The sequence below is a fragment of the Oenanthe melanoleuca genome, chromosome 3 (genome assembly GCF_029582105.1).
Source record: "Oenanthe melanoleuca isolate GR-GAL-2019-014 chromosome 3, OMel1.0, whole genome shotgun sequence".
NCBI classification, from domain to species: Eukaryota; Metazoa; Chordata; class Aves; order Passeriformes; family Muscicapidae; genus Oenanthe; species Oenanthe melanoleuca.
Genome location: NC_079336.1, coordinates 9147421 through 9207172, shown reverse-complemented (window position 1 = coordinate 9207172; position 59752 = coordinate 9147421). Strand labels below are relative to the sequence as shown.

General features: G+C 44.3%; 1 protein-coding gene across 1 annotated transcript; it reads right to left on the bottom strand.

The window, feature by feature from the left end:
* Positions 1–2575: 2575 nt before the first annotated feature.
* Positions 2576–33439, bottom strand: LOC130251922 (protein LYRIC-like). Its single transcript, XM_056488987.1, has 12 exons — positions 33248–33439; positions 33116–33211; positions 22954–23013; positions 21709–21799; positions 19344–19412; positions 17345–17548; positions 15646–15720; positions 13939–14037; positions 7542–7645; positions 6743–6862; positions 5204–5333; positions 2576–4747 (listed from the first exon to the last, which is right to left on the bottom strand). The coding sequence occupies exons 1-12, from the start codon at positions 33437–33439 to the stop codon at positions 4692–4694; spliced, it is 1296 nt and encodes a 431-aa protein (XP_056344962.1). The 3' UTR covers positions 2576–4691.
* Between the last annotated feature and the right edge of the window lie 26313 nt (positions 33440–59752).

Below are 59752 nucleotides of genomic sequence, written 5' to 3'. Positions count from 1 at the left end.
CTGAATGGCACATACTGGAAAGTTCATTTTACCTTGAAAAGATCCTTGGGTCTGGTTCAGTACCATCAAAGAAGGACAAGGTTTCCTATATCTGATTTTTGTGGCCCATGACTTGAAAACTCACTCTTACAACCTCCAGCTACCTTTAGAAAATACTCAGTGTTACAGAGCAGGCCCATGTTGTAAGCATAGTAAAGAAATTATTTCCTGCCAGGCAATTAGCATGTCTACCTGCTAGTCAGCTTGTGCACATGTTGGCTGTGCCATCTGCACATTGGGTGGGACCTTGATAATTATAGACAATTACAATGATCAGTTATGGATAATTCTGGAACAGCAGGCCAAATTCCTCTCTGTGGTTGCCTGTCTTGACCCTGGCAGTGTTACACCATGGTTTGAGTGTGAAGCAAAGCTCCAGCTTCTGCATCTGCATCCTGCTGTCTGCCTGCAAGTAAACACAACTTTTTAGGTCAGCAGCTTGTCACTTACATAATCGGCCACATCTTAATGCCTGTGATACTATGGATTCATCATGTGTGGGTATGGCCCTTTTATTAGGGATATAGCCAATCTTCCACCTTCAAGAGACTGCCCACAAAAAAAAGCATTATTACAAAAATAGAGCAGACTGAGTTTAAGAGAAAGTGGAAACTTAAAGCCGTGTGTTTCGTCATTTACAGCTGCTGCTGTAGCAGTTAATTGCTTGCCCCTAACCAGATCATAGATGTTTGCCAGCCACACTTCATCCCACCTCCCACACTGAGGCTGCACCAGAGGCTTGATTTCCAGCCCCTGGGCCATTTGCAGGCATGTGGAGAGCTTTTGGCTGTTCCTGAGGCAAGTGCCTCTCAAGCAGCTAATAAATTGCTTAGGGAAAAGGCAAGGGGTGCCAGCTGGACCTGGCCCATGAACTGGCAATTAGACTACACTGGGTTGTTGAATGATCAGAGAGAACTACTCTCAGTTTACTCTTCTAAGGGTCAGTTATAGCTCAAGCAAAGCTTCAGCATGTTGGGGGTAAGAGGAATGATGGATTTGTCTTTGCAAACAAGCAAAGCTGTGGGTCTGCTTGCAGATAAAACTAGCACTGAGAGATAAAGAAAACAATGGGAGGGATTCCACTGATTGATGAATAGAAGAGATACTTGCCTTTACAAACAAACTGTAGGTTTGCTGATAAATGAAATTGGATACTGAAAGATGAAAGAAACAACGGGGGAAAAAGATAAATTCTGTAAGAATTAAAAATTAAAAGGGAGGGTTATACATTAGAGAGGAATCTTAGGTATCAGGCATTCCAGGAAGTCTGTACCTCTCAAGTACCTCAGCCAATGGGGAAAGAGAGAGGGAAATGCAGCTGGGAAATCAGGATAAAAAGGAAGGCTGCGTCCTCCAAAAATTTGAGAGATCCCAGGGGAATGCCCCATGGCCTCTCCCTTTATTCAAATAAAGTAAAAGGACTCCTCTTGTCTCCTTTTTGGACATAAACTTCTGATGTTTGTGGATTAATTTTCCTGGCAGGGGGATGTTGAATCTTCTGTCTGAGGATTTACAATAGTCTCCAGCTAGCAAAGATCAGAGACTGGGAGAACGTTCACATCCAGCACACTCATTTAACCCTCCTGGAGCCAGGAGCAGCAGAGCAGGCTGGTGATCTGCACAGCCTCTGTCCTGAAAGCTCAGAAACCATGGAATAACCTGAACATGTGGTGATAAAGGGGAGTTTCTTAAGGAACTCAAAGGTCTGATTTTCAAAGCATCTGCAGAGACCATTTATTAAGCTGTGTGATGGTCTTTCAGCCTCTGACAACTGGGAAGTGAAAGTATAGAAGTTGACAGAGTTGCTTAGAGCTTTGTGTATTGGTTTGGTTGTTTTTGTGGATTCAGTTCTCTCACTGAATAACACTTGTACATCTCTGGGAGCCTGTGCAGCAGCAGTGCTGGGGGATATGGTGCAGGAAAGCTCCAGGCACTGCCACAGCATTATCAAACAAGCAGCAGCCAACATACCCTTCCCTAACTGCTGACAAAACATAAATCACACAAGCATGCTGTACATTGCCACCCCAGTTTGCCCTGAAAGGTGCTTTTCAATTATTTAAGAAAGCCTATGATCATGAATATTTATTTTAGAAGTGTATTTTTTTTTGCCTGCATTAGAGTGTGGTATTAAATAATGTGCTGCTGTAAACTATTGAGCCCATTTGTATTACTGTGATGACTTTCCAGAGGTGAAACAGTGAAGCCAGAAGGAAAATGCAGGCCTCAGACACCAGTGAAGTCAGGAAGAGGGGTACTGAAGAATTTGACAGAAAAACAGTAATGTAATTTGCTGCTGCTTGTCATGAGCACCTCAGTCAGTTTGTCAGTGTTGTAAGTCTGGATTGTTCTTTCATCCTAACAACAAAAGAATTTCACGAGGATTTCCTAAACATAAAAGAGATCAGATAAAGGGAATCTCTTAAAAAAATTATAGTACCTCAAAAAAGCTTGGAAGTGGAATGATTCTAGCAAAAAACACATGCTCTTAGCTCACACACATACAAATTAAATAAAACAGCTCATGAGTATGAGGCTTTGGGCAAAAGTTTTTATTTTTTATTATAAAAACAGTGACATTTGAAATACTGAAAAGTGTTGAAATAAAGCATAATTACAAAGACATCAAAAAGTTTACAAGCAGATATAGAGAAAAAAGCAGAAATCTGTAGTCCACCAATCTTGTGAGCTTCTCTTTATCTTTTTTTTTTCCCTTTCTTTCTCTTTTTGGATGACAGAGGTTACCTTCAATGCTAAGCAAAGGCCGTGGGCAACATCCTGGCCCCAGTGAGGTCAATGAATGTTTTCCATTGGCTTCAGAGATAGCAGAACTTTGTTCATTACCCACATACTCATTAGCACATCTAAATCCTTGAACTTGCTGTACCTGTTCCTCCAGCAAGGCCATGTATTTTCTTGTTATGCATCTATTCCAAACCAGTTACTTTCCCCATAAAAGCTCTTTGGTCTGTTCAGTCCATTCATAAACGGCCAATATTTTGCCTACACTGAGACACAAACACCAAGATCCTAGACAGTGGGCTGCTAAGTGGCATCAGTTAAGATTTCCCCTCTCCTGCCTGTCTGAAACAGCCCTACTGTGCTAAATTTTGGGAACACAGTACAGCTAACTACCCCAAAAATCACAGCACAAGAAAACTGCCCTTCAACATATAGTAGCTAAACTCTAAGCACAAATACATTGCTGCTTCTCTGAAGGGTACAGCTGATTTGACAGCTATGCAACAGATGAAGGCCATCAGGGAAAAGTTGAGCTGCAGATAAAGCTTTGACAAGCTGGGATCAGAGATCAGGGATGCAATGGCAGAAGCACAGAGCTCTCCTCTGGCTCCCTGATGCAAGCAGGAGTGCAGCTGTGGCAGTGTAAAGCCACAGACACCCCTGGTTATTCACTGTCCTGTGAAAGGAGTTTCACAACATCAGCCCAAAGCCTACAACGTGCACACATTTAACATGCATTGGTAACTGTCCCCCACCATCTCCAAAGGCACAGAATCGAATGCAGATGGAGATTTGAGAAACACTGTCTCATCCTTTGAGGCAGCACTTCTGGGCTGGGTCAGGCACAGTCTCAGGACTGTCTGAAGACCCCCCCAGCTACCACCAAAGCTGCAGCTCCTCTGGGGATAAAGGGCTTCTGCTGTCAGTGGTGTCAGTTCAGCACTGTTTATAATCCACAGTATTCTATTGTAACACATTCTCTCCTCCATACTATGAGCCCTCTTGCAAGGAGAAATACGCACCCTTCAATAAACACTAAACTGACTTATTAACTTCATTCACAAATTTAGTTTATATTATAATACTCAAGTGACAAAATGATAAAAAACTTACAAACATCAGATTAAGAAAAATTATTTTTAAAATTTACCTCAGTCTACTATAAGTACAAATGCAACATGCTTTGGACATACAGACTTTAAACTTTAGCCCACCATGAAATCCAGGGAGAAAAATGGGTTTAGACCACCTTTCCAAACAAGTTAAAAACCTCCTTTAGAAATGTTCCTTGAGGAGCAAACTAGTCTGATGTGGGGTAAAAAGTACAATATGGCAAGGTAAGAGGCAAAAGTCTGACAACAGCAGCTACCAAGGATTTAAAAGAGTTAGGAGGCTGGAGAATGGTCCATGTTATTCTCCCTTTGTTCCTGAACAGTGCTTCCTTCTGTACATTGCTAGCCTGTCGATGAGCCCCTCTGCAGAAATGCCAGAGGAGACCAGACTGGCTGGTGGGTCCTCCATGGGACCAAAGTACAACCACAGTCAGGTACAGCCCCACTATTTCTACAATGGCATAGAACACTACAAGCTGACAAACAACATGACAGCAAAAAACTGAAAGGACTTAATGCAACCAGTCAAACCCCATTCAGCAGCTTTTGATCAAGGGCAGCAGCTTGCAATGAGCAGCCACTCTGATTCAAACCCCCTCCTGTGCACAGCCTGCTCCCTCTCTGCTCTCTCACACACTCACGCTCTCTGGCTCACTGCTCCTCTTCTCTTCCTCTCTGGGAGCTCTCCTGCAGCCTCTCTTTGCCTGGGGCTCAGCAGCATGGCAGAAAGCAGAATCCTTGCAGCTCCTTGGCATGTCTGCCCCATCAGGTTGGCACTCTGGCAGCTACACAGCTCCCTCAAGTCTCTTTCTTCATTTTCTTCCTCTTCCTCCTCTCCTTTTTGCCAGGTACACCTGCCATACAAACAACAGGCACAGTGCACAAACCTTCCACATGCAATTGCATCCCTGAGAACTGTTGGCTTTTTGCCTGGTGAAGAGGATTTAAGGGCTCTTAGATGTGTTTTACAAGGGCTGCCTACTTTCAAGGGTAATTCAAAGTCATGGGGAGGACTCAATGTTTCTAGTGGGCTCTGACTCACTCATATTTGCTTCTGTTTTATATTGAAAAGAGCTGTGCAAAAATTACTGTCATTAAATGCAATAGTAGCTTTTTTTCTTTTGCTCAGTAACTCTGAGAGGAACAGGAACAGGTATTTGTCACAGAAAAGCCTCTGAGTAATACAGAGCCTCTCAAACAATTAAAATATGCAGCTAAAGGAGAAGCACTTCATGCATTCACTTAAGAATGCATTTGTGGATTACACATTATTCTGAAACTTCATCAGATGTGCAAAAACAATCACTTACCATTATTGGCTGAATTATTAACAATGTCCAAGGATTTTTCAAAGGAAGCATCGACTGCATCACTGCTGTGTTTTGTAGATCTTAAGTCCCTGGGGCCTTCTTCCATTCTTGTTTGTAAACCTTGCTGGGACTTAATTGAAACAATATGCTTCATTAAGCATGTGAGCTAAACTAAGCATATGCAAGTACAAAATATGAGAGAAAATGTCATTATTGTGGGCCATTTAAAGAAACTGCAGAACAAATTAATTTTTACATTGTTAGAATAGTTTGCCATGTCATCTACCTACCCCTTATTTATTTGTTTTAGAGGGGATTAAAGTGTTGAAATTGTCTTTCAGTGTTATTTTTCACCTTGCTTCCCTCAGTGAACAGAGGAGCAGCAAGAAATACTGAGATGAAAGTGCTGTCATTGTGTAGTGACAATGAGGAGCAAGATGTGCCCAGTGACTGCTAGATTACTAGAGTCCACAGAAACACAGGAGTGTGATGAGCAACTTTATGGATCTGGCTTCATAAATAATTTCATTTCTTATGTCCATCTGAGCTTGCACAGCAGCATTTGGGGCTGACATGCAACACGAGCGTCTTCTGACCCATCATGAACGTGTCAGAAGCAGCAGTGCTGTCCTGAGGAATCTGAGCAGCACTGTTAAGATTATTCATGAAGGACATACAAAACTAAACCAACTAATTGGATGTGCAAGAGAGAGAATGGCAGCACTCAGGGAACCGATATCCTAATGATTATGTGGATTGTGGGCAGTGAGGTAGTTAAAACTTTTCCCTTAAAATGGAAGCATCAGGAGATCTGGGAGCAAAATCATCTCAAGGATCATGAGAGACCACAGTGGGTGTGAGGGGAAGACAAATGATTTAAAAACAAACAAAAAAAGCAGCTGTACATGTCCAGAAAAACATATTCTGTGACAAGTGAATGAAATACAATTTGGACATTTTGGGCATCCCCCCCACAATTTCTCATTTCACTGAGCTCCAATCACAGGCAAGGACTGGTCCAAAAGCCAGTTCTTTTCTGTTCCTTTGCACTTGCCATCCCAAATGAGCTGACATTCTCCACAGCCTTTCTCTGTTGCACTCTGAGACATTTTTCTCTCAATAAGCTTTTTAGTGGTATAACAATGGCCTTGTTTTATCTTCTCTGATATTTGGGAACCACCTTTTCATTACTGCTGCTATCTCTGTGTGACATTCAGTTACAGATGAAGCACAGGCCATTTGTACACTAAATTTGGAGTGCATCTGTTTTTAATCATGGATGAAAAAATGTTTAGGCAAATTCATTCCAACATTCTGTACTGCAAAATCAAAGTGCTTTGAAAATATGTTAGGGAATACCATGTTGCAAAACTCCACTGTTTGCTCGTAACTTCTTTTTATGGGAAGACAGGGAGAAAAGAGAAGAGAAAGCCAGAAGACAGAGAGGAAGAAAAGTCTCCCTTAGGTTATCCTAACAGAGAAGAATCCTCCTCTGCTCATGGGGAACCAAAGACTACTCTTGGAATACAAAATACTCACATGCCTCAGTCCAGCTCCACCACTTGCTTCCTTCACTTCCATTTTCTTCTTCTTCCTTTGTGTTTTGCTTTCGGTTCCAGAAAGGCAGAAACGAATGCCTGCTTTGCCTTTTGGCAAATCCTGATACAACAGAGATTTTGTAAGAGGAGTCCTTGGAACAGCTAATTTTGTTTTTTTCAGGAAAACTGGTTACCTCCAGGAGTGTGTGCTGGCAGTGTACAAGCAGGGCTGTCTATCTGGATAAGGTGCACACCTCAGCTTAACACATCTCTTTGCAGGAAGCTCAGCGTGCTCTCCCCACTGCTGCCTGAAGCAAACATTTCCCTGGGTTTCCAGAAAGCATTTAAACAGCAAGACTTTTGCTTCTACACCTCCACCCAAGATACCACTGTATCTCTGTCACCAAACCCTCTTATCAGCAAACTTAGATATGTCCTGGCTGCCCGAGGTGCTGTGTCAGCTCTGGACTCCACACCTCTTTGAAGGCCTGGGTGTTTGAGAAGGTCAGCAGCAGCAGGGTGCAAACACCCAGGGTTTGCTGCTTAGGACAGGGATACCAGGGGGGTGATGAGCTCCCAGAACCAGCCAATTCCCCCCAGCCCATCTCATGCCTCCTGCAAGTGTGTTCCCCAGCTCCAGCTATCTCAGGTCAGGCAGGGACCATGCCAAGCACTTTGTCCCAGCGTGAGAAAGGCCCCACAATGGAAAGAGCCTGGCTCCAGGGCTGGACTGGAGACCCCAGTGCATGAGGCTGACCCTGGGGACCAGGTCTGCTTGGCCATCAGCAGCACTGCCTCACCTTCTTCTCATCCCTCTCCTGCTGCTCCTCATCTCCAGTCCAGTTTCCCCACTCCTCTGTGGGAGCCTTCCAGTCAGAGTCCAGGTCAATCACTGAAGGGTCACCTATTAGGGCAAGCATACAAATAGTTATGTTCAAATCCATGCTGCTTCCCAGCCCCACATTGCCTGCCCATGTGATATTTGGATGTGCATGTATGCATGTCTTAAATGTGTTAAAACATTTGCAAATTTATTTTTTAAATTTATTAAGACATATACATTGACTGCCAATTCCCAATTAGTGACAGCACTCTTCAGGACAGGAGAAAAATTAAAGGGCAGGAAAGTACATACAAAAACAAAAGCCCTTCCAGCCTGCACTTCAGGAAAACAAGCTTTACAAAACTAACAGCATGGCTTGTCAAATATTTCCTTTTAATTTTATGAAGAAGGATTGAGGCATATCCAGAAACACTGGCAGACACAGCAGGCACTTCCATTCACTGAAACACACAATCCTCTGGGCAATTATTCATATGGAAGAGTAATATTAACAAAGGATTTGTGCATTCATTATTGCTCTCATTGGTGTTTTCTTTCTTACAAAAAACAGAACCAAGTGTGTTCTCAACTTCATCTTCCTTTTCTATTTTCTTTTCTTGAATGTAAGCCAGAAAAGCACTATCTCAGCACTGGTTTCCAAACCTCCTCAAGATACAACTCTAAATAGGCATGAAATAGGTAACACCTACCCTGCATTAATTCTGATAATTTCATGGGAACTGGGAAAAAAAACTTTTCAAAATCTTTTAGGTTTCTCTATCTTTCAGCATCTGGTACCTTTGAAAATCTGGCTGCAAGCCCTCAGCTGCCTCTCCACAAAGCACTGGCAAACTATCCTCAGTCAAGAAGGCAAAACAGACCAGTTTAATTCCTTCACCCAAACTAAATGAGGTGCAAAAAAAGCAGATAAATCAGCATGAGGTGCTGAAAGGACTACTTGATTATTTTTTAACAATTTGAATGTAACAATCTTAAGTCTTATCCTAACAGGAAGAACGACTTTAAAAACACAGCATATAATAATAACAACTCTTAGCTGATTACTTCTCTTAAAAAAAAAAAGTCCCTAGCTGGATGGAAAAGCTTCTACTTGAAGCTGGGCCAAAACCAAAAGCATGCTGGGAATGATAAAAGAAAACTGTTTCCAAAAAGTTGCTCTGACCAGTTTGCTGCCAAATGTTATAAACATGATTATAAACATTGTTCGAGTTTCTCAGTTTAAAATCCATGTTCTCTATATAGACAATATGTCTTTCCTTCTTCAAAAGGGAAAGGAGCAGCTAATTTTGAATGCATTCCTCAATAAAATTCCAGTACAAAGCATAATTCAGTCTCCTGAGCTGCAAAGCAGCATCTCTGCTGATGGATGCTCTCATGGGTGTGCAAGCAAAACTGACCATAACTTAACACTTGGAAAGCCACAACTGTTGTTTTCACCTTTTTAACTTCTGATATCTCAAAAAGTGCATTTATGTATATACTTCTAAACATGAAAATAGTTTTGATGGCAAACTGCCTGCAATGGGCTTCACCCTTGTCACATGTGGGCATGAAACTTGGCCAGACAGTGGTGACTCTGCCTCACCTCAGAATTGCCCTTCCCAAAGTATTGTGTCCCAGGGGTGTTTGAAATCAACTCAGACTAAAATTAAGGGCAATATAAGATTCTTTACAATTTGCTGGATTTGATGGGAAATCGGATTAAATGTACTTATCCCAAAGCTCTGATTAAATGTACTTATCCCAAAGCTCTGACTTAAATTCTCTTCTGTTGTGTAGCATATTTCCCTTCTACACTGACATCTCCCACATTGTCTTTAAATTTTGAATATGCTCTAGTATTTTTAAATCTGATTCTCCTTGAGTCATCAATTCTCTCACAGGCTTAAACTGATCAGTAATTCCTGTGAACATAAACAATAAAAGGAACATGTCATGCAGCAGTGTGTCCCCCTGCTCCCCATGTGGGTTTAGCACTGACAGAGGTGACACCTCTCTCAGTTCCAACACAGAACAACATCTTGGCAATTCCTGCTGTTCATTTGTACAAAAGCAATGCTGTTAAATGTCCTTTTCCAGCTAAGTTCTTGCTTGCAACCCACCCCAGCAAACTCCACCCAGGCAAAGCTGTACTTTTCTGTTGGCAGCAAACATTTGCAGAGTGCATCTCAAGGCCAAGGTGGATTCCATGTACCCCATGCAATGAAAATACTTTCAGATCCTGAAAAGCACAACGTTGCAGGTGTCTTCAGAAGTCAGGGAGGCTGCCAGCCCCTCTGCAGGCAGAAAGTCCATCCCAGCACCAACTACCTGAACACTCTTGGTCTCCAGTGTGTCTCCTGTGCAAGGAGGAGCAGATGGGGAGCAGAGAGCTGAGCCCTGGGGGTGTTGGGGAGCAGGCAAACAGGGCCCCACAGCAGCAGGATCTGGTCAGAGGGGACAGCCAGCAAGTTCTCTGTGCCTGCTGATAGATAGGGTGGAGTACAGTGCAGTACAGGCTGGACCTAATTATCTGGCCTGGAAAATGAAACTGGCAAGTACTGCAGCAAAACTCAGTCTGTGTCACCAAGAAGGGGATTTGAAATTTTCTAATGCAGAGTTGTACATTTGGATTCTAATCTATCAGCATCTCTCTTGGCATGCTGTCCCAAGATATGGGCAACAGAAATTTAAGGGAGGTTCATCTGGCAGGGCAAACCCCTTATAGGCTGCATATTGTCCATGACACTGAGTTTTCTGTGGCTGCTGTAGAAAACCCATCCCTTTGCAAAGGGCAGTTCACTGTGTTATGAACACAGCCCTAACCCAAATCCTTGCCAAGACATCACTTGTAAACTAAGTATAATGCATTCAGTTGAAATGAGTAGATAATTTCCATTCTAAAGCTTGAATTTCTATGTTACAGGTCAATAGCTGGATGGAAGAATCCCTTATTTGGCACCTTCCTTCAGCATAATTCAGTAGAGGCAAAATATCAAATAAACCCCAGACTGAAGATTTCTTTTAGTGGAAAAAAGCTACTGATTCCCATAAAACAAAGGAATTGAAATTGATTTTAACTCTGGAACAGAAGGAAGGTTGGGAGTCAGGAGATGTGGGAGTTTTTTTAAAGTTATGGGGAAAATTTGCTTTGGCAATGATGAAGGATTCATTGGGAGGATGCCAAGACAGATAAAAAGTGACTCTCATGGTCATGAGATGTTTCATTTGCAGACTGTGGATTTTCAGAGATTGCACTGCACTCTTGCCAAAGCACAGGTCTGCTGCACTTGGAGGCAGATGCATGGGATAAAATTAGTATTCCCTTGCCTTGGAACCAGACACAAGTGCTCCAAAACAGCCCAGCTGGCCACACTGTGTGGGTTACATGTTTTAGAACAGCAAAACCAGCCACAGCTTGTGATGCATTCTGTGGGACAGCAAAGCTGAAGTACATAAATGTCACCAAAGGGGCAGTGGCAGATGTGACATGGGTACACAAATGGACTGTTAGGAAGCACATGAAAGTAAATTTTCCAAGGCAGAGGCAGGAGGATCAAGAACAACCCTGCAGAAGAAGCAAGAAAGGCACCTGGTGAAAACAGAGCACTTCCTGGGCACAAAAATAAAGTGACTTATGTCAGGACTCTTTGCAACAGGAATGGAAAGTATGCAAACACAAAGGATGAGTAGAGAAAAAAGAAGATGAGCAAAGCTCCTCAGTTTGGGGCCCCTTTCCTTAATGGCAGGGTCCTGGCCACCTCAGGCTGCTGGAGGGACTGCAGCCATCAGTGCTGACCATGTGGCTTCAACTCCAGGACACCGAGTGCCCCAGCTAACAAAGGCTTAGATTGCTAAGGACTAATTGTTAGAATGTGCAGAGACAATGACTGATGACAGAATGAGAATTTCAGAATCACTGAGGCTGGAAGTGGCCTCTGGAGATTGTCCAGTCCCACCTCATGGCTCACAGAGGGCTCAGCTACAGCAGGTTTCTCAGGAATGCAGCAGAGTTTTGAATAATTTGAAGGGTGGAGAGTCTGCAACCACTCTGGGCAAACTGTTCTGTTGCCTGACCACTCACCATTTAAAAAAAGGCTTTCACTTATGGATAAGTGGAAATTCACTTCTTACCCATCTGCCTGTTCCCCACTCTCTGGGCAGTGACCCCATACACAGCCATGGCTGCACCCTCTCCAGAATATCCCTGACTGTCTTCTGCTGGGGAGCCCAGAAATGGACACAGGACTCCAGATATGACAGTAATTAAGAATTAACCACCAGCAGCCTGTATCATTAATGAATGTCAGCCCAGGAGTGTGTTGTTTGGAAACCAGCCTGATTGAGAGTCTTCTAAATATACCAAAATAAATATACCAGTTCCCTTTACCACTAACTCTCTCTCTATGTATATATGCTTTCAGTTGTGCCAACACTTAAATCTCAAGCCGTTTGTGAGGGTGTTATTATTGCTGGCACCTCACAGAAAGATAACCCAGTGTGGAGCAGGGAGCAGCTCCACCAGCCAGGCCAGAGGAATCCAGCACCCAGCTCCTTCAGCTGTACCAGCCCAGCACAGAACAAAGAGACTCATTACATGTGCTGCTCTGCATTTGATAAAATGACCCCAGCTCATATTTAGGCTATGAATGGCTTTTTTTTTTTTTTTTTTTTTTTTTTAGCTCCCAAGCCTGCAGGAGCTAACAGGCCATGTTTAACTGTCTAAGAGCTCATTTTGCCTGCAGCACCGACCTTAATGCCAACCATTACCTCATCTAAATTCAGGGAATACATGTTCCTGACACACCCCTCCCCTGCATCAGTATCAAGGCTGATGATTCAAAGGAAAAAAAAAATACCAGGACAAAAAAGCAAGCCGTAAGACAGAATCCTCTAAACACTTCTGCTCTGATGTTTGCAGAAACAAGCTGCTGAATTTGCTCCTATCCTTCTACTCTCAGACTGATATGGAACTCCAGAATCAGAGCTCTGCTTGGCTTTGCAAGTGCAGATCAAGGCCAGAGTGTGCCAAGTGTGACATGTGCTAAATGCAGTGCAAGGGAACGCTGCTGAAGAGCTGCCCACGCTGCTTCCCTCCATCCCCCGTGGGTCCAAAGGGCCAGGACCCTGTGCAGCAATGCAGGGGTAAAGAAACACACTACCAAGGGACTGGAAGGCTCAGGGTTGGGGGTTTTGTTTTTATTCTTTTTAAAGCAAACTGTGCTATTTATAAAATCACAGCTAAAGTGATGCATCTGCTGCAGAGCTTCAGTTACCGCTGGGCAGAGAAGCAAGACAGCCACAATCTTTTCTCCTTAATGCATTCCAGCCCTCTGGGCTCTCCTGCAGTTAAGCAATCATTGCAGCTAGAGCACAAAGAGGTTTGCTCAGCTCATCAGCCATCATTCCTGCAAGAGCAGGGAAAGGCCTCCCAACAACAGGGGTATATATAAATACTCCACTCATCCTGACCGAAAGGTCAAGAGAAAAGGTCATCTAATACCCACACTGTTCATGCCAAATTCCAGCCACTCAGGACCCATGCTTGTCTTTCTTTTAAACTAAAAAAACACCCATTACCAGTCCCAAAAAGACTGAAATCCTGATTGCCACAGTGCACTGGAGTTGTATTCTGGATCTGGGTTCAGGGCATTTCCAAGGAAATTTAAAGTTCTGGCAAAGGTACAGGAGTTTTACAAGCACATGTCCTGCCATGGCTCTCCCCCAGCCACCCCACTGTGCCTGGAAAAGGCACACTCAGCTCCAGCTTCCCACACCACGATGGGAGGGAGGGAAGCACAGTGCCTCAGTTATGAGAGCCAAACACAGCTTTGAACTGGTCTCCCAAATCCAGTAATCTGAGCTGGCTGCTAACACGTGGGGCTTTTTGAAACACAGAGCCCATCCTGCTGCCTCTGGCTCAGGGAGTCCCTGAGCTCTGTCTGCAGGGTGTGGGGAGGGATCACCCTGTGCTTGCCCTGTTCCTTACCTGCCCACAGCTGACAGCAGTGCAGCTGCTGGAGAGAGGGCAGCAGCCTGCACACAGCATCCTGCAGCTGCTGCTGCTGCCCAGGAGCTCTGTTACACTTTGCACCAGGATGTACCCACCAAAATGGCCTGTACCTACTGCATTGTTTGTTCTTCTTTGAAGGAAAACATAAATAAAATGCACTTTCTTGCCCTTCTCAAGGAGAACTGCTGCCCTGACCAAGCTCAGAGCAGCTCTGGGCACCTGCTCAAAACCAGACCCCCACAGGATTTCTGCCTGGCCAGCAAATGAGCCACAAGGGGAGTGAACCCTGATGTCTGAGGCTCAGGGAATGGACTGTAGAGAGTTCCTGCATTGTCTACAGAAAAAGGGCAGAGAGACATACCCTGCCCTTGCCAAGCATCATCTGCTGGGAGGAAAGTCGAGCTGCCCTGCCAGCAGCATCTGGAAGGACTGTCCTCAGATGATTTACTCTTCACGTTATCTGCACATAGGAAAGCATCTTCATTAAAAAATTAAACAAAAAAAAAAAAAAAAAAAGCCCAAATCCCAAACCTAAGAGATAATCACATAGGTATATTCACATTATTAAAACCAATTAATCATGCCTGTGGCAGCTCACTCTGTCACGATGCCTGGATGTTATATAATTTAAGACACATTAATCTATGCTTCTCATCACAGTGGATTTATTAACAAAGGCTGGACGAGGACACTACATGCATAAGTTATTAAAAATAACTCTCCCAGGAATGGCTACACTAATAACATTCAGAAATTTAAACTTCTGCCACATGTCTGTTGGGGACCTAAGGAGGGAGCTGCAGTTCCTGCAGAGCAAAGGCCACATCCAGAGTATCCAGCTCCAGCTCCCTCCTCCTTCAGTGAGAAGGCTTGTGCTCAAGCTAATAGAAATCCATAATTACCAAATTCATTGCTCCATGAAAGAGCACAGGTGAGAGAGCTGCTGGAGGAAAAAGTTGTTTTGATGATTACTTTGAGTAACTAAAGCAACCAGTAAGGTTCACATGGCTCCCTGAATGACTCCCCTTAGCCCCTTTCTAAGGCTTGTACATAACAGACTAGTGTATTCTTCACATCTTTCATAAATTAGGGTTGTTTTTTTTTTTCCAAATCTCTGACTTTTCCTTTCTTCCTTTCATCTAATGAACTCTGAGGTTTATACAGTTGTGTATCAGTTTGATTTTTTGCTGCATAAATGCAGATGTTAAAAAATATTTCTCCTTGTTGATTACTTACACATTAGGAACTGCTTGAATCCACTGACAAAGTGTTGGAAAACAGATGGTTAAATATTGCAGGTGTTACATTAATTGCCTGCTCTGGCTTCAGAAGCTGATTTCAGCATTCTGGCTAACATCACACACACTGTTTAGTGCACAGATATCTATATGTATCTTTGCTTGTCTTTAGCATCTCTTAAAGATTCAGGACCAGACTTTGTATTCATCATCTACCTAAACTTTCAGTCAAATTTGAGTTTCTGGTGAGTAGGGGATGTATGCACCAGGGGCTCCTGCAATCAATCAGTGAAGACTGACAGCTGCAAAGATGCAAAGTGAAAGCCAGAAATTAGGCTTAAATCAATGTAAAATGAGGAGATGCTTCATCCTTCTCAAGGCCACGCATGGAGAGGCTCCAGCAGAAAATCCCTCACTGTGCTGGATGAGAATCTGCTGGCTAGGCAGGCTCTAACACAGCCTTTCCAAGCTGCACATTCACTCCCTCCCTCAGTCTGAAATTCTCAGAATTTGTTGGTTATCAGAGCACAACAGAAACCTTCTCTGTGAGTCAACCTAACAGAAAGAATCTGCAGGGGAGGCAAATTTTTTTTATTATTTATTCCAAGAGGAATACACGAGTTTTGAAAGCACTCAATAAAAGGTTCTGATGCTGCTCCCTAAAACACTGCTGTGCTGGATTGCAGATGCAAGCAAGCTCTGCCATGGGGAGTGACTGATGAGATGTGGCTCCAGGGGAGAAGACCCATGTGTGATCAATGGCAGCCCTTTTCAGCCAAGCAGCTAAGAAAGGGATGGAAGAATTCAAAATACAACAAGAGGCCACTCACCTAAATCCCTGGAGAGATCTGACAATGTCCCAAAGGTCACAGGACAGGATTTTACATCTGCAATATCCCATGTTCCTGCATTTAAAATGCAAACAAACAGTAACCCAAAATCTGATGTCATGTTCACAGTTTCTGCTCATGCTCCCAAGCTCATTACAGCCCTTCCACGTTCTCTTCATTCCAAGCATCCACTGCTGTCCACTGCTGTTGCTGGACAAGCATCAAGCAAGGAGAAATCACCTTTATGGGCAGAGTCCAGCCCCATCACCATGTACACTTTCTCAGTCTGCCAATGTGCATGTCACACCAGCATGGCACTTCTCTGGACTTCTGATCTGATGCCCTCTTTATGCACCACTGGCAGAAGTTGTCATCATATATTGGAATTTGGCCTTTTGAAAGCATTAGAGTAAAAATGGTACTAATGTCCTCCCATCAATCCTCTGCTTTGCAAGAAAAGGACTTTAGCAGAGAAGGCAACTCACATGAGGGCAACCTAAGAGCATTTTCTGAATCATCAGAGTACTGGATTACTGCTACTGAAGGTGAGTCATCATGTGGCCTTATATACCATTCAATTCAGCCACCATGCTCAATTGATCACTGAGAATGTAGTCAAAATCAAATGCTTTTAATTTAGGAATACCTTCCTTTTCCTGGTTTGAAATACATGGATATACCCTGCAGCCTAACTCTGACCGTGTCTGAGCATCCCCAGAAGGCAAGGCTTTGGTTGTAAAGGACACAAATAATACCTGTGGGTAGAAAACAACTTGTACCCAGCAGGTGTCTTGGGTTGCAATACAGGATGTGGCCAGAAATGTGGATTCTGTCACCATCTGCTGCAGCCGGGTGGGGCAGTGACCCTGATCTCCTGGCAGAGGAGATATCTGCTAATGGGACATCTTTAAACCAGCTGGGCAATCATCTTTATCTTTTCCACAACCCATCCTCCCTCCAGGAAGATATCATCTGCTGCTGGGCCATTGAGTCCCACTGTGTGACTGATAAAATTCCATCATCCCACTGGGAGATGCTCCAGCCAGGGGAGGAGCCAAGCCTTTCCTACCTAGAGAAAAACTGAGATTTTGGACAGCAAGGTCCCTTCTTTCCACTGGATTCCAGAGGAAAGCCAGACCTTTCCACATCATCCCTGGACCTTCAGAGGAAAACTGCACCTTCTACAGGAGCACTGCTGCAGCTGAACCACATCTGCCACTGCAGGAGGATGCAGCCACCATTGAATGGGACTGCTGCCAACACCCTGACTGACTGACGGGTGTCAGCTTGGATTCTGACTCTGGCAGTGTTTTGGGCTTGTTCTTTGTAATACTGTATTTCTATTTTAATTTTCCTAGTAAAGAACTGTTATTCCTAATTCCCATATCTTTGCCTGAGAGCCCCTTAATTTCAAAATTATAATAATCATTTAGAGGAAGGGGTTTTACATTCTCCATTTCAAAGAGAAGCTTCTGCCTTTATTGGCAGACACCTGACCTTCAAACCAGGCCAGCAGGTATTCTACAACACAAGGAATTCCTGCCATAAGGACCCCTCTTTTCACATGGCTGGGAAATAAATGACACCTAACAGGGTCCAAGGGGGGTAGGCAGGATGAATGTCAGTGGGGCTGCACTTTCATGAGGAAACAGCAATTTGTGAAGAATCCCCTCAGCAGTATTTGAATGTCAACACTCACCTACATTGGAGAAAACATCATCTTCTGATCTGGAGGGTGCTGGTTCTCCCCGCAGGGCTCCTGAGCCCTTCAGCTCTGCCTTGGCACAGAAAGCACCTCTGCCACCACCACTGGTGTCCTCTGTGAGTGGCCACACTGCTCCCTTCTCATCCCAGTCAAAGGCTGGCTCAACCCCCGAGCTGCCCAGGGATGCTCTGCTGGGATCTTGGGAATAAACATTACCACAGGATCGTCATTATTTTTAATTGCAAGGAAGAGTTTGCACAGGAGAGGCAACAGAGCAAAGCCTGATCTAAACCCATCAGACTATTTCCAGCTGAAATTATTTACAGCTGTGATGACAGTGAAGCAGAGCTCCTGAGAGGGGACACTGAGGTGGAAAGCAGGAAGGCCAAAGTGAGAAGGACTGCACCACAGCAGCCTTGGGCATCCCTCCCTGGAGGGGAGGCTAGGGCCTCCAGAGTCCTGCAGGGAGAGAAAGAGAACAGCTGGACCTCCAAGAAAAAGGAAATGCAAACCTCTTCGGTGTTGCTAGTTCAAGGCTGCTAGAGAAATCAGTGCAGGCATATGAATATTTTTTAAAAATTATGGTTATCTCCAACATTTTTGTTCTAAAGGATCCTTAAGCATGTTATGACTCCAGCCTTCAGAATAGCAAAGCATTTTCTGGAGCTCTGGTGAGGAGGAGACCACTGCTGACATCAACTCCACCTTCACATACCTTAATGCTGATGCTGCTGTTTGTGCCCAGCCAGCACTCAGCAGGGTTAGGGCTTCTTCCCAGAAGGTCAGATCTCACTACTCTGTAAATGCCCATGCTAACATGATCATGGGGTTCAGCATTCTGCACAGCCCAGGCTGCAGGGTTGCACCAAAGACTTCTGATGCTTCAAATGAGACTTGGTGAACTGAGCTCCCTTTCCTGGGCCAGCAAAGCCCTTAACACCTGCATGACCTTAGAGTTAAACCCTCTGGGGTTCTGCATGTGGAGCTGGCACCACTGATGACAACAGGTCAGCTTACATGAAGGAAGAAATGTGGACCCATTCACTTTGCTGGAGAGAAAGTGGAGACCTCAGCACCTCTAGCCTTTAAGGACCCTTAGTTAAAAATATAAACTCTTGATATTTAACTCTATATAGTCCAAATTATAGATAAAGTGGTCCCAAGTGTCTGTATATTTTTCTATTGAAATTTCCTGTTCCTTTACCCTTCAATTTTAATAGAGCATCTGAGAGCACTTTAAGAGCCTTATTGCAGATAATGCACTAACTCATACAAATATCCAGCTACATCTCCCAGTCCAGCTACATCTCTCCAATATCCAAACTCCTGTCTTAGCTTCTACATAACTCTCATATTATAAACCCAAAGGTTATTTTGATCATTTTGTCACAGATAATGAAAATACTTCCAAATGCCTTAATTCCATGACCTGCTTTCATATAGTGAGTATTACATATAACATGATTAGCAGAAATGAATATAGGCATAAGTGCACAGCAGACACCTTGAAATCCCCAGAGGAAAAATGTGGAGTGAGCACAAAGTGTTGTTTCATTTTCTCTCATTAGGATAAAAGTATATTCCTATTATAGTTCTTTAATCTGGGCAATCCTGGACTAAAGAACCCATTTGGAACTGAGCAAAATGTGTGTGTTTTTATACTCCTATTTTCAGAAATCTTCTGTCAAGCCCTGCAAAAGGAAGAAGCCCATGTGACATCAAGCCTTTAGCAGATCTACTGTCTAACAGTCATCTGCTTTCCAAGTCCTGTGGGTAATGCTGTGTGCTCTGCTGGTTTAATGAGAGCATGGAGTAAAAGGCAAGTTCCCAAGTAAAAGCTCCCAAAGCTGTTTTTTCTTAAGTAAATAGCCCCAGTAAGTGCATGGATTTTGCTGCCAAATGATGACTAGGGCAAACAGAAAGATGCTGGGGTGTGGGGAGGGGTAACAAACCCAGCCAGATCAGGTGTGTGAATGGAAAAAGGTACATTTACCTTTTTGTTTCAGCCTTTCCTTCCTTAAGTGTCTCTTTTCACGGCTGCTGATCTTGGTCTGCCAAACTCCTGCAACACAGAGCAAAGGTCGTTTTTAAGCTATCAAAGAACTTTCTTCATTGCCTTTACTGCTTAGCACCAAGGTAAATAGACATCTGAAAGTTTCTGCTGCTGGCTGTAAAAGAGGCACCAGATCTCGTGCAGCATGTCCCCTGTGTGCAGAATGTCCCCTGTGTGCAGAATGTCCCCTGTGGGAAGCCTTTGCTTCCTCTGCAGAGACGTGTTACAGAAGAAATCCCCATCACAGACCTGTCTGTTGTGTCCTGACTCTCATAACTGCACATATTCTTCTGTCCTGTGTGCCAGCCTGATGTGACAGCCATTCCCTTGGGGGAGAGGTCACAGCAGAGCATCATCCACCTCATATGTCTGACAGGGGGGAGAAGTTAATGAAAATCCTAACCATTAAATAAGGCTTCAATTTACTGGGTTCCTCTAGCCCTGAATATGCCCTAAGACTTGTTCTGCAGTGTGGACACCCTCTCCCACTCAGCTGGTTTACACACACATTCATTCACACCCATGGGGCCACATCCTGCCTCTGTCCATGCTCTCCATGACCCAAGAAGTCAGAGGAGGTGCTGGCAGAAATGGTTAATGAAGGAAAAAACACAGTCCCTGGAGCTGAACAACACACTTCCTTTCTCTGAATCATCCCTGAAGATCCCCAAAAAAACACATGAAACAGTTCAGCTGGCTCATCCACTCAAAAAATTACAGATCCATCTGAAGAAATGTCTGCTGTGTCCTCTTCTCCCCCAGCAGCCTCAGCCCCAGGAAGGATTCTGGTCCAGCAGCAGCGAGGGCTTCTCTTGCTCTCACCACCACACTAATCACATTGTAATCTCTTAAGCCCAGAAAAGCTTAGAATTTGTTGTTTTCAAAGTAACCCTTGGTGGGGGGAGGCAGAGAGGGGCTCATGGGATGCAATGTATTTGCCAGTGCAATTGTAGCTGCCTGAGCCTTGCTGGCCTCTGCCAGATTTCTTTGCAGAACTGCTTGCAAACCAAGGTCTTGGATCTGCTCACAGGAGTGCTTCAAGTTGGCTGTGAGTTGCCCAGCACCTGTACCAGCCTCAGTCATGGGCACAGCAATGTGCATCAGCAGGGCAGAGGCCACAGCACTGGGGAAAGGGGTGAAGAGGGACCCTGCTGACCACTGAGCCTCTGGCCACTGCAGCATCCTTCCTCACCTGCAGACTTGCCCTCCCTGGGAACACAGGAGGGACCTGGGCAGTGTGGCAGGAAGGCACATGGCCCTGTCAGAGACTGCAGTGGTGTGGTTTATGGCTTAAGCATCTTTGTGAAGGGCTTTTGCTGGTTATACAAAAAGTGCATAATGAAGCTGCACCACCAAAGCCCACCCTGGATGGATCTCCTGACTGAAAACCTGAACTGTGAGTTAAACTGCCTAAGACAACTTGATTTGTTGTTCAAAGGGCACCCTCAGCCCAGCCCAGCACCTCCTTCCAGGTTTACCTGCTGCCAGGCTGGCACAGACCCTGCTCCAGAGGGGAGGAGGAAAGGTTTTGGGTGTGAGGCAGTGAGTGCCCATCTCTGCTGTGCAGACCAGCTCAGCTGTCCCCTTCACCCCAGGAAAGCCACATCTGAGGGACATCCATGTGAGGGGCAGCAGAGTGGGGTCATGGCCCAGCAAAGGTCCCTCCCAGAGGGTCACCCAGACCCTGCCCCAGAGCAGGAGGTGCAAGAGATCCACAGTGTGGCAAGGGGCAGGCTCAAACCTGCCCCCTCAGGGGAGGCACATGGCATTCCCACCTGTCCCAGTGCATATTAACCCATGGGATTCTATGCTTTTAGGGAGGGGACCCTCACCACCAAGAAGACCAGCTGGAGGGAAGCAACAAGGCATTGTTGGAGCCCATGGAGGGGTGACACGTTTCTAATCTTTGTCACTCTCACTGTCCCCCTCACACACCTCTTTTTCTATTTTTCTTTCTTTCTCTTCGCCTCTTTTAATATTAAATAAAATATATTGACTTTTTTATATCAACTTCTAAGCTCATTTGGTTTGAATCTCATTTTTTTGGGTATATTAAAATCTTTCAGAGTTCAATCAGTTTTATTTTAGAATAATTCTCTTTACTCCTCTGTAATTAAACCAGATCCTGTCCACGTAGTTACACTTAGGAAGGAGCAGGTGATAGAAATAACTCTCAAACTGGCACCTTTCCCCACTAACACAGAACTCTACAATAGTAGACAAGGCCTCCCTTTTGACATATTTAATCCCATGTTATTATTTGGTAATGTGCATCAGATAACAGAACAATCAGATCTTCTGTTACCTTCTTCCTCTTGCAGTTTGTCTTTTTCCACAGAAAGGAGATCTTTTGGCACCTCTTTGTCTGAGCACTGGGTTTTCCTCTTCTTCTTAGGCTACAGTAGAGAGGAGATGGATAGCAAAAGGATAGAACAAATATTTGTTAAGTTTCATCTGGAAGGAAAAAAGAGTCAGGGCAGTAGTTGCAAAATGGAGACAGCCCATGATACTCAGGATAGGGGGTTGCTGGAGTCTTTTAAGTGCGTGCAAAAGTCTTTCTGAGCAAATTTTATTGCAAATTCCAAATAAATAAACTTTGGACCTAAAGTCTTAACTTACCTGCTAGTTTAGAAAGTTTACATTTTAATTCAGATACCTGCTCTACAGTAAGATTTGCATTCATTGTTCCTAAGTTCTAATGTCCTTCCTCTGAAGGAGGAAAGTCTAAAGTATTTGTCCCCTTTCAAATCAGGAATGCTATAACCAAGAGTTAGGATCCTGCCAATGCTTAACAAAAAACCCCAGCCCCTCCCCCCTCCCCCCAAACCATGGAACAGCCTATTTTTAATGAAGGTATCTGTAGTTTGCACTAAAAGGGCACAGGAGTAGCTGAGGCCATTTTCATACAGCTTGATGAAGCAGTAGCACTAGCCTTAAACTATAAATTCTGAATGTTCTAGTTTAAGCAGTGGTTCTGCCATAAATATAGTTCCCTGCCCAGGCTCAGGGGCTGCTCCTCACTTAGAATCACAGAATGGTTTGGAAGGGACCTTAAAGGTCACCCAGCTCCAACCCCCCTGCCATGGGCAGGGACACCTTCCACTATCCCAGGCTGCTCAAAGCCCTTCCAGCCTTCCCTTGAACACTTCCAGGGATGGGGAAGACACAGCTTGTCTGGGCAACTTGGAACTTGCTGTAAAGACTTGGAAGCTCTTTAAAGCATTAGCCTCTTCCTCCACACCAGTACAAGTGCTCAGTGCCCAAGGCAAAACCCTCAAACAGACCCAGGGAAATGTCCCTGTCAGAGCTGGAATGGAAATACAGAAGATTCCAGCACCTGGCTCTGGGCTTGGATGATGAGAGCATCCCCCTTGTGGTGGCAGTGACAAACACTGCAGGGTGGCTGTGCCAGGAAATTACACAGTCTTACATTCCTGCATCATCTCCTGCAGCAAACCAAGGAAGAACAAACTACCTTAAAAAAATGAACATTCTTAAAACAACTGTCTCTTGAAAGATAATACATAAACTCTAAAATTCTTGCTGGTACCTTGAGGAGCTTTTTTTCTCTGATGTTGACTGATGTGATAAGATGGCCATTCACTGGAACCTAGAAGGTGAACAATTAAAAAATGCCTTATAATACATTTAGATGCATGTGTGTGTATGTGTAAATATATATATAAATATATTTATCTCAATATCCTTCCATAATGCATGCAATAGTCTGAAAGATACAGCTAAACAACCCCCTGTACAAATCTGGGCTAGAATTTGTGGCCTTGTGCCAACTGGAGTAATTTATTCCAAATTAATTAGTGTATGCTAAGCCTTTATGAATGTAAATCCAGAAACTTCACAAAGATTTATTCCAAAGCAGACATATTTGTGGTTTATCATAAGATTTGTCTAGGATCAAAGTTGTTTTTCAAATAGGGTAAACCTGGCTTAAAGAAACAGCATAGACATGAGAGGGCTTATTTTAATTCTTGTTTACCAGTTGGGGTGGACCTTATGTTCCCTCTCAAGTCTATCTGACCAACTAAAAAAATAGATTTTATCCTACCTAGATCCTGTAAAGTAAACAAGAAATGTGTAAGGACTTTTCAAATTATAGTTTGATTAATGTCTCAGCTGTCTCAGCATTCCCTGGCAATTGCCATCCAGCAGTTACAGGGATGGGAGGGTGTAAATCTGCAGCTGAGACAGCAAGGGCTGTGCCAGCAAGGGCCACTGCACACTCTGCAGAGCCAGCAGCATCCAGGGCAAGGCTGGAGGTCCTTCCACAAGGCTCCTTCCTTGCCTCTGTTCCCCCTGACACACACAGCAGCTCGTTCCTGGATGTATGGCACTTCTCTGGCTTATCCAGGTTGCTCTCCTTGTGCAAGGCAGCTGCTCTTCAGCACTGTCCAGGCTTCCTTCAGCCCATCAGACCTGTGGGCTGCCTAGTTGAACCCACATCTCCCAGAAGGGAGCCTGACTCAGGCTGTCCCCTGATCCCTGATCCATCCTCTGCCTCCTCTGCCTGGGGCAAGGGCATCCCTGGCAGCCCTGCCTGGAGCACAACCCATCTGATCCCTGCTGAATTCAGGTGCCCAATCCTCTTGGGGAAGGGAAGCCAGCTGATGCTGCCTCCTGCCTCTTTGATATTTGGGGATTTTAGAGGTATTTTTCACAAATCTCAGAGAGGTCTGCTTTGAAGTGCAGCACAGGCACCTGTATGCTGGCAAGTGCATCATCCCTGGAGGTGTTTGTTTGGAATTCCAGACCAGTTACAAGCCCATGGTGGCCTGGGCCCAGCAGGCTGGTGTTTGTCCCAAGTTCCACAGTTATTATGAGAGGAAACCCCCAAATTGTTGACTTTGCACAGACAATACTGATTCTGAGTTTTCCAGTAAAGCATCACAGTAGCAGGAGGCAAAACCCTGCCTGTTAAATCAGTAATTCCACCAGCTTCACATTATAAGCTTAAGCCAAAATCTCCTCCATCTCCCTCAGCTGTCATATGCAAACAATATAATTGTTTACAGTTATGTTATTCTGAACATTAGTAAAATAATTACTTCTCTGTTAAAACCCAGCAACATTTGTTAGGAGCTAGCAAGGCTGTCTTGTTTTTTCCCTGGGCACTCTCTTCTAAGACTCTCAGGTTCATTTACTAGAGACACTCCATAAACCCCACCACAAAGCAAACCATTTTCCCTCTCCTGCTCTGCTCAAGGGAAAATCCCTGCTCTACCTGCAGCAGGGAGGGAAGCAGCCTCTCACATAAAAGGTAGGATATAAAATACAAAACCAGGGGCATTTTGGTGAAAATTTGAACCGTGTAGATATGGCAGATCTTGAGCTTATACTATTCTTTCTTTCTCAGCATATGTTTCTGTATATTTAAATATGTGAAAACACAAATAGATCTTGACTCAGTGGACAAGAATTCCTTAGGGGAGACACTTTCCATTATATGACAGAGAGCTCCAGGAGAACTGAATTTTATCAGATGAATGCAAGAAGAGATGACTGGGGGAAGCCAAACAACATGTAAGTGGAATTTTCCTTCCTGATGCCATCAAACCCTGGTGATTTCCCAGTTTTCATAATGAAATCACTGTTTTCTAAAGGCTTTGCAAAGGGACCTCCCAAGTGAAGGCACTTTGAGCACGACTGCCACCATGGGCACAGAAATTGCAACACCAGCTTAGGATGCAAAGAGGATGATGATTTTTTGCCTTCTTTCAGACACACACAGATAAGAGGATAAGACATCCCACCTCCTGTTAGCCTCTCTTTATATCAAGATGCTTCTGCAAGCAAGAGGGACTACAGGCAGAGACAAGGAAATGTCAGGATTAAGGACATGAAACTGCCTCCCTTCCCCAGGCTGGCGTGAGCGAGCACAGCCCGAGGCTGAACAGAGCCCTCACACAGGCAAGGGAGCCCCAGGAGGAAAATGCTGAGTGCAATGGAGGATTAAGGGAGATGCAAACTATATTGGCTCTGACAGACTTGTCTCAGCTGGAGCAGGATCACATTCCTGGACCTTCTCTCCATATAAATGACAGTAAGCAAGGAGCTGGAAAATTGCAGCTCTTTGTTTTAGTGCTTTGCTCACCTGACTGCTGCATACTTTTACCAGACAAGCACTGCATTTGCTACTTAAATGATATTTCACCTGCTAGACAAACATCCACCTCTGTCTGCATCACTGACTAGGAGGTTAAATATGAACTTCTGACAGTCATTTACTATGACAGTCTATTTACTGTGTGCCAGGGGTCTTTGTGATGACTGAGTGGCTATTCAGCCCTAAGGACCCACCTGGGACTCCTGAAGCTTGTTGTATCCTTCCTAACAAGCAGCTGAGTGCAAAAAGTACCAAACCTGATCACTGATACTCAGCAAACATCCCACACTGTGGTGATGCTCTTCTTTCAAACCTGAAATGTCTCTTGCTTCTCTGCCATCCTTCAGTAATACCAGCAACTCCCTTCCTTTCATCACCAAGAATTTTTACTGAGTTCTACTTCCTTTCAGTGGAAATGTATTATGTTAGCCTGACCTTTTGTATTAAATCCTGCCCTTATCCAACCCTTTTTCAGGCAGTAAGCTGGCTGTGTGGCTGAGGAGCCCCACCCTACCCTATTCTTCCCTTTTGAAGCCCTTAGGGTAGAGGATTAGTCATGCCTCTTTATCATGCCATTTGGCCACTATGGAAAGGAAAAAGGAATTTTCATTATTTTATTTCATTTTACCTAATGGAATCATTAAAGAGAAATTAATATTGTTGGGGAAATTTTTTTCTTAATGAAAAATGTAGTTTTGTAGAGGGAAAACACATCCAAATCCACCACATTAAATGACTATATTAAGTCTTAAGTGCAATTCCAAATACATCAAATATATGCAGAGAAACAGAAACAGGACTTTTAGTGGAATCAGACTTAGCATATTAATTTCTACTCACATTCTGTGGAACAATAGAAAGATTATTTTTAGTTCATGGCCATTTGGTTCGTGACCCAGTGGAACAGGATTTCCCCCCCCCCACCCCCTGCCTTTTTTTCCCTTTTTTATGTAACTTGAGGTTATATTTCTGATGATTGTTCTGAAACTAGCAATTTCTAATTCTCTTGAGCTAGTGTTTAATTTATTTTGTGCTGTTAATATAGTTTTACATAAAGTCACAAAGAAAGGAGGCAAAGTGATCCATTTTCAAGTGCTAAAAAATACTAAGTTTAGTATATAAACCTTGTATTCAAAGCCATAATAAAGCTGTATGACTACAGACTTACCTTTATGTATTTCAGTAGTTTTGTTAGACTAGTCATTTTTATAAAACCCAACACCTTTATAAGGGTCCATCAGATAAGGACAGCCTGATTCACATCTCAGTGCCACCAGCTGGTTATAGGATTAATTAAAAATTATGTGAACATCAGCTTCAGGTTCACTAACTGCCCTTTGTCCCTTTGGTAAAGGTGTTTAAAATTGCCTTCCTTAGGAAGGCATGGAAAGGTTTGCCCAGTAGAGGGATACTAGGACAAAATAAACTCAGCCTTTGAAACCCAAAGGGAGCTGTTATATGCTTCACACATTGGAAGTTAGGGAATTCATTTAAGAACATGAATAAAGATTCAGAAAATTGTTCTCAGCTACCACTTTCAGAAAACTCAAATTAAGTGGGTTGGACACTGGAAATGAAAGGAAGCAAAACTACCCTGTTCTGGCAGGGGGTCTGTGAACACAAAACCATTTCCAGATTTATGAAGTACTTCAATTAAATTGTTTCTTAGTGCTCATTTCCAGTGAAAAAAAATTGGAATTCTTTTCACTTTATGTTACAACACTAGAAAAATGTAGTGGGTTTAGGCCAAAAGGCAACACTGGTTATGACAAAAGTAACACCAACATGCACTAAATTAAATTATAAGGGAAGGGGTAGGAGAAAAGAACAAAAAGAAAAGGACTTTCTAAGCAGGGCAATAAGTTAAACATGCTCTCTCCCTCAAATATGCTCTGTTACAACTGGACAAGGTATGACTACACTTTCCAGCTTTCTCAGTAGATCTTCAACAAGCCGAAAAGTGAGCAGGAAGTCTTCATCCCTCTCAGCATCCTCTGGAAGATCTGGTCCTTGCTCCCTACACTCCATGCTCTGGGTCAGATTATTTGCAGCACCACTTGCAGCTCACTGTTGGCTCTCTGCAGGTGTGTTCTCATCTGTGCACAGAGGCAGGGGCTGGGCACAGGGTGAGCAAACCCAAGTGCTGCTGCTGCAGCCAGGCAGGGCTCTCACTTCTGCATCCACAGACAGGGAGCATTGGTGAGACAAAGGTGTTGGGAAGTAAAGCAGTGCTGGGTTCCATTAATTCTGACTCAGAGCTTCATAAAGGGAAGCAGACATCCTGGCCAGTCTGGCTTTGACACATGGTCATGTCCTGATGATGGACTTTGCTCTGGGAGACCTGTTCCCTAAACCAGTGGGAACCAGGGAAATGGGAAAAGCCAAGTTTGAATTTGTCAGAGGAAAAAGAATGGGGTTTAGGCAGAGGCCATCAGAGAAACAGGAAAGTACCAGCTTCAAAGAAAATCAGGCAGTTCTAACAGCTAGGGAAAGGATAACACAATGGCAATTTCTGCTCAGGTGACAATGGAAGGCCAAAAAAATGTTGGGTTTGTTAGCAAAGGAAACTGGGTGGCTCTCAATGCATGGGAGAAGGATATAAAGGAATTTCATTGGGACATGGCTGCTCACAACCCTACAGAGACATATCTGCAAGGGGAGGGACAAGAGAGCACAATCCTGGTTTTTGATCAATACTGTAAGTACTAGTATTCTTATTGTTAATAGCTGTTACTGATATGTGGTAATGCAAAGTTTTCTCTGGCAAAGTCACTTCAGACAAATGTGTTCCCAGTAGGAAAGAAGAGTGTGTTGGAAAGGAAAATTACATGGGAAGCACATGCAATGAACAGAATTGTATGAGAACTACACACCAGGAATATGTGAAATTTTCCCTTTCCCTCAAAGCACCCAGCATAGGAAAGAAAGGGGCAGTTCTCCCATGGAATGGATGCTCCAAGAACCTTGTGGAAAAGGATCTAGGCCATCAGAACAGGAAACCCGTTTGTCTGCATATGGTCCCAAGGATGAAATTGCCCATAGGGACCCCTTGAGCACAAGCACAGGCTGATGACAAGGAGTGGGAGCCAGGACTGCATATGTAGCCCTTCATATCCAAAAGCAATTGAGAAGATTTAGGGAAACATCCTTAAGATGATGCTGCCTACATGGCATGTCCTCCTGCTGGCCAGCCTTCCCTGGGCACACAGCAGCCATAAACACAAGGACCTGACATGTACCTGCCTCAGTTCAGCTGCTGTCACCATCAGGGGGAAAAAACATATCTGGGCAACGAATTTCTGCAGCTGAGTAGATTAAAACTACTGTTGTGAGGAGGGATGAAGAAATCTGTTTCCTGGGATCTTCTATTCTGATTAATTAGAGCACCATCTCAACAAGGGATAAAGGCTCCATTTTAAGGAGGCAACTACCAAACTCTAACACCTTCCAGGATACTTTAAAAATCAATTCTAATCCAGGGCAGCTGTAATTGTAATTGTAGTAATTGTGCAACTGTGTTGCACTGGCATGAAAAATACTGTGGAACCTGAAAGGGTAAAAGAAAAAGTCTCTGCAAAGCTCTGGAGCTGAAGGGATGGATCTGTAGTTCTAGTACAGCAATCCTGCAAGAAGCAAAAAGTATCTCCAGTTTATAAAGACACTTCAGAAAAGCAGAAAGCTTTCTTTTGGAATGTATCAGATTGCACATATTTTTAGAAGCTGCTTAAGGAAGCTGATGTCACTGCATTTGTTAAAAGCACTCCTCTTTACACCTGACCAGTTTGCAGAACAGCCCAAAAACTCTGAGTAAACACAAACCCCCCCAACTCAACAACTGTTCCATTCAGATCAGTTGGCTTCCAGCAAGTATCATTAGCCATTTCCCAAAATTAGGGAAAAGGCAATCATGAAAAAGACTAAACACTCTCAGCATAATTTCTAGAGGGATTTTTGGTGTGTGTTTGGCTGTGTGACAACATGTGCTTGTATGATTGTGTGGAGGCCTTGTATCCATTGGAACTAAGTGATGGGTGAGAGGCTGGACATGACCTGGCCATGTGCCCTCACAGCCCAGAAAGCCAAAAGTGCCCTGGGCTGCACCCAAAGCACCAGGTGAGGAGGGATTCTGCCCCTCTGCCCTGCCCTGCCCTGCCCTGGTGAGACCCCACCTGCACCCAGCTCTGGCTCCCAAGTAGGACATGGACCTGCTGGAATAAGACCAGGTTTATCAGAGGGATGGAGCACTATGAGGAAAGGCTGGGAGAATTGGGGTTGTTCAGCCTGCAAAAGAGACGAGTTCAGGGTGACTGTCATGGCTCTGGACAGGACAGGGTTAGTTTTTTGAGGAAACTGTGAAGGAGTCTGGCCAGGACCTGGAGCTTATTCTATCTCACCTTAAAGTCATTGCCAGGGGGGCCAGGGGAAGGGACTCTCTTTTGGGGAGAAGGGGTTCCTTCCAGTCTGGTATTGTCTATTGTTAAGGGGTTTCTGTGTGAATAATTTCTTTTCTCATACCCTCTGTCATAAATATTATTCCTGTTCCTGTTTTTTTCTTATCTCGTTGCTGTTTCCAGTAAATTGATGCTATCTCAGTTTGTGATCTTTACCTTTTGTGCCTCCAAGTCTCAATCCATCCCACTGTAGGTGGGAGGGGGAAAGCTGGGGAGCAGGAGGGGGGAGCATGTGGTTTTGGAGTCTTGGTGGGGGCACCACTACAGTGATGAGCTGAGGCCTTCCAGCACCTGAAGGGAACTTCAAGGAAAGATAGGGCAACACTATTGACAAGAGCATTGAGTAAGAGGACAAGGGGGAATGAGTTCAAACTGAAAGAGAGGAGGCTTAGATTAGATATTAGGGAGTTCTTTACCATGAGGATGGTGAGGCCCTGGAACAGGTTGCCCAGGGAAGTGGAGGCTGCCCCATCTCTGGAGGTGTTCAAGGACAGACTGGATGGAGCCCTGAGCAACCTGGTCTAGTGGAAGGTGACCCTGCCTGAAGCAGATGATCCTCAAGGTCCCCTTCCAACCCAAACCATCCTACGATTCTATGAAAGTTTGTTTCAACAAAATTGTATCACATGGGATGTTGAAACCACTCAGTCTGGGTCTAGCAGGGCACTGTGGCTCCTGGACAGTTTCTGGATCCTATTGCTATGGGAAGTATGGACACAAAAAGGGAAGATCAGTCCTACATCATCCTGCAGCCAAGTAAGAGCGGATTTCATGGGAAGGCAACCTGACAGCCCACCCATGGGGCAGCAAGTGGGAATCACTGGCAAACATGCATTCCCAAACTGAAAAAATAATTAACCACCTAGGTTCTTTTAATTAAGATCTTGACTTATCCACCACTCCAGGATATGCAGATGTTTGGCTGCTGAGATGTATCAACACACCTGAGCACTGGAGGCAATTTGTGTCTTGGTTTTTCATACCTCAGCAGGCAGCAGAGGGGGGCTCCTATTCTGTAATACCTCATCTTAATTCTGTAATACACCTCATCTTATCACATTGGCCATGCCTATGAATGGGAGACTTTGTTATTATGTACACCTCTGCTGCTGCTTTCCTGGAAATTTTCATATGCAAATTTCAGCATATCAGAGGTGTTTGGCTGTTCTGGCATCCTCGCAGCAGCTCGGTGCCAAAGCAGTGCAACGTTTTACACTAAGTAAGGAGATAAAGTTTTTGCCTCGAGGATATGATGTTTCAAAAACAGAGAGAATCTGATGGGAAATGACAAGGAGCAGTGGAGAAGGCAGGGTGGGGAAAAGAAAACAGAAGAAACAAACAGAGAAAGAAAACGGCACGGTACTGTCACAGGAGGACAGGCCTTCATTTTTCATTTCAGTATGCAAGATGTTTTCTCAGGATTATCTATCTTTAGGATCTTTTAAGTTATTTTTCTTGATCATCCTCTTCTCATCCTCCACCTCCTCAGGAGCTGTTTTCCATGCTCTGCACGATAATCAGTGGGTCTCATATAGAGGATGATGCTACTGTGTAAATGCAACAGCAAGAGGCCAGTCCCTAAAGAGCAGGAATCACTCAGCAATGGAAAATATGAGATTAATAGCAGAAACTGCACATGACTGTAAACAAATTTATCCCTTCAATTTATCCCTCCTCTTCTTTGGTTTCTGTTGCTTAGGCCTGTGAGACGCAGCATCCCTGACTAGAAGATATCCAAATAGTGGCTTCAGCTTGAGCTAATAACCCTGCCACCATCTCAGCACCTGGACACATTCCTGGTCATGAAGAACAAAACCACGTATTTTATAGCACACATTAAAAAGATCCTGGCAAATTCATTTTGTTTGTCTGTCTCAGAAATGAGACCTAGGAGATAATAGTAACAGATTAAACAATAAAGTGGGTGTATCCCCTTTCTATCCCACGCTGCCTCCCGTATTGGTGGCTCTGGAAAATTTTCATTGCTTCTGCAGGCAACTCAAGTTATCTAGTATTGATGATTATAAAGGTGCAATAAAATTGTTACTGAAATCCCTCTTCACCCCTTGACACTGGTAGCTCTGTTCAGATTGCTTTTAGATTTAGTTGTTCTTTAAAAATTCAGGGGTACTTATGCTGCCAGGTCAAGATTCTGCTCTGACTGATGAAAGAAAAAATACCCTAAAATGCAGTAGTTGATTAAAATATAACTATAATACAACTAAAAGCTAAAGCTTCCATGACAAAATAATATACCCTTGAAAACTAGTGTTACAATGGAAAGCCTGACACATTTCTGCTCCTGAGGAACAAAACCACTTATTTTATAGCACACTTAAAAAATCCTGCAAATTCATTTTGTTTGTCTTGCTCAGAAATGAGTCCTAGGAGACAATAGTAACAGATTAAAATGTTAAAAAATCTCGATATATTAATTTTAAGTACATACTTATGTTTGGTAAGTTATTCTGAGAGCTTTACTTTCCACATTGCAGTGGCTTGGTGAAATTGTTTTCTGTGATTTACACTGAGATTTTCTGCTACAGACAGCTTACAGCGTGTCAAAGCAACAGGATCATGACAACGTCATAGAGAAACTTCAACACTGTGTATCAAATCAAACTCAGTGTATATTCAACAGGGTGGCCATGATCACCAGCTCACAGCCATGTATTAATGCAATAACAACAGAGCTTTGGTTTGGAGTAAATACACATAATTAGAACATTGTATTAACAGCAAGGTATGGCTATTACTCCTGTATATTCCTTCTTAATATGATGGACATTAACTGGAGTTTTCTTAATTCCCGGCAAAGTGGATATGGAGTTCTGCTGTCAGACAAAACGACGGATGAAAGGCCAGTGCCAGCACCCCCCAGCCAGGTGCTCGGGCCACCTGCTGCCTTGCACTGTCATCTTGATGGCACATCAAGGGTTCGGCGGGGAGTGCCGAGCTCCTAAATCGCACTGAGAGGTGCGGGGCGGGATGAGATGGGATGAGACAGGGCGAGATGGGATGGCAGCAGCCCGGCGGGACGCAGAGGCTGTTCTGTGCCCTGAAAAGGTGCCGGGCAGGAAAGAGGGAAGGATGCTCGTCCCGTCCCGGGGAGCGGGCCAGGCTAACCCCGGTACCCTTACCTGTGCCGTGCGCCTTTGTTCCTGCGGCTGCCGCGCCGGCAGCGCCCCGGCCGCCCGGCCGCCGGCCCCCGCGGGGCCATCCTCCTCCTCCTCTTCCTCCTCCTCCTCCTCCTCCTCCTCCTCCTCCTGCGCCTCCCCGGCGCGGCTGCGGGGGGGTCCCGGCGCGGCCGCTCGGTCCCGCAGCCCCCGCAGGACGAGCAGCGCGGCCGCGGCCGCCGCCAGCACCAGCGCCGGCCAGAGCAGCGCCAGCAGCCGGCCCGGCAGCTCCCCCGCGCCCAGCGCCAGCAGCCGGCCCGGCAGCTCCCCCGCCGCCGGCCCCAGCATCGCCCCGGCCCGGCCCGGCTCGGCTCGCCCCGCTCCCGAACTTGGTGCCGGAGCCGCGCTCCGAGCGGCACCGGGCGGGGATGCGGGGCTGCGGGGCTGCGGGGCTGCGGGGCTGCGGGGCTGCGGGGCTGCGGGGATGCGGGGCTGCGGGGCTGCGGGGATGCGGGGCGGGGGGGCCCGGGGGGCGCGGACACGTCGGTGCTTACGGGAGCGAAGGGCGGGTGCGCCTGCGGGGGGCGGGAGGGACCCCGGGCGCGGCCGGTGGCTGGCGCCGGGGATGAAGGGGTTAATGCGCGCAGTGGGTTTTCCCTTGAGGAGGATGAGAGCGGACGCGATGAAAGGTGAAGGCGACGCGATTGGAGCAGCGCAGCGCTGGTTTGAGAGCGGACGTCTGGCCGAGGATGGGCTGTGCGGGGATGCTCACAAGTGATGCTTTTCTGCAAAATTCCCCGGTCTGGACAGAGCGGTCTTTGGGGACGTACTTGTGTTGTCAGGCAGCGCTACAAACATGTCGCAGCATGGCTGTGGCGACGACAGCGCTGCCGTGTAATGCGGCGAGGTGCGCTCAGCCCGGGCTCATCCTCCAGCTCATCTGCCGCCGGCGGAGCGCGGCACAGCGCCCCGAGACACAGGCTGAACGCAGGACGGAAAAATTCTCCGGCCACCTGATGAATAAGTGCAGATGATGCTCTCAGAAAGCCTTTTTTCGAGTTTCTTTTAAAATGGAAAGCTGTGTTTTGCCTTGGTCAATCTAGAGGGACAGCCTCTGAGCCATAAATAAACATTGAGTAGCCGTGAAGGGAAGGAGTGAGCTCCTCGTCCTCTCAGCATGGTTGTGTCTTGCACCTGGCACAAGCACAGTGGTTCTTACTAGGGCCATAACTACCAAAAAAAATAAAAAACCAAACCCCAAAAACAAAACAAAACAAAACAAAACAAAAAAACAAAACAAAACAAAACAAAAAAAAAAAAAAAACAAAAAAAACCAAAAACAAAACAAAAAAAAAACGAACAAACAACCCCCCCACAAAACAAAAAACAAAAACAAAAACAAAACAAAACAAAACAAACCTAAAAACCAAACCAAAACAAAAAAAAAACCACCAAAAAACCGTAAATAAAGCTTATTTAATTAAAACAGAAAAAAAGTCGTGTTTGTAGCAAAGCCAGCACAGAAAAAAGGCTGGGATGGGAATGACTTTTATCTGTCATGGCTTTATTTCACACCCAGCAGGGACTGCTCTCTCTTGAGTGTGAATGCAAGTGCTGGAGCTCAAATTCTCAAAACTGAAAAGATAGCAATGAGGAAGGCTTGTTATCCATCCTTCCATTGAATTACCAACCCTTCAGAGATGAAAGATTTGTTATTCCCATGTCCTGGGCCTAATTACAATTAATCCTAAACAACTCTGTGCTTGAAAGCACAATAAGGTATTTATAGCACTCTAGAAATTTTCAGATGAAGTACAAGAGAATTGTGGATAAAATGATGTGCTGAATGACCTTATGGGGAGAAGAAGGTTTTGGGAGGGAGGGAAGGAGAAATGCTTAGTACATAGGAGAGAGCTGTTGGGGTATGGTGGTGCTTCAAATACTGTTGTTGGGATAGGAAGCTTCTGCTTAAACATGGATCACACAAGTTATCATTTTCTGTCTCTATCTCATACTGCCTATCTTCTAAAATTTAACACTGAATAATCTTTTGGTCGAAAACCTCAGGAATTTGAGTGTTTCTGTTCCTAGTACTGATACTGATGTGTTGTGAGAATGTGTCTATCTTGCACCCATCTGGAGCCCTGAGCTGATAACTCAGTAGTCATGTGCAAATGTCAGAGACTGGGGAACTTCCTCCATAGCTCAAAATGGCACTTATGTGGTTAGTTTAGATACTTGCCTTTTTTTTTTTTTCCTTATCTTGATTTTTATTTTTTACCCTTCTTTATTTCTCTGTTTGTAAAATGAAGATACATCTCTTCATGTCTGAGCTGATAAAAATGCATACAATCTATACCTCAGCTTATACATAAATTCACTACTTTCAGCTCATCTAAATTAGTTTATCTTTTCCTGGGGAAACATAAGCTGAAAGACATTTCAGGAGTCAGCATTGCTTAATTGAGTATGAGATTACTGCTTTGTACCATTCCCTTCTATTTCTTTTTTTTCTTCAATAGAGGCAATTACTGTGGCTGGCCTCTAATGGCATTTATTTAAAAAGATAAGCATCTTCATATTAGACCTTTTTTTTCTAGTATTATTACAGGCTCATTTGGCAGCACATCTCCTACACTATTGCTCTATGAAAACAGCACAAATTATTATCATGTCATGTTATATGGAAAGACTGAAATTTTGGTGCAAACGTGAGGAGATATTTTTCCATTTATGTGTGACATGAGCTAGTTGCAAATGTCAGATGGGGAGTTGTCCTCATATCTGGACAGAAAGTCCAATAATTAGGAGATGGAACCACCTATCTGTTGTGGACCAAAATGTGGTGGATTTTCACTGACAAGATAGTGCAGACATTAATGCCTGATGGGTTCTGGTCAAACCTGTCTGCTTCTGTACAAAGTTTGTCATTCAGGGTGCTGGAGTTATGAAGATAGGGTTTGGGAAGTTTTCTGGAGAAAAATCCAATTTTATTAATGTTTAAGTATTTAATGAAAGTTGTTTGATTTTGACAAAGTCAAATGGCGACTGAAAAAAAAAAAGGCAAAAGTTTTGCCTTGAGCAGTTTTCATGGTAAAGGCAAACCTGAGTTTTCTAGCTGAAATTAAAGCATTATTTGAATTTCAATTTTCTATTAAATCATTTTAAAAAAGAAATTTTCTAAAAAAGGAAGGAATGAAATGATTGCTTTAATAACATTTCACAGAAATGGTAAGGTTCTGCCCTGATGGATTAACAGTAGATTTGAGGATCCTCCCAAAAAAAGCCAAAAGAAACGCCCTACCCTGACACTATTCATGTTTAATCAAAAACAACAAACATGATAGAAAAATTAGTGATTTCAAACAAGTCAGAGATATAGAGAGGAAGCTTTTAAACTGCATTAAAGGCATCTTTGGAGGTCCCATCAAAACCACCTTTGAGGGGCAGTGATCAGACTCTTTAATCAGACTCCCTTAACCTTCAGGAGTTCAGCAAGCTGCATCTGGAAGAAGGCAGGAGAGTTTTGTTTGTAAGCAGCTGCTCAGAATTCCCAGAGTAAGGGCAGAGCAGGAGCTTGCCTTCCCTGGGAGGAGCCTTGGTGCTGACCAGGCTGCTCAGAACAGACCCTGCCCGTAGGACCACAGGGCTTTGCTTTCCCCTCTCTGAGCCTGGGGATTTGGGGTAGCTGCATGGAAAACTGGGGGTTTGCTCCATTTAGTGACACGGAGCAGTGTCTGTGTGTCTGAGCCCACGGCTGGGAAAGGTTTTGGGGGAGCCCTGTGCAGATGTGGGCAGGAGGACGTTTGGAGGTGGCTGAGCTCAAAGCACAGCTCTCTGTTCCTGGCGTTCCTGGGCAGTGAAACGCTGGGTGAGGATGTGTCCCCAGCAAGGCTCCTGCTGCAGGGCCCTGCTGTGGCTCTGCTGCAATGAAGCTCCTGTACAGGCTGAGATGGTCTCACAACCTGCTTCTCTACAGGCTTGAAGGGACTTTGCACCAAACCCTGAGGTTCATCTGCTGATGTGCAGGACAGGTACTCATCACATATTCGTGTAATTCCTGACCTTCTCCCGTTTCTCCTGCTGCCTGAAGCCCTGGTGCAGCTGAGACTCTCCATGGACCTGCCTGAAGCTGATGATCCTGAGCTTGCTCAGCCTGGGATGAGGCAGCTGAGGAGGGTGCTGGCTGCACGCCTGGCAGCAGCGTGACAATAACCAGTAACGAGAGAGGAGCGCTCCATCTGCTCAGACCCTTCAGCTCTTTGCACGGCTGCCCACGTGGCCAGGTATTTGCCATTAAATAAGATGATTAATTCCTTGACAAGTTGGTATCTGGCCTAGCAGTCCGGCATTTCCTTTCGGCATCTGTGGCTGCTTTGAGGAATGCAGCTTGATAGAGTTTTACTAATTATCTAATAGCTCTGCAATCTCTTGTTTCAGTACAGGGGACTGCTGTTAATTAATTGCAGATCTTCGGCATACCATTCTTAACTGATTCCCCTAGTAAATATGTTTAACACTTGCCTTGGTTTCCTGTACATGATTCATTCAGTTGGTAAGTGATCCATCTTTGTTTGCTGTCAAAGTCTTTGAGTTGGAAGAAGACTTTAATCATGTTACTTGGCTTTCCTGAATAGAGAGGAGAAATACAGTCAAAAAAGCACGCAATGGTAACACAGAAAGAAAGACCATGGCTGGGTTTCTTTCACCAATAAAAAGAGTTGTGTAAGCTTCAATTTCCCTTTCATTTTCATAAAGAACATACTGGAAACATCTATTCAGCCAAAGACATGAAACTAAAACAAAGAAACAAAAAACATCTTGAAAGGAGGAAAGAAGGCACTTTCCCAGCTTATGCATTAATTAAGACCAGTCAAAGGAAAGGGCTTCAAAGGCAGGAGGAAGCCAGTGGTGAGCACGGCTGCAACTGCTTTTAATGGGCTGTAGCAATGACATGCGTGGCAGGCAGAGCCAGAGCAGGCATCAAGGCAGCAGTGGCAGTTCAAAGGCGACAGAGAAAAAGTTGGAGGCAGAACTGAAGTTGCTGAATAGTAAAATTGTTTCACTAGCAGATTTGTCAGCCGCACTGTGGGACAAAGGAACTTGTTTAGCAGAACACGATCATCTTGAGAACCGTAAACACTGCTGGTTTAAAGATAAAATCAAAGGCCTTGAGAGCAAAGCAGAAGTAGACATAAAAGAATGCATAACTGGCTTTCCTGGAGGTGAAGAGGTTTGCATCCCTGTCAAACAATTCAGAAAGAAGCTGTGAAGTGCCCCAGGTCACTCGCACCCTTATCACCCACTCTTCCCCTGGGTGGAACCTGTGCACAGCTGCATGAAAATACTGCTGCATTAGGTAGGTTTTCTGCACATCTCCTCAGTGGTGATTTGGGAGTCTGGCAGGAAAATTTATTCCCTTCCACTCTAAAAAAAAAAAAAAGCTGAATGCAACCTACAGCATACTGTTATAAATATTTTATGCAAGTGATAGATGGATTTGTTTAGCAGCAAAAGACAGGGCTTTATTATGTTCTTTCCATGCATATTTATTCTCAGTGCTTTTCAGCCTGTGCCCCACATCCAGCTGTCTGGGAAACCAGCTGGTAATTTGTTGTTTCTTTTGACAAACACTTCAAGCTCATGCTTTAAAAACTTCCTAGGTCCCTTCATCAGCAAACAGCAGCACGTGTGCAGTTTTACAGGAGCATGATGTCTACAGAGAAGTCTCCTAAAATTAAGAGGTCTCTCCTTGCTTTAAAACAAACTGGCACACGACACAGTGAGCATGGAGTAAATAAGTGATGACACACAGTTTATTGCTATCAAAAGCAGCACTCAGAGCTGACACACTGGAGGGAAGGTATCACTCCCTCAGGGAGGCTTTAGTGTTAAAAATGTCTGAATACACATCCCCTGATGGAAGTGTGGCTACACTCAGTGTTCAGGCAGAATCACATTCTCATTGGATCTGGGTATCAAAGGCATGGCTGTCCCTGATGTGCTCAGAAAAGCTTCACATCTGAAGAGGATCTTCCACTTTGATCTGGAGATGTGGAGGTCTGAAAAATGCACCACATCCACCACATCCTCCATGGTTTCTTCTCATGTTTAGTCATCCTCCACGTGAAAAAAACCCTCCATCTTGTTGCTAATTTAATGTTATCTAGCTCTGGTTTCCCATCACTGATTTCTGTGACTTGCTCTGACAGCTATATCATTCTCGTGTTCCTCCTGAGAAAGTGCTTCAGTGTCACATGTATGTTACCTCTTAGACTCACTTCTGATAAATAAAAGATATTAAAACTGTATTTCCCACCAAAAGGCATTTCCAACAGGTCTCTTTCTGATTTTGGAGTCTCTAATTTTGCATATTCCCTCGACATCCTTTTTTTGCATTGTCTTGTGGAGAGGGAACATTCAGCCTTTGTAACCTGTTAACTTGACCCTAGACACATGGTGTGGGATCATTTCAGCTCTCTTTTCCTCATCATGATGTGAGGGGCACCAATGCAGCTGGCTGCTCTTGTTTTTTCTGCTTCCTAGCCAGTTTATTAATTTTAATTAAATAAAATGTGACCCTGGTTTCTTCAAAGGAGGTGCCACAACAAAGGGCTGAGTCTCCTCCATGGCTGGTAGCTGCCTGTGGTTCAAGTGCATAGAGGTTTGCTCTGATAAGGGCTCTGTCCTCTGAGCAGCCAGGCCAAAAGGCTATAGCAATCACAAAGAAGATTCTGCATCTGGCTTTTCAGCAGAAATCTCTATTAGCAACTAAGGTTTAAGGTTTTTCAAACTACCATTTTGTCTGGATCCCAAGACTGAGTCCCTGGGTTGTTCTCCAAGGATCCAGACAGTCAGGATTTGTTGGGGTTGTTGCTCTTCTGCTCAGCCTACACAAAAAGCCCTCAGCCACTGGGATAAACCCCACATTTATCATCTCCTTCCACAACCCAGGTTGCCAAGATTTCACCATAAGGCATGTGACAATGAAATAAATGACAGCAATGACTTCCCATTTTATAATTGCCATGGCAACTTAGACTGATAACATTTCATTTCTGGGGGTGCATCTCTCAAAACTTGGCATAATTTAGCACTCAGAGCCTCCCACCAGCCTGCCAGCCACACCATACAGCAGTGCTGCTGGAGACTCCCATGCACAGGGTTACTTGTTCTTCTGCATGTCTCCCAAATAATGCAGCATTTCAGAAGGGAAGGCTGCTTATTTGGTAGCTGTTTTTCAGAAGGGAGTTCCTTGCAATTTTCTGAGTGTCTGTAGGAGTTTGTGTTTGAGCCAAGCTCAAGTCCTTTAGCTGTTCATACATTTCAGGCTCCCTTCATGTTGTTCTAAATTTAGGTTATTGAGCTTAAATTCTCTGTATGAGACATCTGCAGAGATGAGACGTGTCTTTTCTCAGCCTCCAAAAACTCTGCTGCCTGCAGCTTATTGTGGTCATTAGATACCATGCAACACAGTCATAGCAAGGCTCAGTTTCTTTATCTGAGCTGTGCTGGGCAGGGCTGTGCTGGCCTCAGGACAGGCAGGACAGGGAGCTGAGGCAGGGGCAGGGGGCTCCATGCCCTGCTCCATCTGCCAGGTCTGTCTGGTGGTGATGGCTGCATCCCAAGGCCTCCCTCCAGGACAAGCTCACATCCCTTCATGTCCTGCTCTCACTGAAGCCCTCATGGTAAAAACTCACAGCTGCTTTTGCCTCCTGCTTTCAGCCCTCCATTCCTGTTTCTGGTCCAAGGCTGTCTCTGAAACCTCCTGAAGCCAGGAAAACTGGGAAAGGTCTTCAGCACTTTGGCCTCTTTACAGCTCTCCTCTAGGTAGCCTCAGGCTGCAGGCAGTTTTGGGAGAAGGCAGCTCCCATGGAAAGAGGGCTTGGCGTGGTGGTGTGTCCTGTAGGAGACCCAGATGCTGGAAGGAAATGATGGCCATCATTGTGTCAAAGGTCTCTGCTGACACCTCATTGTGTTTCTATCTGAAATTGAATTATTTGCTGTTATAAACAAATTCTAAGATGATTAAATGAAGGAGAGGAGGAACACCAATATTAGCCAAATTTTCAGTCTGCAAAAGGGATGTTTTACTTGTCTTCCCAATATTTTACGTTTTATTTCTCAACTAGAAAACAAACTATGGTTTACATGACCTTTGGGGGCCATGTTCACTTCCCAGCTCTGCTGGGTAGCACTGGCCAAGTCATTTCAGCTCAGGAGCTAATGGCTTTGCTTTTACATCCTTTATCTGCTTGTATTCTCAGATCAGCATTCCCCAAACTCCACCAGCCCATGGTCTACACAAGGCAACACCACCCCTTGCTCTGCCTGTGAGCTTCAGTTTTAACTTCAGAGTGCCTGTGAGCAGCACTGGGACAGGTTCCACAAGCAATGGGCTGGTGTGGCCAGCAGGGTCAGCTAGTGTGGCCAATGGGGTGGGCTGGCATGGCCAGGGGGCTCCTGCACACATTTTGGTGCAGGAACTGTTGGTGGTAGGATGGACACCCAAAACTTTGGGGACAGGTGCTTGGGGGAGCACTGGTGTCATGCCAGCTGGAAGTATTAATGATGCTTGTTGATCTGGGAGTTCTTCATGCTGTTGAGAGAAAAACAAGCCTTAAAAACTGCCTAAATCCCGAATCAGAACAGGGTTTAAGGTGTATGCTTCAGTATTTCTAGTGAGCCTATTGTGTGGTGTGCTGGCCATTCTCAGTTTGATCCCTAGGCATACACATCCCCCTCACTAGACAGGTCCCAAAGGTGCCAGGTCCTATAGCTCTCAGTAACAAAATCCCACTAACTGCACACATAATTCTGTGTCTAAAATGTAAGACATTTCCTTTTCTAATAGTGTCAGTAGATAGACATGTTGATGATGTGAGGCAGGCAGATGTAATTATAACAGGAGGCAGGAATGGGATTAAGAAGTTCCAGGTCAGTTGTGTCTCTCAAAATATGGTATTTTACCCTTGGAGAGCTTGTCCAGACACCTACTGCCTCATTTTCTGAGCTGCCATAGACAGGCATGGGCACAGCATGCCTGTTCTGCAGTGACTGCCAGGCAGATGCCCCGTGTTGAAATGTTAAAATTGAAAATACATTTGGGAATATTTCCCTGCCAGTCTTTCCTGATGGACCTTTGAGCTCAGAAATGCTTCTGCAGAGGATGTGGGTTACCCTTGTGAGGAATCTGAGTACCCAGTGCACAGTCATTTTCAGTTTTCCCAAAGCAATATCACTTTCATGTTGGCAGAGAGGAGATGCTTGTGGTTAAGAGTGCAATCCAGTTTCAGTAGCAGAATAATATCTCTATTGTTCAGTCTAGTTTTTTAATAGCTCTGATAGTGATCCCACAAGCACACAAACAATGGAAACTAAAGTATTAGACTGGGAAGGTGAAATTGCCCATTCCTTAGTTTTCTGTGCACCTTCTCTGTTCAGAGATCTGAAGAGCAGAAGGAAGTTCTATTTTCTGCTAAAATTTAATATTGTAGAATATGACTCTGCATCCCATGTGTGTCATACCACCTTTGATATTTCTGAGCAGGAGAGAAAAATGGGAGCCCTTATATGTCCGTGCCAAAGCAGAGCCCTTCAAAGCAGTGAAATAAATGATCCTGGGGAGGCTGAAGCCTCTGACAGGGATGGCAGTCACTCTACAACGTGTCCCTCATCTGGGATAAATCACAGTCATGTGTGGCCAGGCCGGCAGAGCTGACTACTGCAGGCTGTGCTGGCCCAGGGAAATCTGCAATTCCAACAGCAGATGGCACAGTCCTAAAACTAAAACCAGCCTGCAAGGGGAAATCTGCCTGGGCTGTGAATCTGAGCCTTCCTTCAAAGGGATCCTGTGGGTTTGTCAGCCTAAGCCTACTGGTTTTGCAAAATTTCGTTTAAGCAGAAATAATTATAAAAAAAATGCATATATGAGACAACCTGATAGCAGTGGAGTTTTGTTTAAGATTCTCAAGTACAGCTGACAGCTTAAGTGCAAGTAAAAGGTTTTTGCACCCATGCCTGATAAATCACTCTTTTGATCATCCTTGTATGATCTAGAAACCATTTACATTTACAGTGGTCATGGATACAAAGAAATTCTATTTACTGGAACGAAAGTGAAACCCCAGAATGATTTAATTGAACAGCAATGTCTTAAATTTTCTTTTATGTGGACATAATCCTTTTGTGTTTCTTAACCATCATCCAGAAAGTTACTGAATTAGTCACAAAAAGTATCATCTGTTTTGTTTGGAATTTCATGAACTAAGTGAGAAATGGGTAAATCAGCCCTGTAGCCTCCAGCCCTCCACATATGAGGAATGCAGAACAGCAGACATGGAACTTTGATTCCATCAGCAATTAGCATTTAGACAGGCAAATACACTTAGTTTGGCACTTTTTCTACAAACTTACAGAATAAAACCTAGAGAACTTCCTCCAATAGGCAATTTGGAAAGCCTGGATGTGTAATACTGGAAAACCATTTCATGATGTCTAAGGAATTAAGAAACTAATCCATCCTTTTGATGGATAGAGGAATTGCCTAGTGGTTAGAGCAGGAAACTGTGAGTCAAGGCATCTGTTCCCCCCCTTTGTCAGTGAATCATTTCCTCTTCTTTGGGTCCCACAAAACACCCAGACAGAATCTGTCCCCAAGTAAAATACACTCTTTACTAGACCTGGTTCCCACATAGCTCCCTGGCTTGTGGTAGAAGCTTTCACATTAGAGTCAGAAAGTTCTAGATGTCAAAACAGAAAAATGTCTTGTAGTCCTGTACATGAATTTTCCCTCCGTGGGCTTCACAGAGTCCAGAGCTCTGTTAGCAGCTGCCCTGTGAGAGCACATGGAAGCAGCAATCTCAGCATGGTCCTCATTTTAGTGGATGTCAAAGTGCAGAAAAAAGGAATTTTCCAGTGGTGAGATTCTGTATTAACTGTGTTGGCATTAGCAATGTTTAAGAAGTGAACTATCCACCACTGTTAAGTATCTCATGACTTCTCTGCTATTAGAAAGAGAGACTGTTGTATTCAGAGAGAGATTCAGTCCACAAATTTTAAACTTTTTCCTCAGAATAGGATGAATTATTTTCTGGAGCTGCCTGTCTCCACTGTTCACAGAAGGAAATGTCAAGCAATTTTACTCCCAGCTTACTGCCTCAATTCAGTGCTTAAATGGGAATCCCAAACTCCTGCCATAGGAGTCAGACCACGTTAATTAGATAACTAATTTTCCTAGTTAGATATTAGGAAGAAATTCTTTACTTTGAGAATGGTGAGGCCCTGGCACAGGTTACCCAGAGAAGCTGTGGGTGCCCCATCCCTGGAAGTGTTCAAGGCCGGGTTGGATGGGGTGTTGAGCAGCCTGGGATAGTGGAAGGTGGCCCTGCCCATGGCAGAGGGGTGGAACTCCAACCCAAGCCATTCTGTGATCCTGTGATCCTGTGGTTCTGTGGTTCTGTGATCCTGTGGTCCTGTGATCCTGTGATTCTGTGGTCCTGTGATCCTGTGATTCTGTGGTTCTGTGATTCTGTGATCCTGTGATCTTATGATCCTGTGATCTTGTGATTCTGTGATCTTGTGATCCTGTGATCCTGTGATCCTGTGATCCTGTGGTTCTGTGATCCTGTGATTAAGCACCAACTAAGTCTAACAGTACTGGTCACTGTGTTGTCCTTCCAACTGATGTTTTTGTGTTTGCCACACATTCCCTGCCTCCCACCACTTCACAGCAAGCACTGCTGCTGCTCTTCTGCTCAGGGGTGTTTGCCCAGGAACCAGCAGCAGAGAAACAGCACTCGGCTTTACAGCCCAACACCAATCGCTCATCCTCTCCCACTGCTAGTCAAGCAAACAAAAATATGTGCTCTCAGAGATAACAGGGATTAAAGGTTCTGCAGTTATTTCCCAGAGGGATTCCAGGCATTCCCATGTTTGCAGTGATTCCCAGAAGTTTACATCGCAGTTGCCTACGCAGGGAAGGCTGTGGTTTTCAATGTTCAGAGAAACACGAGTTCTAAATCAAATAACTTTGAAGAAATATCTTAGATATTTGAGATTCCTCCTTCAAAAATATCTGTCTGACACAAGAGCAGATTAACCTCACCTAACTACAGCTTTCTAGAAGTTAGGAGGGTGAGCAGGAACCCCCAGTAACCAACAGAGGCAGGGAAGCAATCTCAAACAATGCAAGTATAAAAGAAATCGTGCCTTAAACAAGGGAATAACAATGGCCTATTCTGTTCTTCCTCTGTTTGTCTTAAAAACAATTCCAACTGTAACTTTCTCAGGGAGAAAATAATTTTCAGTTTCCGTTCTCTGTTGAAATTCAGTTTGCATTTTCCTGATTTCTCCCCATTGGTATGGCTTTTTCCTACTCATCTGTCGTCAGAGGCTGTTGTGGTTCAGGTGCCTGAATGTAGGTACACAGATTGCAGATGTGTACATCTGATTTAGCTATTTTGGGCTCTGGTTGCAAATACTTCTATGAGTGCTATTTCTTGTTCTAGGGTAGAGTGGGCTAATGAACAGCACCCCAGAGATGTTTATTTGTCCTCATTCACAATGGGGAGAGCCTGGGATCACTAGCTCTGGTGTAGATATCTGCGCTGCAAATGTCTAAAATTAGGTGGGATAAATCTCATGCAAGGAGCTTGATACTTTAAGCCCCTGTTCAGCAAAGCACTTAATGACAGCATAAAATGAAGCCTGAGCTTTAATGCTTTGCTGAGCTGAAGCCTCAATTACTTAAGGAATGAGAAGACAGTGGTGGGGATCACAGCAGTCAGGCTTGTGCAAGGTTTATGTTGGATTTCCACTGAGCAGTCCTACATACCACTCCACTCCCCTACAGAAAATACTCTTCTTCCTTCAATTTCCTCCTCCAAACACATTTATTTCCCCCTCCCGGGGCTCCCTCTCCCTGGCTGGGTCACCCACTCTGTACCCAAAGCAGGGGCAGGCGAGCCAGGCACCGCAGGCTGCAGGGATGCTCAGCTCTGAGCCACTGCCTCTCTCTGCTTCTCAGCCCTGGGGGGTTTGGCTTCAGCTTTGGTTTAGCATCAAATTCTTCACCACCCAGCTGAAAAGTTTGCCTGAGAGTGGCAAGGCTAAATAACTATCTGGTGGTGGCTGAGTGAGCTCCATGTAATTGGGGCTGTTTTGTCAGTACCCGGGTAGGTGGCTGGAGCTGCAGTCTGACCCTGGCACCAGCAGCTCCAGGAGTGCAGGCACAGCTCCAGGGACAGGCACCAGTACCTGTCAGGATGTACCTGGACCACTGACCTGTCCTGGGCAGCAGCTGGGCACATCCAGCCCCAAAACACCCCCTCATCCTGCCATCTCCCTCTGGCTACCAGGAAACCTGGCTGTGGGAATAAACTTGAAATTATGCTAATTCACAGAATCATGGAATCCTTTAGGGTGGAGAAGAGCTCTGAGATCATAGAGTCCACCCATTTACCAGCCCTGCTAAGTCACCTACAGAGCCATGTGCCTGAGCACCACATCTGCATGTCTTTCCTTTAAATACCTCCATGGGTAGTGACTCAATTATTTTTATAGCCACCTTGAACCTTTAGGGCAAGAATCTAATCATCACCTTTGTGCAGAAATAAGTTACATTCATCTCCTGAGCTTGGCCAGGGATTTTGAATGCAAAAAAATAAATAATGGCAGAGATTTATTATTGTTGTGCTTATGCTGTAAAAATGTCAGAGGAGAAGTCAAAATACTCAAATCAAATTGACATGCTTTGTTTATATGTGCCATCACTCTGCTACATGAGAAACAAAAAAATTAAATCACTAAACTGAGATCAGCCACCAGAATGAATTGCTACAACCCTGGGGATGTGCAGAGCACAGACTAAGTGGAAAGGATAACTATAAAAATACAGGGACACCAATGTGATGCTTTTTTTCCCCTGTTACCACAATTTAGGCTCTATACTTCTTGCTGATTAATAAAATCAATGGAGACTCAATCCTGAGTATTGAGCAGTACTGGTATTGATAATCAGACACTTGAATTCACACAAGTCTTTAACTACCTAATAAACCAAATAAATAAATTAAACACAGTAGTGGCAACAGAAATGTAACTGAGAATTAATTTAAGTCCAGTGATGGTCACTGCCATGGGCATGGAGAGTATGTTAAGGGACAAGGGAGACTGAGGTCAGCATTATTTGAAATAATCTTTTTTTTTTGGCCTAGTGTACATTCTGTTTCTCTCCCTTACTCCACAGAACTGACATCCATTTCATTGTGTCAAGTGCTTATGCCATGTTTACAAGTGCAAGGATGAATTATTATAAAAGGCATTTTTGCTTGCTTTCTTCTGATTTTTCTATAAGAATGGTTGCAGATGTCCTTGTAAAAAAAAAATAAATCAAAGCATTCTATCTTTTACTCCATTAGCACTCAAAAACTTTGGAAGATAATGAGGCATACTAAGGTTTGTTCTTCCTTCCTGATGATACATTTTAAATTTTTAAATGAGAAATAAATATTTTTTTTCTTCCAATTAATTGTGTCAAGTTTTTATAATTAGATTTTCATACATTTAGCAATAAATATTGCATTTTTTCCTGTTTTACACCTTTTATTTGCAAGAAAATTTGTCAATATTCATAGTAAACTGCAGGCCAGAAAATAGATGTGTGTGAATTATAACCTCCAGAAATGCTTTTTGGTAGCATAAATAAATGCTTTTGGAGACTTTCATGGTGGGAAAACCTTTCTAGTAGAAGTTAAAACAGTGTTAATGAGAAATGTTTAATCTCTTTGACAAGTTCTCAGGAAGAAACGAGTGGATAAGATTTTTATTAGCTTTTCTTTCTCATTATATCATGTATGAATTAAAATATCTCTGTAAAATAAGCTGTATGAATAGGTTTAACTTTCCATTACTCTACAGGAAGTATCAAGGACAAATTTGCCTGCAGTTCTTCTTTCTAATTGTCAAGTGCTCAAAATGTAATGAGTAATTAAAAGCTACTAGCAGTGCAGAAATGTACAAATTCAATAATAGCAATTAAACTCCCTCCTTGCATAACTCATAAGGTTTCACAATTCTCTAGCATTTCTCTTTTATATAAGACAACAACTGAGTCAGAGACTTCAATGCATTTTTACAAGCTCAGGTGGTGCACTGGTTGCTTCCCCACCGTGGTCCTGAGATGATCTACATCCAATTAAGGCTTGCAGGCTGCAGGTTGGATATTCATTACACAACCCTGATGACTGCATGCTGCAAAATTGCATAATGTCTTTGTAAATCTTATTTGAATGAACGAGCCATTGAATTAAAAAGTGATGTAAAGCTCAGTCCTGCCCTTTCAGATGTTGCATTTCACTGAGCATTTCACATTTGAGAATGGGCAGGTGGCAAGGTGAGCCTTTGCTTTCTCCATGACAGCCTGGAGGCAATGACTGGGCACCCAGGGTCATACTCTGACTTGATGGTTCTTATAAGAGCAAGGTATCCACTGAGGAGTCAGAGTTTAGGCAGTTTATGTTGCAGCCCTTATTCCCTTGGCATTTACTTTGGTTTAATTATATTAATCTGGGGGGTTCTAAAGTTTCTGCCCACAGAAGGAAACTGTCATAAAATCTAAGGGTACAATCATATGCATGGCAGTATCTTGGTCCTACAAATATAGGGGAAGCCAGAACTTTCTTACTATTTTGTTAATTAGTGGCACATGCTTTGGCTGTGAAACTGGAGCTCCCACGTGCATCAGGGCACCACGCTGCCATTGAAAACCTGCCTGCCTGGAGCTGAGGTCATGTAAAACCTTCTGTTCTGATGATACTGTAGAGGCAGGAGTGAGCATTATTATAGCAACCTTGCCTCTTGATGCCAGTCTAGATCTCAAGGGCCCCAAGTTGCCTGCAGAACCCCGTGCAGCACCACTGCCTTACATAAAATTGCATCCCTGGCGTCGCTCAGTACATTTCCAAGAGAAGAAAACATAATGCTCACTGACCTGCCTTGGGGTGTGAGCTGTGCTGAAAGCACTTACAGCTGTTGACAATGAGCCCTCAGAAAACCTGTCCCACTTGAAAACCAGTCCCTTGCCTTTTAACAAGAGCAAACAGGCAGAGCAGATCAAGGCAGCGATTTCAGTTTGCCGTCCTCTGACTCTGCAGGAGCGGCAGAACCGCCATAATCCTGCTGATATTGCTCACAATAGTGCAACTGATACCCAGCTCCAGAAATTAAACACCTCTTTACCTACAGGTAGCTCACTAAAAGTAATGCATTAGTGTTTTGTTCTCTTCCTTGGACAGTGAGAGCCTCAAACCTGGAGGACAATTTTTTCTTGCTTCCCTCAGGAATTAGTTGCCAAGAGACTGCACCACTGCCTGAGATAGTTCCTCTGCCACCTCTCTCTGTGTCTGCAGCCTGGTGAGATGCCAGAGGACTGGAAAATGCACAGGGGTTTGCTGACAGTCTTCCTGTTCAAAACTTCTCTTATGCCTTGGTCAGGCATTAAATGAGAAAGGTTTGCAGTGGAGTTCATCCCCCTGGGAGACAGGTCACAGCCTGGCAAGAAATCCAACTAGAAATCTGATTACTTGTTTCACCACAGGAGGAAACCACTATTTTTAGAGATGAAAAAATAACAGGAGTGAGGGAGAAGCCTCTCACCTACTTCAGCATAACCAAATGGTCACAATCCTTATTCCAGATGTGGTGAGAGGACATGGAAGATTTCTAAATTTAGTTTTACAAACAGTATGTTTTTTCCTGAAAAAAAAAAAAAAAAAAAAAAAAAGAAAACCCACCAAAACCCAAAACAAACAAAAAACCCCATCAAAATCAAAGCACTTTTAGAAAGAATAAATCTACTTATAAATCTGGGTTAAGTTTGGTCAAAAATATTGACCCTCAAAATGGAGGCATATTTTTGGAAAATACTACTTTGGTATCCCTTCCTGGCTTTTGCTAAACAAAACCTTTTACTTTTCCCTGCAGAAAGCCATCTTGAATTTTAAAATTATCCTAAATTTACAAAAAAACCTCCCCTAAGAGATGTTAGTTTAGATCAAAAATATCTTAGGTGCTAACAAAAGTATTTCTTATCTCCAGAAACCCCAAACTTCTGTTTCTTGGTTCAACCTAAGGCAAAATTTCTCCTCTAACTGTTTGTTCAATCTCTGCCTAAACAGGAAATGTTGTTTTCATACTCAGATATAGATTGTAGAGGAAAAGTCGAGTCCCTGTTCTCATGTCCAGCTATTTGTAGAGAGGACATTTGAATTCTGGTCTAGGCAAAGGTCTAGGCAAAGATCTCTTAGTTACCTCTGTGCAATAATTTTCTCCTGTGGTAAGCAAAAATCACTTCATTTTTCCTCCCTCCAAAGCAGATAGACATAGTCTAAAAAATAATAACCAAGATTTTCACACAGAGAAGGTTTCTGTAGGAAATATTTAACCCTCTCTAGTTGCTGGGGTACCTGTGGGGTGATTTCCTTTCACATTTCAACAATAGAAACAGCTGTTGTAGGGGTGATAAATGAAGCAATTGGTCCCAAAAAGCAGCCTTGCTGAGGGAGGCAGGGATCCAAACCAACTATACCCCTTGGGAAGGGGGCAGAGGGGCAGCCTCAGCCCTGCCTGTCCTCAGCAATGCAATCAGGGCTGGCAAGGAGAAGGATTGCTTAAAGCCCCTTTAATTTTTAAAAAGGTTGACTTAATAGGTATTCCCATGGGAGCACAATGTGGGAGTCAATGAGCCCATGAAGCAATTACACATTATATATTTTAAAGGTTTTGAGAAGTAGTGGGAGAAGCAGAAGACAACCTGGGTAGAAGTTAAACCACATTTATGGCAAAACACCCTCATAATTAAAAAGAGGAATTTATTGTCTCACAGACAGAAAGGCTTTCACTTTCTTTCCTCCTATGTAGGTAAGAAAGAGAAATCAGGAAATGAGAATCTGAGAAAGAAATGGTGAAAATGCTAATTTTATTTCTCTGCATTGTTGCTAACCTTGAGCCATCAGTGCAGATGACTGAGATCATCACAGCCATTTACAGAAGGGAGAAAGGTGGGATTTATCCAGGGTGGCTCTTCTGGTGATGGAGAAGCAGATTTCAGTAAGATTCATTTCATGAAGACACTCCATTGAGACAGGAGCCCAAACTACCAGACTGCTATTGAAAGGTCCTGAGGGAGGGGGGAACAGAGGCAGGGTGGGGGGATTGTGGTTTTGTTGTTTGGGGTTTTTTAAAACATCCTCTTGGATGTTTTGCCCTTTCCTGTAAAGTAAGGATGTATAAAGATCAGCTCTGTGAGGTACAGAGAGGACAGACAATGGAATAACAAAAATAAGACATTTTTTAATTTGTACTTAAGCACAAAATGGTTGATGCCTGCCCCAGCCATGGGGAGGGCTGCTCAAAAATCACATACAAATTGTAACAGGGCCAAGAAAGGCATGTGGCAGCAGATTGAATTTTTTTTTTTTTCCTTCAATGTGAATCAGGACTCTTCAACATGGAAAATCTCCATTTTGTCTCACAACTTTTCACTGCTGCCTGCGACAAACTTGTCACTGTCACTCCATCCTGATCCTCCTGATCCTGATCCTGGTGCTGTCACTCCATGCTGATCCTGATCCTGGCACTGTCACTCCATCCTGATCCTCCTGATCCTGATCCTGGTGCTGTCACTCCATCCTGATCCTGATCCTGGTCCTCATTCCGATCCTGATCCTGGCACTGTCACTCCATCCTGATCCTGTTCCTGGCACTGTCACTCCATCCTGATCCTCATCCTCATCCTCATCTTCATCCTGATCCTGACCCTGGTGCTGTCACTCCATCCTGATCCTGATCCTGATCCTCATCCTGATCCCATCCTCATCCTGATCCTCATCCTCATCCTCATCCTCATCCTCATCCTCATCCTCATCCTCATCCTCATCCTCATCCTCATCCTCATCCTCATCCCCATCCTGGCGCTGTCACTCCATCCCGATCCCGTTCCTGGCGCTGTCACTCCATCCCGATCCCGTTCCTGGCGCTGTCGCTCCCTGCTGCCCGGGGCTGCCGGCCGGTTCCCGGCGCAGGGATGGGCTCTCCCGGCCCCGGGGCTGTGTGCTCCTGTCCCGCTCTCCCCGCTCGGTCCTTGGCAGACCCGCGCCCCAGGAATGCGGCACTGGGGAGCGAGGTGCCTGCAGGGCGGGAGACCCGGCGCGCTTCTCGCTGCGACAGGGTGCGAGGAATGCCAAATATTTCACATTTCCCTTGATTACCGTGCTTTTTTTGCTGTGCGAGGGTGCGAGGAATGTGAAACATTCCCGGTTTCCCTCGGTTCGCGTGTCTCCATGAGTCAGCCCCGCGGGAGGGCGGCAGCCTGGCTCGGGCACTGGGAGAGGGGTGCGCTCTGCCGGTCCAGCATCTCTGACAGCCCTGATCGAACCCAGAGCGCCGTGTGTGCTCCCTGTGCACCGCCCACAGCCCCGCTGCAGCCGGTGCCCTGAGCTCTGAACGGGGCTGCCCACACCTGCATCCCGCGGGGAGATCCGGCTGCGCTCCCTGGACGGGAGGGAGGGAGGGAGGGATGGATGGAGGGAGGGATATGGGGATGGAGGGATGGAGAGAGGGAGGGACAGGGGGATGGAAAGATGAAGGCAGGAATGGATGGATGGATGGATGGATGGATGGATGGATGGATGGATGGATGGATGGAAGGATGGAGGGATGGAAGGATGGAGGGAGCAAATGAGGTGAGGGATGTTTCCAGGATCTCTCATTACCTCAAGACATTCTATAACCCAGCTAAGGGTCCCTTCCAGCCTGGGATACTCTGTGATCCTATGATACAGCAGACATCCACAGCAGAGTGGAGATCTCTGCCTGACATGTCCATCACAAGGCTGGACATGGACACAGACATGTCCTGACAGATGCCAGGTCATGTGTTCAGGCTCAGTTTGGCAAATCTGAATGTGCCCATGTTCATTTATTTGCCAAACCACTCTCTTACAATTGTCTCTTTGTTTGTCCTGTTGGAAGTTCTCACATTGCAGAGCCTCAGGCTGAGAAACTCACTGTCACTGTCATAGAGGGAGCAGTAGCAGTGTAGACATGTCCTTATGTCCTGGGAATTTATCCCCACAGTTGCTTTCCATGCTCCATAAAAGTATTAAAAAGCACAAGAGACCAGTGCTGCATCCAGAGACATGACCCACCCATGACCTTCTTTGAAAATGTAATGCAGAATTTCAGTACCTAGAATTGCAGAATGAAGAGTAATACAAAGTATGGAAATCCACACCTTGATATCTGCCTGGAATGAGTGATGTCCAAACCATGGGTCTCCTCAAACCTCAATTATATATTTGTATCATCTTTTCAGAGCAGTGCTTGTCAGCATTATACCCCCCTTTTATGACAACATAATATTTTAAGGCCAGTATGAAATGTGAATGAAATTTGCTAAAATAAGTGTGTTCCATATAATGAAGTGAAAATCACAACCACAGCATTGCTTCATTTAATCCAGAAGCCTTTCATGGATATACTGCAAATGGTAACTTAACTCAGCTAAGGCAAGCTTGCAAAGCCCAGGAGTGCCAGATTTTCTGAGAGTTGACTGGGTTTTGGCCTTTCATCCCACCTTGGCTTCACATTGTAAAAGTGCAGATGCTTAGGAAATTGCCTCCAGGTGTTGAGTGATCTGAGTTTCACAAAAATAATAAACCTTGATCTGAGATAGATGACCTTGTTGTCAGCATAGGATCTTCAGGTTTGCAGAAGAGAACTGAAAAGGGTCTTTTTGCATTCCCTTGCTGCAGCTGTGGAGCTCTTTTGGAGAGTCTTAGAGAGATTCAGAATTGCTCTGTTTTCTTGGGAGGGAGTGTTTTGACACGCAGAAAGCAAAAGACTGATTTGGGGAGGTATGGGAACTAATGCTAAAGTCCCTCATTCAGGTACTGTCTCTAATGGCACTTCAGTACTCAGCATGGAGCAAGACATCTGCTTTGGAGGCACCCAGGACCATAAAGCCACGTGGTGTCCCTGCACAAAGCCCTGCAGGGGAGACCTGCCCTCAGTTCTCTTTGTACATCTCATGAACCAAAAGCACCTCCTCTTTCTGCCTTCATTTCTTACACTAGAAAGAAGTGGCAGTACTATTTTGTTTTTTCTTGGAGGTTCTGTGTTGGTTGATTTATAAACAGCATGAAATCTGGAAGTCTTTATGTAGGGGCTTGCTGTAATTCCAGTCCTTTGTCCCATGTCTCTCAATAGATAACCTAATGCATTAGGGGCCTCTGATGTGCATGGTGGTAGCCCAGCAGCTGCTGCCCAACTGTCTTTATGGCCCATACAATATTTACTGTGCTGTCAGGTTCAACAGTGCTGGAAAAAAAATAATTTTAGATGCAATTTCACTGTAAAAATTGTTTAGAGCCTGCTAAAGCTTTAGTCAGAGTATATGGGGTTTTTTCTTCTATAAAAAGCCTGAGGGTTACTGTCTGTTTAATATTCAGGAGGCAAGAAATGCTTCTAGCACTCAGAAACAGCAAAGAGGATCCTTGTGGGATCCCTGAGACGAGCTACTAAATCTTGAGCTTGCACTCCTTGTTCTCCTGTTACAGCAGACATGAGGGGTAGTGCTTGTGTCCCTGCACATCATCACCAGCAGCAGCAAGCACATTAACTCAGTGCTGCTAATGAGGGCCGGCTGAGCACTGCAATAGGAAGCTGTGTTGACATTTAAAGGATCCCAGTCATCAGGCTCCATGGTGCCTAATTGCCAGGGCTGTGTGGGAAGCACTGCTGCAGTGTCTCCATCTAGTATGGACATGACGGGCAGGAATACACTACTCCTATGGAATGTCAGTTACTTCAGGAAACAATTAGCCTTTCTGAATATTCAAAATGTGTCAAAACATTCTTCCTTTTTCCCTTTTAGAGCTCTTCAAAGCTGTGAGTGTGTCAACATCATTCCACCTACTTGGAGGTGGTGCTGGAATATCCGATTTCGTTTCTCTTGGTTGGTGTTGAACCTCGAGCTGCTGTAGCCAAATCAAATCTTTGCAAGTAATACAGGTGAAAATGGATTTTGCCAAAGGGTGGTCTGGTCACTATGTACCACTATTGTATCCCTTTCCTCTCCAAATGGTACCATGTCCAAATTTCCTTGGACTAGGCTTGTTCCCAAACTGGCTAAGTGTGTCTGGGAGAGGGCTGGTTGGCCCTGGTCAACAGCATGTGAAGGACTGTCCTAACAATTTAATAGCATAGATGTGCATGTTCTGGAGTCTGGGCCTGGGTCCTGACACTTTAGTTTACTGGCAGGGATGAAGCCAGTGAGTAGTAAGAACAGGATCACCCACTCAACCGGTCTGATGGTGTATCACTATTATGTCTCACCTTGCTTCCCTTTCATACGGGTTTGCCTGGGGCATCTCTACTAGGAAGACATCCAATCTTGATCTGAAAACATCAAGAGACAGAGAATCCAGCCCTACTTTTGGTAAGTAGTTCCCAGGATTAATTGCCCTTACTATTAATAATGCATGCCTAGGTTTCTTTGTATGAATTTGTTTGGCTTCAGCTTCCAGCCGTTGATTCCTGCTATGCTCTCTCCACCAGATGAAGAAGATCTTTTGCATATGGTATTATCTTGTTGTGGTAGTACTTGTATGCTTTAATCAAGTCATGTCTCCATCTTTTTGATAAGGTAAGCAGAGAGATCCCTTCCAGGCTTTCACTAAAGAGAGACATTTTTCTCTCATCCTCTCTCTGACCCGTCTCCAGATTTTACAATTAAAATACAAGGCACCAGAACTTTGTGCATTTTGCCAGTATTCATCTTACCAGAGCAGTGGGGAGAGATAAGATCAGCTCCCCACTCCTACTCACTACTTCCTTGTTCATACATCCATGAATCACATTATCTTCTTCTTCTTTACAGTAGGAACTCACTTAAATTCAGTCTGCGGTCCTTGATTTCCATGGCTGCCTGCTGTCTACACAATAGGCTCATTCCCTGGTCCTACAACAGTGCCTATACTAAGACATATCTTTAAAATCAGGTTTTCTGCACTGTCTGTGTTATAATGTCCCACGAGCACGTTATGAAGTTAAATCCTGTGCTGCTCAGTTAGCATTCTTGTGCATGGAATAAAGAAAATAACTAAAAGTTGTTCCTTAGAAAATTAATGACAAAATTCCCCTCAATGTCAACAGGAGTTGGAGAGCTCATGGCATTTATTCCTCAATATGAATCTGTAACTAAATTTTCCACCCCAGAAAATGTAAAAACCATGCTGTTCTAATCCTTTTTCATACACAAGAGCTTATAACTGCTGTAACCAGTGAACACACGTTGACTCCTTCCCACTGCTACTGACAATATTTTCTCTTCTTAAGAAAAAAATGAATCAAGTCTAACCTGTCTTTCCAACAAAGATTTTCTGTTCATTAAAACCTGAGCACGGCTGCATGGATTTCAGCTCGATAGGCAGAACGTGCCCCATTCACCCAAAGGCAAGAGCAGTCTGTGTGGCAAAGCCAGCATTATGAAGCTTTTTTAAAGTCAAATCAGAGCTATTCTTTGAAGGACTGTGATTGTGCAATCATCAAGGCATTTTCAAGTTGGCCAGAAAAGACATAAAGCAAACAGATCTGATGCATTTTAACTGGTATTTTTTAGACATGTAGATTGAAAGAACATCCCTGAAACTTTTACATGAGCAGTTCTTACATCTTTGGCCCTCCTGATTTTGATGAGGCTTCTGGTTGGGAAAGGATTTCAGGATTTGACTTGCACCAATACTTTCAGCCACTGATTTTTCCATGTAAATATGAGGTCACATTGATGTCATAACACCAAGAAATCAGTCTTGTGGGCTCATTAACAGGGGACAAGCTCTAGAAGTCCACAGAGTTTTGTGGCTAGCCGAGGATTACAGTGTAAAACCAACATATTAATGCACAAAAGAAAGGACATTTAAGTTCACACAAAGCTCCCAGTTCCTGTGCACAGTACACTTTATATTAAAGCTCAAGAGATCACAAACTCTGCCATTAAGACAGGAGTTGGTAATTCTGAGGAACACTTCAGTTTGTGTCTGAAGCTGCTTTTAGGGGCTACCTGTGATTAATGTTCATGGGTCTGTCACTGTCAGATGGTCACATAAAATTAAATGGCAATTATTCCTGAAGAGCTGGGATGGTCCCAGCTGCTGGCATGCAGCACTCAGGAGAGGGGACACTTCCCCACAGGGCCATGGCTTGAGGGTTGGGATGTTTGTGGAGACTTGTGGCTGTGCAATGTGCATCTCACTGTGGTCTGCTTGTGCTCCCCAGGTCCCTGTAGCACACCCTGTGTGTCAATGCCTCTCAGGGATGTATTAATCACCTGCCTACAAGCAGTTCAGGTGCAGTTTGCAGTTGGACAGGAGAACTCACCAGCTTTGGGCCAGTCCAGCATGTTCTCATGCAGCCACATTCTCTCTGCACTTCCTAAAAGTTTAAAATGAGCAAGGAAAGTCAATTACTTTCATATAAATACAGCAAGATCATGAGCATGAAAACCCAAGCAGTCTTAATAAGAGTCTGACCAGCAAGCATTCTGTGAGCAGGGGTGGGGTTTTTGTGCCAGCAGAGCTGTGGCTGTCCCAGTGCTGGGTGGCAGCACAGGTGTGCTGGCCGTGGGAACCCTGAGCTGGGCAGTTCCCAGGCAGGAGTGAAGCAGGGCCAGGCTGCTGGGAGCTGTCAGGAGAGCAGCACACTCCTCACCCCCTGAATGCTGCCTGCCAGGTTTGGAAACAGCCAGAAACAGTGCTCGGGCTCCTCAGCTGCCTAAAAACTCTGCTGAGACAAGAATCAAAATAATCATGTGCAAAACATCACTTCCCAGCCCCAGCCCTTCCTGGGAAGCCAACCTGTGGTGTTCTGTAAGTGCATCATGGAGAAACCTGGCCAGCAGAGGTCAGATATGGATTTAAACAGTTAGGGAAAAAAACCTTCTCTGAGATATTAATTTGGTTTGATATTGTCTCTTGATATTTGAGGATGGAGAGGTGTTTGGTGCTAGTGTGCAGAGTTGGTACACCTTGAGCCATTTTAGTTTATTGCTGTGGTTATATTTCCATCCTTATGGTGTTTGCTGCATTACTCTCCTTAAGTACATATACAAATATTTAATTTCATATGTGACTCAGTAATGAAAATTAGAGACTATGAGAAAAGTTACAATTTTTAAACATGACATATGAATTTCCCTCCCTTTCTCTATTCTTTGTTTCTTTTTCCCTCTTTTCAGCCTTCCTTCCTTCCTTCCTTCCTTCCTTCCTTCCTTCCTTCCTTCCTTCCTTCCTTCCTTCCTTCCTTCCTTCCTTCCTTCCTTCCTCTTCACTCTCTCTCCTCTGTCTTCTATTCCCTCTTTCTCTCTGTGTCTCTATTTCTGTGCCCTTTTTTCTCAGGCTCACAGCCTGTTTTGTGAACCTGAGTGCACTGGATGATAGAGTTACACCCACAGATCCATCCTCCCTAAAAACATTCACAGTCAGACTTGCCACTGCATGTTTCCCTCCTTTCTGAAGCTGAACAAACTGCACAGAAAGAATTGAAACCACTTAGATCTCCTTTCTAGTCTTCTTTAGATGCCACAATAACTGAGATAGAGTTATTCTTGATTTACACACTCTGCAGATACAGAGAGCAGCACTCATTGCACAGAGGGGCAAACTGGGGTGGTTAGTCACAAGTGACAAACTGAGTGATGCTGGCATCCTGGCCAGGGCTGGGCTGGGTCTGGACACCCACCAGCAGTGCCCAGCCACACTGCTCAGCCCTTGGGCTCATGGTGCTGACAGGGCCTCTCAAAGCCTTGCTTGAAAATAGCCTGGAAGAAAGTAAAGTGTGCTAGAATAACCATCCACTTTTTTACATGTAAGTGCCAGGTATGGGTAAACATCATAGCTAGAAGCTAAAGCCATTTGCTATTTGTACCCTGATGACAGAAATTAAATACTTCTGGTCCATAGGTGGTTTCCTTTACATTAACTTTAATCATATCTCCAGTTCTTTGTACAAATATCTACCAGCAATTGTTTTAAAAGTTACATTTCTACTGCAGTTATGTCCTTCTTTCTTCACATTTAGCATCTTTTGTAAGATGGCAGGTAAGCTGTTCTTTAGGAGAAAAATACTCAGGCCAGGAAAGAAAGCACAGCCTTGGCTGAAGGACAGCCCTTGACAGACATTTGCAATTTTCATCATGAGCATCCTAACAGGAAAGATATTTGTTCAATCTAAGTTTGCCCTTTCCCCTTTAAACCACGTTTTGTTTGTGTTATATAATTTCCTGATATAATTTCCTGAGCTCAAGAATGAGAAGAATTAAGAGGAATTATTCTGGAAGAGTAGACCTCCTGTGAGGATATTTTTCCTGCTGTGAGTCACACTTTCAGAGGGAGAGAGCACAGGTTTTTGTCTCTCAGGAAGTGAGGTTCAACAATAGTAGGAATATTGTGTCTTGATATATTAGAGCTGTACCAAGGTCAGGGTGAGAGGGGAGAAAAAGGACAACACGAGCTGTTGGCTCCTGGTAGATTGGCAAACATCCTCCCATTGCAGGGAGCTCAAAAAGGAAAAGCAAGTAATTCCCATTTCCAAATGTCCTGTTAT

Coding starts and splice junctions, on each gene's coding strand:
- LOC130251922 (XM_056488987.1), bottom strand. CDS start 33,439: ATGCTGGGGCCGGCGGCGGGGGAGCTGCCGGGCCGGCTGCTGGCGCTG. Junction 17,549..19,343: donor GGAAAGGCTGAAACAAAAAG/GTAAATGTACCT, acceptor TTTATTCCCAAG/ATCCCAGCAGAGCATCCCTG. Junction 7,646..13,938: donor TGATGCTTGGCAAGGGCAGG/GTATGTCTCTCT, acceptor TTGCCCTAATAG/GTGACCCTTCAGTGATTGAC.